The 72,089-nt window shown below is 36.1% G+C and overlaps 2 protein-coding genes and 3 long non-coding RNA genes across 5 annotated transcripts; 3 read left to right on the top strand and 2 right to left on the bottom strand.

Moving 5' to 3' along the window:
• Positions 1–17,831: 17,831 nt before the first annotated feature.
• Positions 17,832–33,777, top strand: LOC114262740 (phosphoglucan phosphatase LSF2, chloroplastic). Its single transcript, XM_082892747.1, has 4 exons — positions 17,832–18,476; positions 19,086–19,291; positions 20,090–20,260; positions 33,422–33,777. Exons 1-4 carry the CDS (start codon positions 18,314–18,316, stop codon positions 33,617–33,619), a joined length of 738 nt encoding a protein of 245 aa, XP_082748873.1. The 5' UTR covers positions 17,832–18,313; the 3' UTR covers positions 33,620–33,777.
• LOC145801772 (uncharacterized) lies at positions 27,624–29,960 on the top strand. Its single transcript, XR_014343428.1, has 3 exons — positions 27,624–28,031; positions 29,557–29,614; positions 29,726–29,960. It is a non-coding gene; the product is annotated as an uncharacterized LOC145801772 (long non-coding RNA).
• Positions 33,778–39,045: 5,268 nt separating the features above from the next.
• LOC114280550 (putative serine/threonine-protein kinase SIS8) lies at positions 39,046–46,521 on the bottom strand. Its single transcript, XM_082890572.1, is given in 13 exon segments — positions 39,046–39,225; positions 39,543–39,708; positions 41,404–41,490; positions 41,656–41,826; positions 41,936–41,985; positions 42,063–42,131; positions 42,338–42,436; positions 42,525–42,597; positions 42,964–43,070; positions 45,161–45,262; positions 45,265–45,642; positions 45,673–46,366; positions 46,493–46,521. Coding segments are annotated over 13 exon segments (2,205 nt in total).
• Positions 46,522–52,282: 5,761 nt separating this feature from the next.
• Positions 52,283–54,522, bottom strand: LOC145801771 (uncharacterized). Its single transcript, XR_014343427.1, has 2 exons — positions 54,358–54,522; positions 52,283–52,497 (listed from the first exon to the last, which is right to left on the bottom strand). It is a non-coding gene; the product is annotated as an uncharacterized LOC145801771 (long non-coding RNA).
• A 3,261-nt stretch (positions 54,523–57,783) lies between these two features.
• Positions 57,784–59,090, top strand: LOC114256310 (uncharacterized). The gene is made up of 2 exons (XR_003627156.2): positions 57,784–58,111; positions 58,798–59,090. It is a non-coding gene; the product is annotated as an uncharacterized LOC114256310 (long non-coding RNA).
• Positions 59,091–72,089: the final 12,999 nt, after the last annotated feature.

Below are 72,089 nucleotides of genomic sequence, written 5' to 3'. Positions count from 1 at the left end.
GAAGGAAAATTGCTCCTTGCTTGAGGGGAGCTGCATGGCAACGAACAGTCGCCCCTTGTTTGAACGGCACTGCAGCACATTGAATGGCAACAGAAAGTTGTCCCTTGTTTGAACCGCACCACAGCGCATTGAATGGCAACGAAAAGTTGCCCCTTGTTTGAATGGCCCCGCAGCGCATTGTAGTTAGTCCTCAGAGTGACGAACACAACCAAATTCTCAGATACAGAGAAAGCGAAGATGATCAAAACCATTACATGGGCACAGTCAATTTGAAGTGTTTTATGGCTGGACTTCATAATGAAGTTGCCTACGTATCCCAAACATGGGAATCAAGCCTTACGTAGTTCGGGGTTAAGGTACACTCGGGTATTTAACCTCTCCTTTTTATGATCTAACTTTTGCCAAGGCCGCCCTTCCGGGTTTTCAACCTTGCGAGCTTTGTTGTTCTTTTCTTTTCATTTCTTTTCATTTTCTTTTCTTCAATCTTTTCAAGATTTTTATTTTTATTTTATTTTATTATTTTATTATTATTATTATTATTTTTTTCTTGCTGTAACTTTTGCCTGGATCGCCCTTCCGGGTTTTCAGCCCAGCGAGCCTCTCAAAGGTAAAAGTGTTGCTTGGTCCATGTCAAATGGTTCTAAGATCTCGAATCCGTCTGAATCCAAGAGAGTAGCTGCTGTTCGCTGACGATGCAAGAGTCCATCCCGTGGAGGCTGAATTTGCCCCTAGTGTTGTAGATCGGAACTCAGTTTTTCTTTAGCAATACTTTCTTCTCTCTTCCCCTCTGGGATTTGGCATTCTTGCCGATCTTTGTTAGCTTGAGAAACATCCCAATTTTTTTGACTCTTCGCGCACATCTGACAGTTTTGCCCCTAGTTTGAGGGCTTTTGATCTAGCTCCGCAAGCTTCCTTTGAAAACACTTGATCTTCTTGATCTGACTTTTCTTGTCCCTAGTTCGAGGGCTGCTTCGAATCTGGCCACGCAGGCCTCACATTATGGTTGACCTTTGAACTTTCTGAGTCCGAGTTCGAGGTTTGAAAGCAAGGGGTCGAGTCTCGAGGCTGAGAGCGATCCTAGGCTGCACAATCTCAAGAGCGATTCCACACAGGTCTTCGCAGGACCGCGCAAAACATTTTTTGAAATCTTTTAAGAAAGTGACTAGTCGCTTGTGCTGAAGACAATGTAGAACCAATCTGGATCAAGCTAGGATCCTTCCCAGTACTCACACTAACAAGCATGATTTCATTCATTAAGGGCTTAGCATGCCTCTCTTTCTCTTAATTGATGAAATTTTTGCAAAACCCGAGGAATTCCTTCCTCTTCGTTTTCACCGTAGTGTTCAAAAAAAAGTTTTGAAAAACTTAGGTCAATGCAATAATTTCAAGGCACAAGAGAGCAGGTGGAATGCACTGCCGTTTCATTCAAATCCCGGCACAACTAGCACACGGCAGAAGCAAGCACAAGAGTGCGAAAATCACCGTTATTTCAATCAGAATCTATTGGCACAACTGGCTCCAAGGCAGAAACAGACTCAAAAGAAAACGAAAAGACAAACACAAAACAAGCAAGTGATGTCCGAGGTAACACCCCCGAAATTAGTCGACTCCAACAAAACAGGACTGACTCGATACACCAAGACAGACCCAAAACAAAAAGACTGACTCTATTCAAAACAACAAGACTGACTCAATACCCAAGTTAGAAAGCACAAAAATTGGTGTTTGCATATTGCTCAGAACAGTGCGTGCCATTCCCATGTCTGGAGTTAATCGAGCGCCACCCGCAGCTGGTTCATCCCCTAATCACATCACATTATCCCCCAAGTTCACCGATCCAGTGCCAATAGACTTTGCTGAGCTCGGCGGGAGGATGACCCCGTTGTCAAACAGATCCTATACTTCGGGGCGAAAACAAAAGAAGTTGTCGGTAGTATGGCTAGTTTGCTGATGGTATGCGCAGTACTGGGTAGCATCATGTGTAGCCGGAAGAGGGTTTGGGAGAGGTCGAGGCTCAAGGGGTTTGAGATGGCCTTGTTCAATAAAGATTTGGAGAGCTTTGGACAAAGGCATATAGAGGGCATGAAAGACCCTTCGACCTCGGGGTTGGTACTTCAAGGTTTGTGGATTTTTGCTGGGCGCACCAGCAGAGGGATTAGCAAGTGCTGGCCTGGTTTGCTGATCTCTTCCGAGTGCAGGATTATAGTTGAAAGGAACGTTTCTGATACAACGACCCTTCTCCCGGCTTGCCCCTTGATTCAAACTGCCCCTAACTTGAGTGGCGAAAATGTCGTCCACAGTTTTTGCAACAACTGCAAGCACTTGCTCTTTGTTCAGTCCCTCGGCTTTCAAAGCCTCAACAGCCAACAGAAGATGTTCATGGGGATCCATGTCCGCCCCTATCTTGTTCTTTCCACTCGCCTCCACTTTGCCAAGAGATTGGCATTCCTCAAATATAGCCCGTTCCAAGACTGGGGAGCCTTTTGACATGAACTCCCTGGTATGTGATGTGGTTGATGACGGAGCCGATGTCCCGGAGGCCAAATCTGTCACAGTTCTCTGAAGATCTTCAATCATTCTCTTCAGCTCAGAAGTAGTGGGCTCACGGGTTTGAGATGATTGGGGTCCAGGTGCATCCATCATGCATAAGTCCATGCTTTCTGGAATGAACACCTCAGGCTTGGGTATATGGGCTGGGGTGATGTATATGCTGGGGTCGAAGGTGGATGGTAGTGTATGAATGAGGTTGAGATGGGGAGGTGACGAATCAGTACTAACCTGAGGTCCTTTTGGTGGAGCTAGGGTCTCTTCGTCAATAAGATCCTGAATCTTATGACGGAGGTGGATACAAAGTTTCATATCATGACCATGTTGTTGATGATAGGCACAGTATTGAGCTGGGTCATATCTTGGTGGAAGAGGATTTGGAAGGGGTTGGGGTTCTAGGAGTTCTAGGTGCCCTTCTTCTTACAGCTTTTTCAAAGCTTAGGAGAGACTCACGTAAAGAGGATGGAATTTTCGGGCTTGGGGCCGAGTTGAAGTGGTTGGTTTTTGGTGATTGAGGGAAGTGGTGATAGTGTCTACTTCTGAGCATTTCGCAACTGTGCTACCATCAGTAGTAGCATTGGAACTGCGAGCAACATTCCTCTTCGAAGGCTCATTATCTTCTGCAAAGATCCCTTGTCTGATGGCATCCTCGATTTGAACCCCCATTTCATGAAGGGCTGGAAAGGTAAACAGAGGTAGAACGACCATCTTTTGCAGCAACTTGCCATGCAGATTCTGAACAATCATCCTGATTTGATCTTTGTCGGAAGGGCTTGTAGTCATCATTGAGGCCTTTGCTCTCCATCTTGTCACGAACTCTAAGAAACCCTCCTTTGGCTCTTGGCGAGTGACTTTGAGATCACGAGTCGTGACCTCGATCTGTGTGTTATAGGAGTATTGAGCAATAAAGGCCTCAGCCAGCCCTTCCCAATTCTATTTCACAGAGTTCTCTAATTTTGCATACTAGATTGCGGCTATCCCAGATAGGGTTCGGCCGAATAGTGACAATTTCTGGGCTGTGGTCAAATCCATTGGCCTCAAGATATCAGAAAACAGTTGGAGGTGCACCATTGGGTCTTCAGAGACATCAAATCGATCGATATGCGGCATTTAAACCGCTCCGACAAGGTCACCACTGAGTCGGTATAACCATCCTCTATATTAGGAATAGAGCGGGCCCCCTGAGACTTTTTGAACAATTCCTCAAGCTTGCTCACTTTTAATGCTGTGGGGTCCATCTCGAACTCAAAGGGGGAGTCTGGCTGGTTGGTGGGTGTTTTAGACAGCTGGGGTAGCACCGGGGGCAGAGCTGGCCCGCCTGGAATGTCCGTATCATCCTGGACGTGGGTTGCCTCACTGAGTATGGAAACTCTTGGTGGGGGGGAGCCTGGTGTGAAGTAGATACTCCAGTTTGCTGCTCTAACCTGGCAATTGTCTCTACCTGTTGGGCTATGACCACGGCCTGTTGCTTGGTGAATTCTGCTTGACGGACAGCATCTTGCTGCATGGCTTTCATACTATCCTGGAGTTTGCGCACCATCTCTTCCAGACCCGACATATTGTCCTGATCTAACTGAGCAACTGGTATACCTGTGTCTGCAATAGGCTCAGAAATCTCAACCTGGCTGTTCAAAGACCACTGAGCTGGTAGCTGCTGTACTGGTGGTTTGTGCCTGACCGACCTCTTCACCCTGCCTCTGGTAAAGGAACACTGATTGCCTTTGAACTGAATCTCTGACCCGACAAAGTCTATCAACACAAGTTCGGTGTACCCGGGGGATATTGGAGCCCTCTGAAGCTATGGTTCCCAGACTACCTAGTAAAAGAGAAAACATGCAGCATCTCAGCTCGATTTCACGATAACCCATATGAGCATAGCTGAATGTCTGTGCCTCCTACAGAATTCTGCCCAAAATTCTGCCCGTAAACTGATACCCTCAGGTGAACTGAATCCCAAAGTACTGAACTGGTGCCCGCAGGCCTGATGCCCAAACTACTAAACTAGTGCCCACAGGCCTGATGTCCAAACTTGTAGACTGATACATGCATTCCTATAGAGACGCACTCTAAAAGCACATAGCAGACAAGTGAGAGCCAAAACACCCCTATGTTGGGGTAGGGTTTCCCTGTCCTATTTTGTCAGGAGCTAGGGTTTCACTACGCACGTAGCGGTTTCAAACAACCTAAATCGGGTAAGCAACCTGTCCTAGCTTGGAATGGTCACTATGGATTCCGAATATGCACTAGGTCGAATGGTCAAAAGGGTGCCCCGGTAAAACCGGGGTTTCTATTCCCATACTTGCAGAGCCCATAACCGGTCAGCCTTACAGTCATGCCTTGACAAGACAAGCCTCCGGCAAACCGTTCAGGAATAGCAGATGGCAAACACGGTGTCCTAGGCACACCAAGGCACATGCAATGCAAAGAAACACACAAGTGTAGTCAAAAACAGATATCATGAGTTCGAGTCAAGTTCTCTAAGTTTCCCAACAGAGTTGCTAGAAACTGTAGACGTCCCCGAACGCCCCGGGAGGGTGAGTCCCCCCCCCCTGTTCTTTTCATGTTGGGCTCACTACAGTTCAGGACTCTCAAATTGTCACGGTTCTTAATCTGAACCAAAGAGTCCAAATCCGATAAATCGTTTTGAGAAAATAGATTTTTTGAAAGAAGTGCCAAACATGGACTGCTTTGCCAGATACAGAGTCGTTACCTAAATATTTTATTTTTGGGGAATTTAGGAAACCCTGACTCATTGCCTAAGGCCACGTGTCCGTCATCACCAAAGTTGCCTCCGCTCGGGAACTTGGGTACGATTGGGGAAGGTCACTTCGTGAGCAGCCCCGCTCGCCCGATCAAAGATTGGCCTCTACTAACCATGATATCTATTTTTGGAAACATTATGTGTTCTTATTCCGGTTATTAGCCTAGATTTACTATGTGATGCGCACAGCATACAAGTATAGACTAGATCACCTGAATTGGAACAAAACATTTCATGTTTGTTTGTTTGAAAATGGTTTGATGGTGCTACCCGCAAGTAGGCTAAGACGTCAGGTGGGCTTAGAAAACATGATTTTGCCACTATCTAGTGGGCTTAAAACACACATTTGATGACTTGTTCCAATCCAAATAATCCAACCTTCACCCACAGGCATTCAGGCAGATATATCACATAAGCAATTAGCCTCATGGTAAGCATGCTATCATGGCAGTCACTCATACGCATGCAAGGATGCTAAAGCATAAAACTTACCGAGTACTCCAAGCCAAAACAGAAGCTAATTAAAAATCCATGCATGATCCTAATTATACAGAAATGCCTAATGCAACACATGCAAAAGTGCAACTATAGCAGGCTCGGCTATTCTAGACATGGCATATGAAATGCTACAGCTAACATGTATTCAACTTGGAATTGAAAATACAATGCAGTTAGTATGATGCGCCGAGCCCGGTGCATGCAAAACAGATGAATGAATGTAGACATGCTGTCATACTCTATGCTAATTGAAACATGCCCTAATCTAACCATCATAAGCGGGTAAATAAAAGGGAGAAAGACGTGGGGTTGGAAGACATACATCACACACACGCACACTTATTACAACATTGCCCTCGCGCAGAGGATCCGAATAAATAATATACAGTCCCAAATGAATAATTACAGTCCAAACATGTACAAAACCCTAATTAATTAACAAATTAAATTAGGAAAGCAATAAATTGGCATGCAAGCCAGGGACTGCCTCAAATCTGCTCCGGATGATGAATGATGCATGCTCCGGTTGCTTTTGTCAGAAAATCCCTTGTGATGTCCCGGTTTGCCTCTGTTTGCAATTATTCTTGGAATGCGTGCCAAGCTCCGGAAGGCTGCCAATTTCTGATTTGCTGCAACAGAGAGCAACAAAGGGGCATTGCAAAGTATTTTCACATATGTATGCATGACTACTCTCCGGGGAGTGTAGTCCTCGATCCTCGTGTCCCCAATCACGCATATCGATGCATGATGGCCAAGGAGTCGAATTGCACGACTCAATATGAAATGAATGCACATATAAGCACAACAAAACGTAAACTCCATCATGGATAATCCGGAGTGTCGATGACTGGGAATTGAGACACGTTCCGTCACTCGAAGTACGAAACGTCCCTCGTTTCCCGTGCTCGGGCTAACTCCTATCCCAAGTACAATGCAATATGCATGACATGCATGAATGCAACTAATATACAACCTAGCATGCACAATGCTATGAGATGGCATACACAATGCACGATGTAACAAGGCATACACAATGCTCTAACATACAACCTAGCATACGCAATGCTATGAATCGAAATGGCATACACAATGCATAATGGACTTACACCAACATGAGTGGACCTCAGCCACACTCACATCAGTAGCCATTAGATGAAAATGAGACAATCGAAATACGTGCACACGTGCACGCAAACCGAGGACCGAACCTAAGACAACAAATGCCACTCTACCAAAGCATGGCAAGGCATGAAACATGGTATGCAAACATGCAAATTTCAGCGCTGAAATATGATTCAAAACAGCCCCGAAACAAGGAAACATGGCACCCGATGCATGAAATGAACCCCGAAATTCGAAACTAGGCACATGGAATGACTTACAGCTATACAAAGCATGCATTATTTGATCATGAAGCATGAAGACAGATGAAAGAAAGTTCCAAAACATGCATATTTCCAGTTTATAACAAGTCTCAAAAATGAACACAAATAGGGCTAATCTATCATGCAAAGATGGCCCTAAAAGAGAGATTAAACACAAAGGGACAGCAGCTGGCCCCAAATGGCAAAGAGCCCTTCAACAAAGTTGAATAAGGGCTCAAAAAAAGGCACTTTACAGTTTACATCAAGCCACGAAAATAATCACAAATAAGGCCAAACTATCATGCAAGAAAAGGCCTAAAAGAGGGGTAAAGAGACAAGTGGTATCTTCTGTTCTCAAACAGAGGAGAGCTCTTCAACAAAGTTGAAGAGGGGATCAAAAAACGATATTTCACAGTTTATGAAAAAGTCCAAAACAGCTTACAAATAAGCCTAAAATACTATGGAAAAATTGGCCTAAAAGAGAGATAAAGAGGCAAGTGATAGTAGGAGACCTCAAACAAAGGAGAGCCCTTCAATAATGTTGAAGAAGGGCTCAAAAAAATTTATTTTATAGTTTATGACCAAGTCCAAAACAATTCTCAAATAAGCCTAAAATACTATGCAAAAAATTGGCCTAAAAGAGAGATAAAGAGGCAAGTGGTAGTAGGAGACCTCAAACAGTAGGAGGTCCTTGATCAAACATGAAAAGGGACTCAAAATATTACTATTTACAATTTCGATCGGAACCCAAAAATGCTTTCAAGTATGACTTGTAAATGAACCAAGAAAAGGCTAGAAAAGGGAGAAAGAAGACTCACCCTTGTAGAGTAGCAATACAGCAGCTTTTGGACCAAGAAATGGTGCTCCTATCCTCCGAAAAACGGCCTCAAGTTGCTGGAATGGAGTGTGGAGGTCTTGTGTTATGTGTTGTAGTGTAAATGGTGCAAGGCTTTTAGGGTTTAGAGGGTTGAAGTAGAGAGAGAGTGAGAGTTGTAGGCCAAGGCTCAAAATCAATTTTGTAACCCTCAAACAAGGAGCTGAGGGGCTGGTTTTATAGAGGAGAGGAGTGGAGAAAAAGGGGGGAAAGTCAAATTCAAGTTTTCCCCCCAAAAGACCCCCCCTCGGATATAGGATTTGGGGGGAAACAGAGGGTGCAGCTGTAAGGAACCAAGTGAGAGAGTCATGGCTGGCCAGGTTCAGAAGGTTCAGGGGGCTGGCCGGCCACCCCCCGTGGCCGGCCGACCAAGGGTCAAAAGGGTAAATGACAATTGCTGGTCGGCCACCTAAAAAAGGTGGCCTCCCATGTGTGCACAACACAACTATGTGGTTGAAACCCGGAGAATGTGAACCAGGAGAGAGAAAAATCCATTTTTTAGAGGGGTCCAAAAGGGTCAAGCACAATTACTGGTCGGCCACCAAATATTGGTGGCCTCCCAGGTGTGTACAACACAAATATGGGGTTTAGGGTTCAAGAAATTGGCCACGGGGTGGTCAACATTGGCTTTCAAGTGAGGAAAACAGGCGTCTGAGAGCGATGAAGAAATAAAGCTGGCTTTTCAGAACAATTGTTGGCCTCCCACCCTCTTACAAGCTTCGTAACTATGAAAATAAGGTCTCCACCAAAAATGAACCAAAACGGATGCAAAACGGAGGTTCGGGGACCGAAACGCGCGGCCTGGGGCCCCGAAAATGGGCTATTAAGCACCGGAGGTGGCATTCGACCACGAAGTTGGTCTCTCGGGCCACAGTGTCCCCCAAAAGGGAGTAAATAAGGTGTATACCAAAAATCGAAGCAAACGGAGGTGGTTAGGTGGTCCCGAACCGAGGCACACGGCCGTCAGCTCTGAAAAATCAAAAACCGGGCTCCAAACGGGAAAAATGGCCTACGACCTCAAAACGTAGCCTACGGCCACTGAGAGATGATCTACGAGACCTCTCTCTCCCTTCGGGAAGAGAAAACAGAGAAAACAGAGCCTGGTTCGCAAACCTAGGCAAGGCACGAAAGAGTCCGGAAGTCCAGAGGCAAGGCTTGCAGCCGGGACTCTGAAACTTCTGAACGAGCACAATATGCAATATCACCGAGTGCTCAACTGGTGACGTCTGAGTCTTAAGGTCGGTCAAAAATGGGGTGCCTACAATACCAGATTTGATGAAAAATCTCATCTCAGTGGGAGTTTTAGACTCCAAAGGTTACAGAGTAACTGTGGAAAATGGAGTCCTCAAAGTTGTTAGAGAAGCATTTGTTGCAATAAAGGGTATTCGGAAGGGAAATTTATATTTCCTAGACAGCTCTACAGTCACAGGGAGAGTGGCTGTCTCTACCAGCTCAGAAGATGATGCATCAAACACTTCTAGACTTTGGTACAAGCGCCTAGGGCATGTCGGTGAAAAGGCTTTACAAGGGTTGGTAAAGCAAGGCCTGTTGAAAGGCGCCAAAACAGGTCAACTTGAGTTCTGCGAGCATTGTGTACTAGGCAAGCAAACAAAAATCAAGTTTGGTACTGCCATTCATCATACCAAAGGGATTCTGGACTACGTTCACACAGATGTTTGGGGACCATCCAAGAATGTTTCTTTGGAAGGTAAACACTACTTCGTGTCGTTCATTGATGATTTCTCAAGAAGAGTATGGGTTTACAAAATGAAACATAAATATGTAGTATTAGACATCTTTTTTACATAGAAAAAAATGATTGAGACCGAAACAGGCAGGAAGATCAAGAAGCTCAGATCTGACAATGGCGACGAATACACATCAGATCCCTTCTTTGAGGTTTGCAAGAATGAAGGGATAGTGAGACATTTCACAGTTAATGGAACGTTACAGCAAAATGGAGTTGCAAAACGCATGAACCGCACTTTGGTGGAGAAAGTCCGGTGTATGCTGTCACATTCAGGATTGAGTAAGACATTTTGGGGCGAGGCATTGAACTATGCTCGTCATCTTGTCAAAAGACTACCTGCCGCAGCACTAAATGGCAAGACTCCCATGGAGGTATGGTTAGGAGTGCCAGCTACTGATTATGATCAGCTACATATCTTCGGATGTCTAGCCTATTTTCATGTTACGGAATCTAAGTTGGATCCTAGAGCCAAGAAAGCTATCTTCTTGGGCTTCAGTGATGGTGTCAATGAATATAGACTCTGATGCCCTGAATCAAAGAAAGTTGTCACTAGAAGTGACGTTACTTTTGATGAGTCTACAATACTGAAGCAGCCAAATCCTCAAGAGAATGATGAAGCATTGAAAAAGTCAGTACAGGTGGAGTTTGAGACTCCAGTGAAGACTGTTTAGATAGGCAATAATCCTGAAGAAGTTTAGTTGATAGCTCTGAAGAAGATTCTGAAGAGAGTTCAGATGAAAATGAAGATCCAGAGGCCCCACAACAATCAGAACCCATTGCAATCAGAAAAGAAAAAAGAGTTATTAAGCAACCCGGTTGGATGATCGATGTCGTGGCCTATGCACTTCCAATCATTGAAGACGATGTTCCTTGTACTTTCAAAGAAGCCATGTAGAATGCAGAAAAGTGTCAAATGAAAGGAGGCTATGGATGAAGAGATCGGGTCACTCCATAAGAACCAAACTTGGGAATTGGTGCAACTTCCAAAGGGCAAGAAAGTAATTGGGTGTAAGTGGGTTTACACTAAGAATGAAGGCATCCTTGGGAATGACAACATCAGATTCAAAGCTAGATTGGTAGCTAAAGGCTACGCCCAGAAGGAATGAATAGACTACAATGTAGTATTCTCACCTGTTGTGAAGCACACGTCTATTCATATCTTGCTAGCTTTGGTTGCACAGTTTGATCTCGAGCTTGCCCAACTCAATGTCAAAACTGCATTCTTACATGGAGATCTTGAAGAGGAGATATGCATATCCTAGCCAAATGGTTTCAAAGTTGCTGGAAAAGAGAATTGGGCATGTAAGCTAAACAAATCATTGTACGGGGCTAAAGCAATCCCCAAGACAGTGGTATAAGCGATTTGATCGGTTCACGACTAAAAAGAAATACACAAGAAGCCAGTATGATCATTGTGCATATTTCCGTAAGCTTTTCAATGGTTCCTTCATCCATTTGCTCTTATATGTGGAAGATATGCTGATTGCATCTAAGAGCAAGGTGGAGATTGATAAACTCAAAGCACAGCTGGTAGGAGAGTTCGAAATGAAGGATCTTGGCGAAGCAAAGAAAATTCTTGGCATGAAGATCAAAAGAGACAGAAAGAAGGGCACGGTTTGTCTGATGCAGACCCAGTATTTGAAAAAAAGTGTTAGACAGATTTAGCATAAATGGGAAAACAAAAGTTGTGAGTACACCATTGGCCCCTCATTTCAAACTTAGTGCTTCAATGTCTCCATGCACAGAAGAAGAACAGAAGCATATGGCACAAGTTCCATATGCAAATGCAGTTGGTGCATTAATGTATGCTATGGTTTGTACAAGGCCTGACATCTCACATGTTGTGAGTATGGTAAGCAGATATATGCATGATTCAGGAAAAGGTCATTGGCAGGCAGTGAAGTGGATCTTGAAGTACTTACATGACACAGTTAATATGGGTTTGAAGTTCGAGAGAGATCATAGACTCGGATAGAATTTGGTTGGATATGTGGACTCAGATTATACTAGTGACTTGGACAAATGTCAGTCAACAACAGGGTATTTATTTACGCTTACTAAATGACCGATAAGTTAGAGATCAACGCTTCAGTCAACAGTGGCTTTGTCTACTACAGAGGCAGAGTACATGGCAGTGACAGAAGCCTTTAAAGAAGCTATTTGGCTACAAGGGTTGATTGAGGACTTGGGTATTGTTCAGAAGCACGTTGAGGTGTACTACGACAATCAGAGTGCCATTTGTTTGGCAAAGAACCAGGTTCATCATTCCCGCACCAAGCACATTGATGTCCGTTTCCATTTCGTCCGAGAAATTGTTAATAAAGGGGATATTCTGCTTCAAAAGATTAGCATTGCAGATAATCCGCCCTATATGCTCACAAAAGTAGTTTTTGGGATCAAGTTCCAACACTGTTTGGACTTAGTCAATATCTCTTGGAACTAAGCACCTTCGGGTGCATGACAGTGTTGATCGATCACTATGTTGGATAGAGAATCCTCGCCAAGGTAGAGATTTGTTGAAGATTGGCTTAGATTTTCAGCGATGGCTGCTGATTGAAGAATAAAAAATGAAGAAGCTAGACATTTTCAGCCGAGCTACTCATGGTAGGGTGGGTAATCTTGTTGGCTGTTGGTGGTTGCCTTCAATGAAGTCGGCAGCTTGGCTCTCCCATTGCATCTATAAATGGGTAGTAAATGGAAGGAGTTTTGTGTGGTGAGTTAAAGAAAGAATACAGAGCAGAGAGAAAGAATTATAGAGTGTGTAATTATTTATTCCAAATATAGTAAAATTTCCTGCTTGTGGACGTAGACGATTTGCCGAACCACATAAATCTGTGTGTTCTTACTTGTGTGTTTGTGTGTGATTGTTTTCTGCCTCCTAGGCACAACACACATAATATATTTCTTGTATTATAATTAAATGTACTTAACATTACTAGATTAAAAAAAATACTAATGGATAAATATCAAAATAAATGTAGATAAATCAAGTGCATTCGAGCATTTACTGTCTTAAATATGTGGACTTGGGTCCATTTTAGTTTGAAGTGAAAAAAGGTTCATCTAGGCATGTATTTTGTTAATAGATGGTGTAAAAATGTTGATCACATTTTTTATATTATTTGAAATGATACTTATATATTTTCAAATGCTAAGATATCTTTCAAAAATTGGTTCATTGATAATCAATTGGACGATTAACATTCATAATTTGAAAATTTTGAGAGTTAATATAGTTTACAAATAATCAAAAGCCATACTATGGATTTGTGAATTTAATGTCACGACAGAAGTGCATTACAAGCACATGATTTTACTTACGGTGGTGTTCCATGTATCAATTAGTATGCTAATTAGTGTATCAATATTAATTATGATATTATTATTGATCCCACTCATTATACAAATTACAAATATTAAAAATCTCTTAAATTATGTCACCTCATCAATTGGTACACTAGTTAGTACACTAATTGGTGCATATAGTATTATTATTTTACTTATGAAAAAAAAAAAAAAAAACACCTCTCCAAAGAAGAGGATTTTAAGCATGTCTCGGTAATATAATCTTATTTTATATTTAAATTTTAATGAGAGTCTTTGCGGCACTTATTAACAAATTTTTTAAATATTCATGTACAATACATAAGAGTGCATGGAATAAAGATTATAATTATTTTAAATTTTATTAACCAATTTTCTTAGGGCATTCATTAACTGAACCCTACAATGTTATGCAAGGTACAATCCTCTTCATTTCACAGCAATAATAAAGATAATAATTAAGGATAATTTACATTGAACTCTTCCAAATTTTGATTGGGATACCTAGTGTGTTAAACGCGTTTGGATATTATTTTAGATGTTTATTTTGTTTGGACATTACTGTCATATTAAGGCGTGGTGGGGAATTGTCTACTACGTTTTTTTTTTTTTTGTCTACGTGTTTTATGTTATGGAACGATAGTGATTTGGGTGGGTGTCAAAATGAAATAATTAATAGCAAATAAAAGGGTAAATTATAAATATATTTTTTAAAATTTGTTTTAAATATGGATTATTTATGTGGTTTGGAATATTACAAATATCCCATTATTAAAAAAATTTGTTTAACAAAATTAAGTGAAAAAATGAAATTTGTAACTGCCCTCCTCAACAATAATAAAGTTACTTGCATTATTAATTAAAATAAATTTCTGATATCATTAAAAATTGTTAATTGATTTCATGTTTTTCTAATAAAAGAGATTATTTGTTATGAAATTAAAAACTTTAAGGGACGTGATGCACTTTTCAGAACCACAAAAGATAATTTATATTTTAACTAAATCACATACGATATATTTATAATTTACCTTCAATAAAACAATTAAGTGTTTGTGATCCTGTGAGCTAGTGTTGATTTCTCACCAACATTATGCCTGATTTTCCTTTTTCTCATTTTTTCTTTCTCATTTTTATTGATGTTTTCCCATATGTAATATATGGTTTCGTCATCAATAAAATTTTTCTTTGCTGATTAAAAAAAAATTAATAAATAAGCATACGTTCACAGATAAAACAGTAAAAACACTTTACTATAGAAGAAAAAAGTATGCAAAATAAACTCAATTATCACTCACACTCTTAAAACATATTTAGAAATATACTCAAGTCCTTGCTTAATTAACTCCCTATACAATAAACTCACTCGATATCTCTTTGTATAATTCTTTAAGTTTTTCTCTATTTGTGAGTTGTGTTGGATAGACTAACTTATAATTTATAAAGACTTGATGGCCTCATCTATACATCAAATTCCATACACTACAAGAAAACTGGGTATATGAGACGGAACTATTTGCGACGGCACACTTGCCGTCTCAAAAAGTCACTTTTTGCGACGGCAGAAAATGCCGTCTCAAAAAAGCAGAGTATTTGCGACGGCATCATTTGCCGTCTCAAAAAAGCAGAGCATTTGCGACGGCACTAAATACCGTCGCAAATACTCTCATTTTTTGAGACGGCAAATAGTGCCGTCGCAAATGCTCTGTTTTTTTGAGACGGTAAATGGTGCCGTCGCAAATACTCTGGTTTTTTGAGACGGCATTTTCTGCCGTCGCAAAAAGTGACTTTCGTGTTTTTTTTTTAGTGAATATTCTTAAAATTTTAAATATTTTTTTTAGATGTACCTTACTTAGATGTATCTACAAAATAAAAAAATTATGAAAAAATATTTTTAAAAATTAATAAATACATAAAAATACAAAAAAATGTATTGAATTATTGTATTTTTGGTATTTAGTGAATTTTTAAAAGATTTTTTTTACAATTTTTTTAATTTTTAGGTGTATTTATGTTAGGTGTGTCTAAAAATTTTAAAAAATACTTAAAATATTTCAAAATTCAGTAAAAACACTATAACACGGAAAACAAGAAAGTTTAATTTTCTCAAAAGAGTTTTTGGAAAACTCTAACCTAGCATAGTGATTGTGGTTTTGAAATAGCTTCATATATATACAGTCACAAAATGGTTTGAATAAATTCAACGGTATTTTTCTGTCGCAAAAAAAATTAAAAAAAACAATGTCGTCTTACTCTTTTGATATACCATTTCTCTTTTCATTCATTTTTTCATCTTCCCGTCTCTCTGTCTCTATCTCTCTCTCTCTTCTCTTTATCTCTTTCACTTATCACTGTTCTTTCTATGTCTGCCTGTTTCTCTCTCTCATTCTCTTTGTGTCTCTCGCCTATCTCTCTTCTCTCTATCTCTCTCATTTCTTTTTTCTCTCTCTCTCTTATCTTTCTATCTCTCTCTATCTCTCTCGCTCATTTCTCTTCTCTTCCTGTCTCTCTCTTTTTCTGTGTCTCTCTCTCGCTCATCTCTTTTCGCTCTATTTCTCTTTCTTTTTGTCTATTTCTCGCTTATCTCTTGTTTCTCTCTCTTTTTCTATCTCTCCATCTCTCTCTCTCTATCTCTTTTTCTGTCTATCTCTCTCTTCCTGTCTCTCTCTCACTCATCACTCTTCTCTCACTCTCTCTCTGTCTACTTGTCTATTTGTCTATTTCTTCCTCACTATGTTCGCCATGTTCACTCTCTTACTCTCATCTTCTCTATTTATCGAGCTCCTTCTCGATTTATCGATCCACTATAAGAAAATACACTTTTAGCAACCACTTTGTCTATCTCTCTCTCTCTCGCTCATCACTCTATCTCTGTCTCTCTCTCTCTCTCTCTATCTCTCTTCTTTATCTGTCTCTCACAAAATTAAAATATTTTTAAAATATTTAAAAAATTGATTTGAATTAAGTTTTGAAAAGAGTTTTGAATTATCTGTCTTCTTTATTTATTGAGCTCCCTTTCGATTTATCAATCCACTACAAGAAAATGCATTTTTAGCGGCCACTTTGTCTCTTTCTCGCTCATCATTCTGTCTCTTTCTCTGTCTCTCTATCTTTTTTCTCTATTCGTCTCTCACTCATCTCTCTTTCTCACCACCCATCTTCTCTACCACATTTACCACTACTACAAATGCCATTTAACTACCACCACTCTTCTCTTTCTCTCTTTCACTCATCACTCTTCTTTCTCTGTCTGTTTGTCTATCTGTCTGTTTGTCTGTCTGTCTGTGTGTCTTTCGTTCATCTTTCTTCTTTCTATCTCTCTCATTTGTCTTCTCTCTATGTCTCTCTCGCTCATCTCTCTTCTCTCTATCTCTCTCATCTCTTTTCTCTCTCTGTCTCTCTCGCTCATCTCTTTTTTCTCTCTCTATTTCTCTCACTCATCTCTCTTCTCTCTATCTCTCTATTTTTCTATTCTCTCTCTCGTTCATCTCTTTTCGCTTTTTTTCTATATGTCTCTCTCATCTCTTGTTTTTCTCTATTTTTCTATATGTCTCTCTCTATCTCTTTCTCTCTTTGTCTCTCTGTCTCTCTATATCTCTTTCTCTCTTTATCTCTCTCTCACTTATCACTTTTCTCTCTTTCTTTCTCTCTCTGTGTCTGTTTGTTTGTCTCTCACTCTTTTGTTTCTCTCTCTTTCTCTCTATGTGTCTGTCTGTCTGTTTGTCTCTCTCCCCTATTGTGTTTACATTACTCACTCTCTCCCCCATCGCTTCTCTATTTACTGAGCTCTCTACTACAAGAAAATGCACTTTTAGCGACCACTTTGTCTCTCTCTCGCTCATCACTCTGTTTCTGTCTCTCTCTCTTGTTTTCTCTCCTCTATCTGTCTCTCACTCATCTCTCTCTCTCTCTCTCTCTCTCATTACTCATCTCTTTTACCACAACTTCACCACTAATTTCTTTCGCTATCACCACCACCACCACCACCATCTCTCTTTCACCTTTTTTTTCATTAAAATATTTTTCATTAAAATATTGCCCATACTTCTACCAAATAAAAAATAATAATATTTTTTTTTTCATTAAAATAAAAATGAAACAAATAAATTTTCAATCTTCGTAACTAAAAAAAAAGAAATTTTTTTAAAAAAATTCATTAACTAGAAAAAATATATATTTTAACAAAAAATAAAATTTTTTGACGATAGCAACCCCAGTCTCAAAAATAAAATAAAATAAAAAATTAGACGGCGTTATTTTGTTATTTAAATTTCATTTTTGACCCTTAAAATATATATATATATATATATATATTTTTGTTTTTTTGTTCCCGCCCCTCTTTTTTTAGCTTTCCGCTCCCTCGCCCCCAAAAGCAAAAAAATCCCCAATCTCTCAAACCCAAAAAATCCCTAATCTGTTCCTCCCTTACCGCCGCTGCTGCCTCCCTCTCTCTCTCCTCCCGCTGTTAATGGAAAATATTATTCCTACTTTTACCAAATAAAAAAAAAAAAAAATTTTTTATTCATTAAAATAAATATAAAATAAATATAAAACAAATAAATTTTTAACTTTACCAAATGAAAAAGAAAATTCATCAACTATAAAAATTATTTTAATAATTTTTTATTTTAATAAAAAATTCATTAATTATAACATTTGTGGGTGTGTGGGTGTGTGTAGGGTTTTGTTTGAGAACACACACAACACAAACACAACCCAAACACAACAGAGCCGTCCCTCTCCTCCTGCTCTCTCTCTCTCTCTCTCTCTCTCTCTCTCTCTCCATCTAGGGTTTCGCCTTCCTCTCTCTCTTTCACACAACGACGGCGCCGATCCTCCCTCACTCCCGATCCTCCCTCACCGTCGCTCGTACCTTACTGTCGATCCTCCTCCCTTACCGCCGCTGCTGCCTCCCTCTCTCTCTCTCTCCAAACGACGTTGACGGTTGCTCGCCCCTCACCGGCACTCCTCCCTCACCGGCGATCTTCCCTCACCGCCGATTTCAAAGGGTATCTCTCTCTCTCTCTGTGTCGGGATTTCGGATATAGGGGGTTTTCATACACACACACACACATATATATATATATATATACATCTGTGAGTGTATATAGGGGGGTTTTTGATCTCTTGGCAGCAGCTTCGTTTCTCCATCAATCTTCCCTTCTCCACTTCCAAACGATGTGCGCAATGCTACCATGAAATCTATGTCCAATACCATCATGGTTTCTTCTAAGACTCCCTCTAGATCTAGTAAAGTTTCATGTATGTTATCTGAAAATCCCACAACCAAAATGGAAGAGTACAACATTGCTATGAAGAAGATGATGAGAAACCCTTATGAGTATCACTACGATTTTGGTCTGTTTCTTTCTCACCCTCTAAATCTGTTCTTTTTTATTTTTTATATCTTCAATTCTATTTATTTGTTTTTATTGCGATGGTGAATTTGATTTATCAAGTGGGTTTCACTTCTCCAGTCCAAATTGATTTTGGGTTTTTGTCATTTTTGTTATGAGGTGAATTTCTTGAATAATCTATTCAGATTCATGTTCACTTACTTTGATTCATCTTAGTTACATGTATTAGATCTATACCATTTGCTAATTTTAGTTGTTTTTGCTTTGTCATTCTAGGCTTCATCTGGTTTCAGATTATCAACATTTTCATACCCAATTTATATTTCTGAGATTGTTTTAATTCCATCATGAACAAAACTAAAACAGTGTCTAGAAATAAAGGCTAGAATGGAATGGACATTCTGTGTATTCCAAATGCAATCATCATTCACAATTTATGAGAATTGACTATTTTTAACTGAGGACAAGGAATGGCCATTTTCATTTATGTTCAAAATCATTTTAGCGAACCAAATACTACCCAAGTTATTTACCCATTTTATATATGGAAAGTATCTGTGATGTATTTTAAGGTCTCTTTAGTGGTCTAATTAATCTCATCATAACTCAGGTATGAACTACACATTGATAACTGATAAGCTGATTGTGGGCTCCCAACCTCAGAAACCTGAAGACATAGATCATCTGAAAAGGGAAGAAGATGTTGCCTACATTCTTAACTTGCAGCAGGACAGAGACATTGAGTATTGGGAAATAGACTTGAAGTCTATAATAAAAAGATGTCGAGACCTTGAAATTCGTCACATGAGAAGGCCGGTAAGCAAGTCACCTTCAATACTAATGATTTTGCAAATAAGTTAGTTTTATTTGCTTATAAATTGTTAATGTTGGGAAATCACCTCTACATATGATGATAATTGGTATGTTGAAACTTCTTGACATGAAAAAATATCCAACACCAATGTGGTGAAAAATCACATTACTTATTTCAAAATTGGTGAAAAATCATTTTACCCCTTGTAGTTTGCCCAAAGACGTGTACCCCCTTTGCCCTTATAAAACCTACACTTGCACCTCTGCTCTCATAACTAAACTGAAAATGTGAATGTCTTTAATGGAAAATGGAAAAAGACAAAATTACCCATTTGAACTTCTCCCTCCCCTCCCTCTCTTGTTCTTACTCTATACTTTTCGTTACAAATCTGTCCATGTTGCCTGCCACCACAACCTATCACTGGCCAAAACACCCCAAACCTTGCTCATTAGATAACAGAAATGATACAGGCCCCCTTTTGTTTTGACCCCCACAATCCCCTACAGACACATGTCAGCCAGAGATAGGAGGGAAAAAAAACGAAAAACAAAAAAACAAAAGGGGGTCCTCCAAAAGGGGGTCCCAACCTTTTTCCATTAGATAAATACCTACCCAACTGTAAACCTTACCTCTATATCTTTTAGACTTTCTCTTCTACCTTTCATTTCTCTAAAAGCATGTGTTTAGATTATGTACACACCAAGTTGAATATAATATATATATATATATATAGAGAGAGAGAGAGGCTTTTTGGTGCTTTTGGGCACTTGACTTAACATCTTTATGTTATGCATTGGAAGGCAAGAGATTTTGACCCAGATTCCTTGAGAAGTGGATTACCTAAAGCTGTTTCATCTTTGGAATGGGCCATTTCAGAGGGAAAAGGAAAAGTGTATGTGCACTGTACAGCTGGATTGGGGAGAGCTCCTGCTGTTGCAATTGCTTACATGTTTTGGTTTTGTGACATAGATGTAAGCTCTCAACTCTTCAATATGCTATCCCAGCTTGATTTATGTTTTCCATCAATTTGCTGATATGTTTCACTATTTTTCTTTTGCTTCTTCTGGTAATTGGAATGAAGTTTAAACTGATTTGCATTGTACAGCATGACTTTTTTTAGTTATTTAGTGATTATTTCACTGCTTAATCCCTTGTTCCCTATCTAAAAAAAAAAAAATCCTTGTTCTAAATTCCTGATAAATATATATATATATATATATTATTCACTACAACAAAAAAGGTCTATGGTGACAAAAACGCGTGACGAAAAAATAGTTCGTCTCCAAATATACATGTTTTAGTGATGAAAATAAGATTTCGCCTCCAATTGTACTATTTTTAGAGACGAAAACCAAATTTCGTCACCAAATGCTTAAAATCAAATAAAACAATAGGTGACGAAAATTTTATTCGTCTCTAAATTTTATTTTTCGTCACAAAACAATTTCCCGCCCTTGGAAAATTTGGTGGAAGATTTGGCGCCATTTTGAAGATGAAATTTGTCGTCACCATTGTAAAAAAATTTAGAGAGGAAATAATTTCGTCTCCAAATGTATTATTTTTAGAGAGAAAAACCAAATTTCGTCACCAAATGCTTAAAATCAATAAAAAATACAAGAAATCTAGGCTATTGTGACAAAATTTGGTGACGACTTTTTTTTTGTCTTAAAATTTAAGCCAAAGATGACGAAATATTAATTTTGTCGTTTGTTTTAATTTTTCTCAAAAGTATAGGTGACGAAAACAAAATTTTGTGTGCAAAAATGAGGCGGCAATTTCATTTGCATTGGCGCGAATTATTTTAGCTCATTGGAGACGAACATTTTTTGTCACAAAATATAATTTTTTTTGTGACGAACGTAATTCGTCGCCAATAAATTCCATACATATTAAACGATGTCGTTGCATATTTCCATTTATTAGGCGACAAATATATTTTTGTCTGGGAAGGATAAGTTATGGAAGACGAAAATATTTCGTCATCAATAAACACTCCATCATGCAGACAATGTCATTTCATTTTTCTATTAAATAGGCGACAAATATATTTTGTTTCAGAAGAATAAGTTGTGGAAGACGAAAATATTTCGTCACTAATAAATTCTAATTGATTGCGTGACGAATACATTTTTCATCTCATAAAGTTAAGTTGTGGAAGACAAAAATATTTCATCACCACTAATAAATTCTTTGTTCTGGTATTGAAGGATACAAAAATATTTTATCACTAATCATTTCTCTTTATTAAAATGCCATGATTTTGTGTTTCGAAGCATTGAAACTGTGACCCCAAGAGATACACTCTAACGCTTATCACTCATTTTCATGTACACGGACCTTGAAGTCGTGACCCAATAAGACACTTTCTACAAACCCTCATTTCTCTCTCGCACTTGAGTCTACTCCTCTCTCACAAGTATTGAAGTCGTGACTCAAGAAGACACTCTATAAACCATTTCTTCTATTTCGCGCAAAACGCAAGCACTTTTTCTCATTGTCTGAACCAACTCTACCCTTTCCGTCTAGAACACCTATTTCAGAAAAATCAAAGGTCAAAACCTCTCTCCACAAAAAAAAAAAAAAAAAAAAAAAAAAAAGATAATTAATGTAGCTATTTTTTTGTGAGAAAAAATACAGAGAAACAAATAATAAAAAATTTGTAATTTTCAAAATTAATAGAAAACATTATCTTGTTTAGTATGGAGTTTTCAATAATTAATTTTTAAAATTTGGTGATAAAATTTATTTTCGTTTTAGAATGTAACCCAAACATGACCAAATATTACTTTTGTCGTTTCTTTTAATTCTTCTCAAAACTGTAGGAGACGAAAAAATAAATTCATCAGAAAAAAAAGAGGCTCCAATTTTTTTTCTTGTTGGCGCCAATTATTTTAGTTCATTGGAGACGAACATTTTTGTCACAAATTTTAAAGTTTTTTGCGACAAAAGGAATTCGTCACCAATAAATTCGAAACTTATTAGACGATGTCGTTTCATTTTCTTATTTATTTGGTGACAAATATATTTTTTGGTTGGGAAGGATAAGTTATGGGAGACAAAAATATTTCGTCACCAATAAACTCTTCATGCTCATTTTATCTTTCTGTTAATTAGGCGACAAATATATTTTTGTCTCGAAAGGATATGTTTTGGGAGACGAAAATATTTCGTCGTTAATAAATTCTCCATGTGTCGTGTTGCATTTTGAGTGATTGTGCGACGAATATATTTTCGTCTCATAAGGTTAAGTTGAAGGAGACGAAAATATTTCATCACCAATAAATTCTCCATCCCCACACAATGTTGTTTTTGTATTTTTGTTGATTAGGCAACGAACATATGAGTTTGAGACGAAAATATTTTATCCCTAATTATTTATCTTTATTAAAATGTCGTCAGAAACTAAGAGATCACTCTCACCTTAATCACTTACTTTCACACACACACACAAATACTAAAGTCGTGACCCGAAAAGACACCCTCTACAAACCCTCGTTTCTATCTCGCACTTGAGTCTCCTCTCTCACAAGTATTGAAGCTGTGACTCAAGAAAATAATCTCTATAAACCATCTCTTCTATTTCGCACTAAAGCTCCTATATTCTCGCCGTTTGTGCATGCAAACATTATTATCCAATAAGACATTTTGTGCAAAGCTATTATTCTTTCTCATAGTAAACCCCTCACCACAATATGAAAAAAATAATAATAATAATTAAACAAGGAAACAAAATACAAGAAATCTAGGCTATTGTGACAAAATTTGGTGACGAAATTTTTTTTGTCTTAAAATTTAACCCAAAGATGATAAAATATTAATTTTGTCGTTTGTTTTATTTTTTCTCAAACGTATAGGAGACGAAAAAAAATTTCATCTGCAAAATTTAGGCGCCAATTTTATTTGCTTTGGCGCGAATTATTTTAGCTCATTGGATACGAACATTTTTGTCACAAAATATATATATTTTTTGTGACGAACGTAATTTGTCACCAATAAATTCCCTATCTATTAAACGATGTCGTTGCATATTTCCATTTATTAGGCGACAAATATATTTTTGTCTAGGAATGAGAAGTTATGGAAGACGAATATGTTTCGTCACCAATAAACACTCCATCATGCAAATGATGCCGTTTCATCTTTCTATTAAATGAGCGACAAATATATTTTTGTCTTGGAAGAATAAGTTGTGGGAGATGAAAATATTTAGTCACTAATAAATTCTGATTGATTGCACAATGAATATATTTTTCGTCTCATAGGGTTATGTTGTGGAAGACAAAAATATTTCACCAATAATAAATTCTCTGTTCTTGTATTTAAGAAGACAAAAGCATTTTTTCATTAATTATTTCTCTTTATTAATATGCTATGGTTTTGTGTTTCAGAGCACTAAAACCGTGATCCCAAGAGACACACTCTGACCCTTATCACTCCTTTTCATGTACACGGACACTCAAGTCATGACCCAAGAAGACACTTCCTACAAACCCTCATTTCTCTCTCGCACTTGAGCCTACTCCTCTCTCACAAGTATTGAAGTCGTGAAGTAAGAAGACACTCCGTAAACCATTTCTTCTATGAAGTAAGAAGACACTCTGTATTAAGCCCTTCATGCATACCAGTATTGAAGCTATTATACAAGAAGGCACCCTATGCAAAACTGACTATTCTTGCTCATAGTGAAGGCGCCTCTTGCATAAGCACTTTTTCTTATTGTCTGAACCAACTCTACCCTTTCCGTCTAGAACACCCATTTTAGAAAAATCGCAGGTCAAAACCCCTTTCCACAAAAAAAAAAAAAAAAAAGAAAAGAAAATAATTAATGTAGCTATTTTTTTTTTGTGAGAAAAAAAAAACAGAGGAAAAATTAATAATAATTTTTTAATTTTCAAATTAATAGAAAACATTACCTTATTTAGTATGGAGTTTACAATAATTAATTTTAAATTTTTAATCTATTTGTTTTTAGTGAACATTTTTTAATATTATAATTTTTTGTTCTTTTTTTTTTTTAACTTTTTAAATCCCTTTAATTTAGATGAGAGCAAATTGCAGCAGTTGTCCCGGTACTTTGGTCCTTGTGTCATATAAATGGTATGTGCCATATCTATATCTATCTATCTATCTATCTATCTATCTATCGATCTATATCTATCTATCTATCTATCTATCGATCTATATCTATTTATTTATCTATATCTATATATATATATATATATATCTATACTATATATTAAGCAAAAGGGGGTTTTTAACCCCAAGGCTCTGGGAGCTTCAATCTCCTAATCCTAATTTTCTAATTTTTTGATTTAAAAAAAAAAAAACCTCAATATTTATTGACTTCTCCCAACCCAACCTCAGCATTTATTGACTTCTCCCAACCCACAATCTCTTTTGACTTCTCTCATAATTATTGCAACACCCTTTTCAATTTCTCCCATATACTATGGTTACACACAAAAATAAAAAATAAAAATATAAGAATTTAGCTATAGATCTCAAAAAGATATAACATCTAAATTTGAATTATGATTTAATAATATAATTATATATATTTTTTTATGTATATCTATCAAAATTTTAAATCACTTAATAGGACAAATTAATCAATTTTCCAAAATTATTGATTTTTAATTTACAAAATAGATTAAAAAAAACTATTGACTAATTTATTTATTTAATAACAAAAATATTTCATAATCTCTCCCTCCTAATCTATCTCACAAATTTTCAAAAAAAAATATTAAAACTTGCATTCATTTTCTCTTCTCCAAAAAATCAGATAATATTTTATTTTAAAGTTGTAGATATCTACCTATATTTTATATATTACATTATAACATAACCAAAAAAACTAAAAAACTAAAAAAAAAATCTTTAAAGTTTATCTAAATAAACTTTAAATCAATAAAACTTACATGTCTATCACATATCTAACTCACATCATAACTTACCTAAATAATAATAATTAAAAACAAATGAAAATCAAAGATAAATTAAATTTTAAAAAAAAGATACTCACAACTCCATCTTAAATAAATTGAAAAAAAAATACCCGAATAGAAACCACACACAAAAAAAAAAAAAAAGAAGAAGATATATCTATCAATAAAAAAAAAAAGAAGATATACAATTCCCAAGTTATTTTTTTTAAAAAAAAAAAAAAAGCCCCAACACCAAAACACAAATTATAAAATTAAAAAAAAATTCAAAATACATTTAGGTGTCGTTTGGTAACACTTTTACGTTTTCAGTTTTCTGTTTATATTTACAAAAATTTAAAAAACTCAAATAAAAACTTGTTTGATAAAATTTTTGATTTATAAATCAGTGGTTTCAGTTTATAAATTTGGCCAAAAAATAAAAACACAAAAAATGTGTTTCCGTTTTGAGTTTTGAGTTTTTTTTTTTTTTACCACCCAACACTAGTCACCACCTGCCACCATTTTCCACCGCCGTCTTCCGCCACCACCACCCACCACCCACCTCCCACCACCGCCACCACCACTACTCACCACCTATCTGCTACTACCACCCACCCCCCACCTGCCACCCACTCGCCATCACCACCCACCCCTCGCCACCACCACTACTACCACCCACCACCCACCTGCTATCCACCCGCCACCACTCACCACCCGCCACCTACTTGCCGCCACCACTCACCAGCCACCTGCCTCCACCATCCACCACATGTCACCACCACCCACCCACTCACCCACCACCACCACCTACCAACACCAGTACCAGCACCACCACCACCATCACCCACCACCCACCTGCCACCACCACCCACTGCCCAACTCCACTAGCACCAGCACCAGCACCACCACCCACTCGCTACCACCTACCACATACCATCGTCACCCACCCGCCCACCCACCACCACCACCACCCGCCACCTACCCCTACTATCCACCACCATCTGCCACCTACTCGCCACCACCCACCACCACTCGCCACCTGCCACCACCCACTCGCTACCACCTACCACCCACTGCCGTCACCCACCCACCCACCATTACCACTCACACCCACCCGCCACCACCCGCCATTCGCCACCCACCTGCCACTGCTACCCACCACCCGCCATCGCCGCCGCCACCACTACCACCCACTCGCTACCACCCACCACTTGCCACTGTCATCCACCCACCCACCACCACCACCACTCGCCACCTATCCGCCACTACCACCCACCCGCCATCACCCATCACCACCCGCCACCCACTTGCCACTACCACCCACTACCCACTCGCTACCACCCACCACCCGCCACCGTCAGCCACCCACCCACCACCGCCACCCACCGTCACCACTTTCCACCACCGTCTTCTGTCGCCACTTGCCACCACTTGCCATTTCTCACTCTTTTTTATATTTTTAAATTTTTTAAAACATTTTGTCAATTACCAAACGTGTTTGTAGTTTATGTTTTTCTAAAAATAAACAAAAACCAGTTTATAAAATTTTTATAAATATAAACTGAAAACGTAAACGTTACCAAACACACCCTTAACTCTTTGGCTGCTTCTAATTAAAAGGAAAGTAGAAGGCTAGGGTTCATCAAAAGGCACATAGAGAGAAAGAGAGACAGAGGGAGAAGGAGATGGCACTAAAACAAAACAGAGTTTTTACGGCTCCACATTAATGACATACAGTAAATACAAGCTGTGGTTTCTCACTTTTACGACTTACTTTTTTTGCATGTCGTAAATAATTTCTCAACTACGGCGTGTCTATTGAGTAGGTCGTAAATGCTAATAATGATGATTTTTTTACAGCTTGCGATGTTAGCCGTAAATAATAAAACTTTCTATGACGTGCATATGGCATGCCGTTAATACATCAACTATGCACGACACACATACACTAGCTGTTAAAAATATTGAATATTTCACAGCGCACAAAAAGTCAGCCATTAAAAATATTGCACTTTTTACGACGCACAAAAAATCAGTCATTAGAAAATACACTTTCCATGACGCACATATTCTAACTGTTAAAAATATTTTATTTTTCATGAAACGCAATTTATGTCTAAATAATATGATCAAAATAAATCAATAATGACTTGGACGCTATTTTTTTCCCACCCCCTTAACCTTCTCTTCACCTAATTGATCACTTTTTTTTTTTTCCTTCTCCTCCAATCACCATCCGCCACGTGTGTGTAAGGTGGTGATTGGAGGGGTCTCAATAATCACCCAAAATAAATATAGGCGCCAAAATGAAATTCTTTGGCGCCAAATGGTAAAATGAAACAATCTTCGAATGAAACACTCTTCGAATTGGGCGTAGCTCTCTTTCTAAACACTTGTATGTCACACTCTCTCTCTCTCTCTGTCCAAACCGTCTCAGCCTCGCAGATCATTGTCTCAGTCTCACAGATTTTCATCTCAACCTGAGCCTTCATGGAAACCCTAACCTTGAGCTCCTCTACCACTCTCCAAAGCCTCATCACTGTGTCTCACTACCCTAACCTCATCGGCGATGCCTGAATGGGGAAGAGTAGGGTGAGACGGTGGTGTTCGTCTGCCTCGGAAGCGTAGGGTGCTTCGATCCACCTCGACTGGCGGAGATCGTGGCAACGCTGGAGAAGAGCGGCCACCAATTCTTGGGTTCCATGGAGCCTTCACCGATGACGATTCCGTCTCCATCCTCTCTCGTCTCCCCTCCGTCGCTTCTCTCAACCTAATTTTTGATTCCTGGGACTTCTACACCGATCGCATCCTTCTCGTAATCTCTCTCTCTCTCTCTCTCAACTCATCTGAATGTATAGAGACTGGCTAGGTTACTTCATAGACTAATAGTTCTCTTTCCAATTCTAGGGTTTTATATTTCTGTAAAAATCTGAGAAATTTGAGATTGATTATAGTTTCTGACGGATAATACTGATTTCACGGTGATTGGGGTGATCGGACTGCCTAGGGTAGGGAAGTCGACGATAATGAATGAGCTCTATGGCTTTGATGGAACTTCACTTGGTAACATATACATATATGCTCTTACTCTTCTATATATGTATATGATTTTCTGTTTAGTTCATAAGAAAGAATGATATAAAATAATACTAGAAATATGAAGGTGGTTTTGATAGAAAGCTTCTTCAAAAGAACAAATCTGTTGTGTTTTTCCCAAAAGGAACTGTAAATTTTGCATTTTTTTTGATTTTTTTCTGATTAAAACATTGAAAAGTTTGATGGGTTTGTTCTAATTTGCTACCTTTTTTTTTCTGATTAAAACACTGAAAAGTTTGATGGGTTTGTTCTAATTTGCTATGGAGATCAGAAGGATTTTTGACTTATTTATTTATTTATTTATATCTCAGATGTATTATTTATTTATTTATTTCTGTAAACTGTTACTTTATTTTTGACTTATAATTAGTTGATTTAAATCTTATTGACATAAATGAACTACAGGTTCATTATCCTTTACAGGATATTCAGAGTGTCCCATTTTCTAAATCCAAAGTACAGCTTCTTGAAGCAGAGGTCAACAGTTTAAACAATCTTAACTTATTCTCTGTATTTTTCTTTTGTAATTTTTTCAATAATATATGCCCTTTTGAGGATGACAACAGTTAAATTAATCACCCAAAATTACAATCTTCAATCTTAGGAGTCAATATATATATATATATATAAATATTTATGTTGGATGCATCACAATTATTTTGGTTAGATAAGTTTGTGGGGTTCTGGTTGTCTTTTTTCTGTTTTGGGGCTGTTGAAATTGAACCTAAACAAAAACAAAACAAGAAATAAGGGGCGCAGAAAGAAAGAAAGTAGCAGAAGGCATTTCTTGAGAATACCATTTTTTGTTATTTTTTATTTGTTTGAATTATTCTTTTTTTAATTTTTAAAATTTAAAAATTTTCTTTATAGATTACAAACCTAAGACTTGGGTAAAAACTGCTTTCGTTCCGTTTGCTTTCTCTTTTCCCTATTTTACTGTTTCTTCTTTCCAAAATGATATCCATAAGAAACAATGAAAACAATAAAATAAAAAATAAAAAACTTGTATTTTTTATCTTTTTATTTAATAGATTATCAAGGACTTGGGTAAAAATTGTTTTCATTCTGTTTGCCTTCTCTTTTACCTATTTTACTGTTTCTTCTCTTGAAAATGATATCCATAAGAAACCAAAACTATAAAAACAAATTTTGTTTTGGTGGATTATTTATTTATTTTCTGTTTCATCGCTGCTTTTAGTTTCTTCATGGGTCTTATTGTTATAAGAAACACTGTTTTGTTTCAGTGGTTTAGGAAAAGACGAAAGGAACCTATGCTGGAAGCTCTCGAGAAGATTAAAGGCGGTAAGTACAAAAACACTTATGCAATTGAAATTTTCAAGTGTTTCTCCAGTTCTTAGCGACCCTTGTTTTTTGTTTTTGATTAAATTTTGCATTTTTGATTAAATTTTGCAGAGCTTATGGTTCTAGGATTCATTTCCCTACTCCTGACATTTGGGCAAATCTACATTGCCAACGTTTGTATACCCACGAAGCTTGCAGATACAATGTTGCCGTGTCCCATAAAACATCATGGTGGCCACCATCTTGAACCAGAGCATGAACCTGCCCCTAAGGAGGAGCCAGATCACCATAGGAGGCTTCTATGGAATGACCATAGAATTTTAGCTGGTGGTGAACCTGCTAAAGGGTGCAAGAAAGTAAGTGTCTTGTTCTGTAGATGATTTAAATCTAAATTTTGTTCTGCTTGTTTTGGTGCAATGAAAGGTTTATATGTTTAGTTATAACTTATGCATAGGAAAAAACTGAGCTAGCCATGCTCTCATTTCATAAAAATGGGGAATTAAAGTGGACAGGAATCCAAGCAAATTGTACGAAGGGTATTCCGGTACTTTCTTGATGTAAAGCCTGAAATATATATTGCTGCCTTCACAGCATCCATGTTGTACCTTTTTCTTATTTCATTATAGTGGAACTGCTGTGAGCTGTGGACGTAGGCAATCTTATTGAACCACGTGAATCTCTGTGTCGTGTTTCTTTGTTTGTGATTGTTTATTTTGCTATTGTTTGTGTGTGTGGTTTGCTCCGCAACATAAAGAGGGTTTAATTGTAGATCCACGATTGTATATTCCATTTTCTTTTCTCCTCTTTCCTTCATCTCCCACATCCTCAGCCAAATAAAGAGGGTTTAATTGCAGATCTACCATTGTATGTTCCATTTTCTTTTCTCCTCTTTCCTTCATCTCCCACATCCTCAGCCAAATTTGTTCCCCTTTACTCAATTGGGGAGGGAGAGACCCTTGCAGAACATCTCAACACTACCATTTTCTGTAGGAAAATCATCTATAAATCCCATTCACAGACTATGGATAGTTCAGATGAGTTTTCAAACAATCAATTTTTAGCTTGAATCAGCTTAATGAACATAGGATGAATTCACAGATCTGCTGATTCTAGCTTAAATTCACGAATCATGACTCGAATTTTTTTTATTAAGGTGCTTGTTTGCATATAGTCGTATTGGTGCTGTTTGTGGTAGTAATACCTCCAAATCCAGAAATGATTTTTGTTGCATGCCTGATATGTTGATAATATGCTTGAGTCCATCAAGTTTTTCATTTCTCAGGCATTTTTTTATTATTATTTAAAAACGAATTTGTTTTGTTTGTTTGCTTGATTTTGTTTAATTTTCAGAATTCATGCTTTTGGTCATTCTTCTGAATCATATTCTCAAATTATATGTGAAGCCTTCAATTGACATAGTTGATTTCTATACTCTGCTGACTAACTGTGCTCCCTATTTGATTTGAAGCACGACGAATACTTATTCAAGAAATACTAATACAATTCCTATCAATAGAGGTACGTGCCACTTATATCTATCCATGGGTTACATCAGTTGCACATCTTCATATTCTTTTTGGCCGTCTTTCATGTTATATACAGTGCCATAACAATGACACTTGGGAGATTGAAGGTGCGTGTATATAATTGATTGCTTTTAGTTTTTCTGTTTTATTACTTGAAAGTTCTTTCATTATATGGATTAGCCGAGGGGCTTAAGAGTTACCTTGGGACAGATTATATTATATTTTTAGCCCATTTTCACAGCCTTCTATCTTGATATTCAATTTGTGCACGGTGTGATCTATACTTTATACTTTATTCCAAGGTTTTCTTACATGCAGATACGTGGGTGGAAGGAATGGGAACAGTTTGAAACTGAAACCAATGATGAATTCAATGGTAAATCATCAAACAATACAATTTGTTTTATTTATCTTCCAAATTATTTTTTACTCGAATCCCCCATTGAATTTTCCATATTCTCCTAGTATCTTCATTGCTGAACTCTCTGTCTTGTCAACCCCCATCCACACTCATTGATCTTCTTCCTTTCTCCAGTGGTGATGATAACTCAGCTTTAGCACCTGAGCGGTAAGCTATTACACATTAATGGGATGCACCTTGGGAGGGATCAATATAAATTGTATGAACTTACGACACATTAATGGGATGCACTATTTGTGAATTAGCTTTAAAATTAATTTTTTGTTCTCATAATCTCAAAAAAAGTTTGTTACAGGGATAAATTGTATAATTGATCTAATTGTAAATTGATGAGTTACTAATGTTTTTAATCTTTTGTATAATTGATTAATTACTAAAACTTTTAATTTATTTTTTTGCAGATTCGATTAGAGTGGCATTTTTGACGCGCAACAATGATGTAATTTGCTTGAATGTTCATTTTTGTTTGATAAGGATACACATACTTTTTGGAGTTGCACAAGTTATTGTTGGATTTTTGGTAGAATTGAACAAGTTATAACTTTTGGATATTTTGTGGATATTTCACTATTTTATTGTATTAGGATGAAATTATTTGTAATGATGAATGGATATCTTCATTTTGTTAATTCGTAAATGTGTTGATAACATGTTAGGTTAAGTTGCGATGGAATTGTTATATTCAACAGGTTTTAACATGAATAGAGTCATATTTGTTGAACTAAAATTTAGATTTTGATAAAATAGGTATATAATGTGGAAAAAAATATTATGAAATTATTGACAAAATTTTTCATCTTTAAAGAAGGTTTTTTTCTCTTATTTAGCTTAGGTGGAGGATTAATTTTGTCATGAATTCTTTATTTCGTCGCTAAATGAATGTCATGACAAAAAATATTGTCACATTTTGTCACTATTACCCCCAATGTGTGACGAATTTTTTTTGACATTATTTCATTATTTTTAATGACGAATTTATTTTTGTCTCTATTGGTAGCTTCTTTGACAAAAATTTTTTGTTTTCGTTTATATTAAACGTGACAAAATTATTTTGTCTCCATTTCTTATTTTTATGACAATACTTTTGTCTCTAATTTCTCTTTAAATGACAAAATATTTTGTCGCTAATTACTTCCAAGTATGTTCCTAACAGAATGTATTGGAGACAAAAAAATTCGTTACAAATTTATCATTTTTAATGATGAATTTGTTTTTGTCTCTATTGGTAGCTTCTTAGACAAATTTTTTTTTGTCTTCGTTTATATTAAACGTGACAAAATTATTTCATCTCTATTTTTTATATTTATGACAAAATACTTTTGTCTTTAATTTATTCATTTAATGACAAAATATTTTGTCGCTAATTACTTACAAGTATGTTCCCAACAGAGTGTATTGGAGACAAAAAAATTCGTTACAAATTTTTCATTTTTAATGATGAATTTGTTTTTGTCTCTATTGGTAGCTTCTTTGACAAAAAATTTTCGTCTTCATTTATATTAAACGTGACAAAGTTATTTCGTCTCTATTTCTTATATTTATGATGAAATACTTTTGTCTCTAATTTCTCCTTTAATGACAAAATATTTTGTCGCTAATTACTTACAAGTATGTTCCCAACAAAGTGTATTGGAGACAAAAAAATTCGTCATAAATTTATCATTTTCAATGACGAAATTTTTTTTTCGTCTCTAAGACCCTTTAGCGACGACCCTTTGGCGACAAAACGGGTGACGAAAAATGTTCGTCGTAATTACTTTGGGTGACGAAATATATACATTTTGGGACAAATTTGTTTCGTCTTTAAATCCCAAATTTGTTGTAGTGATTTTAGTTAAGGCTGGTTTTTTATTGTGACAGCTGAACACGGCATATAATAGGCTTACTTCAAAGAGACCTTGTGGACCCAATAAAAGTGCAATCTGTGGAGCTACTTATGATTTGGCTGAGAATGATCCTTGGAAGGAGCCCTTTGAGAATCTTCCGGGACATGCTTTTGAGGGCATATCAAATTGGGAAAGGAGCCCTTTGAGAATCTTCCAATGTGCTGATTGGTGAATTTTAGATTTTATTTTATTATTTTATTTTTTTTTAGGATTTGGGTGAATTTTATAATTTAAATATGCTTTTATGAACATGTATAGTTTAATTGTTCTTTCTAAAATATTAAATTTGATGGTTTGATCAATTTAAATTTTTATTTTTATTTTTTGTTATGATGTTTTTGTGAATAGAATGTAAATAATCAGCTCTTAGAGAGAGAGACGGCACCACCGTCGGAAAAAATAGAAAATTTTAATATTTTTATTAATTTTGTTACAGGTTTTACTTTTTGCGACGGCATTATACTGTCGCAAAAAATAGAAATTTTATTATTTAAAATAGAAATTTTATTATTTTTTAATATTTTTTGCGACGGCATCACACCGTCGCAAAAAGTAGTTTTTTTTTTTTAAAAAAGGATTATTGGCGACGGTATTTTTTACCGTCTCAAATAACATTTTTAGCGACGGTAAAATAGGGCCGTCGCAAAAAAGTCAAGACATTTCAAACGTTATTAGCGACTGCACGGTGCCGTCGCAAAAAGGCAAAAAATGCCGTCGCAAAACATTAGCGACGGCACTTACCGTCGCAAAAACTCTTTTGCAACCCCTGCAGTTGCGACCCCCCTCTTGCCGTCGCAAAAAGTCATTTTGCCGTCTCAAAAAGTATTAGCGACGGCATTAGGAGTATTAGCGACGGTATTTTACCGTCGCAAAAAGTCAATTTTTTTGTAGTGATATTTTAATCCTTGCGGCTGGATGGCACCTCCACACACTACTCAGTGGGAACAAATCTAAATGCTCCAAATAAATCACTTGGTAATCCATTCCCATGGGTCAAATAAAGACAAAAAATATCCCAGGTTTGTTTGGATAGATATGATCATAGGATTAGACTAATAATTTAATAAAATATATAATTTTGATGATTGGTTAGAAAAATTGAGGTCCGAACATAGTATCTCCCTTACAATTCAATTCTAAGAGGGAATGTGATACAAAATAGAAGATTAAGCATAGGTTTCGACTACTAATTATATCTTATAATCAAGTTAATATAAACATGAGATAGGATACATAATTCAATCTTAGAAATGCTAATCTTACAAATGCAGTCGGTTGTGTTTTTTTTTTTTTTTTTTTGAGATTAACTTGTTTCAAATTTAAATCTAAACTTAGGAGAACTTAAGGAGCTTGTGGAGCCCACCACATGTCTCGTTTTTTATTTATTAAACCATTCATTTTGTAGGACCCTTTGTGAATTGTATTCATTCAAAAAAATAAAAATAAAAAATGGATCAATCCAATAATCGTATCATTTTTATTTTATTGTATTTATCTCTACAAAAATAAATATTTTATTTTCAAAAACATAAGTGTAGTTTATTTTTCAGAAGCAAATATGATAAAATGAAAATGTTACAATCATTAAAAAAAACCTAATTTTTTTTCTAAATAATATATATTAAAGGCCCTACAAATGAACGAATCAAATTATTAAAATAAAAATCATGATAGATCTCACAGGCTTCTCAAATTCTCTCAACTTAATTTTAAACCATTCTTTTGCAATGCTTTGTTGACTCCTTGTCAGGATTGCTCTGATTGTTTTTCTTCTTCTCTCATCCCTTCTCTTTTCTTCTTATTTGTATGTACTTGGGGATATCTTAATTTATTTATAAATTCTTTTTTTTTTTTGGATAAAAAAATCAATAGGTTTGTTGCAGCTAAATATATTGTATTTGTAGTGTTGTAATTTCAAAAAAAAAAAATGCAATATATAATCTTGTTTCTTATCTCACTCTTTTACTGTTAGAGATAAATAAATGGGTTTCATGTATATTTGTTAATATGAGTCTCATTATGTTGCATCTAGAGTGAGAAAATAAAACAAGAAATCAGATTAGATATAATTTATGAGATCAGATTTATTTTTAAAAAAAGGTAAGAAATGAAATTATACAAGGAAATTATATATTTTTTGAATACCATCCTTGGCCCGTTGAGGATATTTTTCGGGGAATAACCGCTCAATTCGGGGTCGGGGGGTCGGGTCACCGTCGTGCCAGTTTTAGATTGACATCCCTAATTGGGGGCCCTGGCCCCGGCCCCGGCCCCGACCCCCGCCCCGTTTTTCCCCCGAAATAAAATTACAATTCTACCCCTGTCTATATATATTTGTGTGTCGGCTGCTATGCTCCCTCACACAATCACACTCACACACGGCTTCATTTCGCGTGAGAAAAATGAGGAGAGAGAGAGAGAAGAGAGTCTATCTTCGTCGATCTCCTCTGCCGAGAGAAGAGCTGCTCCGCCGATCTCCTTTACCGCCCTCCTCCGCCGATCTCAGAGCGCCGCTCCACCACCGCCCTCCTCTGCCGATCTCCTTCGCCGCCCTCCTCCGCGATCTCCTCCGCCGCCCGACTCTTTCCGCCTCTCTTTCTCTATGTGTTATATATACACACACATTAATATATATATATATATATTAGATTGCAGCTCAGATCTATCTCTCTCTCTACTTAGATCTATCTTTCTTTACTCAGATTTGTGTGTTGTTGATGTTGTTTGATGATATTGTTGTTGATGATGTTTGAATCGTTGTTGTTGTTGCTACTGTTTTGTTTTGTTGTTGTCGTTGTTGTTGTTGTTTTTTTTTTTTTTTATAATCTGAGGAATTTTTGGGGTCAGGGAAACCCGATCCCCGTTAGGAGACGGGGACGGGGATAGTAATAAGTTCCCCGTCGGGGATCGGGGCCGAGGACAGGGACATTCTTACTATCGGGGATCGGGGACGGGGAGGGTGATCCCTAGCCCCGCCCCGCCCCATTGCCATTCCTATCCTCAATGGACAAAATCCTATCTACGGTTTGGAAGGGCCCTTAAAATGTTGCTTTAATAGAGTGTCTTGAAAAATAGCACTATTAGGAATCAATTTTTTTATCTTTAAAAAAGAAAATTTTGTTAAAAAAAATATTTGAAAATCAATTTCTGCTATCACCAAAATAGTAGTTAAAAAATCATCTCAAAAAGTTAAAAACAAAACTTGTAGCTACAAAATTTTTAAAATGTCGCTAATAAATATGTTTGGGATGTTCTTTTTGACTTTTTATGAAATACGGGTTGGGTTTGAAGTAATGTGGTACAGAAGTGATGTGACTTAAATAAGATGAAGTGACTTAAATAAGATAGTGACTTTTTGACTTTTTAGTTTTTTTTTTAAAATGCCAAACCTAGCTTAAATTTCAACAATGCTAGGTATCATGTACCGCCCTCCTCCGCCAATCTCCTTCGCCACCCTCCTCCGCGATCTCCTCTGCCGCTCGACTCTTTCCGCCTCTCTTTCTCTATGTGTTATATATACACACACATTAATATATATATATATATATGTTAGATTGCAGCTTAGATCTATCTCTCTCTCTACTTAAATCTATCTTTCTTTACTCAGATTTGTGTGTTGTTGATGTTGTTTGATGATATTGTTGTTAATGATGTTTGAATCGTTGTTGTTGTTGCTACTGTTTTGTTTTGTTGTTGTTGTTTTTTTTTTTTTTTTTTTTATAATCCGGGGAATTTTCGGGGTCAGGGAAACCTGATCCCCGTTAGGAGACGGGGATGGGGATAGTAATAAGTTCCCCGTCAGGGATCGGGGCCGAGGACGGGGACATTCTTACCATCGGGGATCGGGGACGGGGAGGGTGATCCCTAGCCCCGCCCCGCCCCATCCCATTGCCATTCCTATCCTCAATGGACAAAATCCTATCTACGGTTTGGAAGGGCCCTTAAAATGTTGCTTTAATAGAGTGTCTTGAAAAATAGCACTATTAGGAATCAATTTTTTTATCTTTAAAAAAGAAAATTTTGTTAAAAAAAATATTTGAAAATCAATTTCTACTATCACCAAAATAGTAGTTAAAAAATCATCTCAAAAAGTTAAAAACAAAACTTGTAGCTACAAAATTTTTAAAATGTCGCTAATAAATATGTTTGGGATGTTCTTTTTGACTTTTTATGAAATACGGGTTGGGTTTGAAGCAATGTGGTACAGAAGTGATGTGACTTAAATAAGATAGTGACTTTTTGACTTTTTAGTTTTTTTTTAAGATGCCAAACCTAGCTTAAATTTCAGCAATGCTAGGTATCATGAAAAACCTTTCATGAAAATAATCATGAAAGCTTTGTGACCCTTGCATTACACTTAGAATAAAAACACCACACACTAATCAAGGTAATCCAAGGATCATAACTCTTTCATGATCATTTTCATGAAAAAATTTTCATGATCCCTAACTTTTCTCCTTAAATTTTGAGTAATACTAGAGATTCTAAAAATTCAACCAAATGGGACCCACATGGGTGTGAGACCTACATGAATAGGACCCAAATGAGACCCACATGGGTGTGGGATCCACATAGAACTTATTTTGTGTGGGTCCCACATCCATGTGAGACATTTGGTAGAATTTTTGAAGTCTCTTGCATTTTTGCTAAATTATTTGTTTCAAAATAATAATAATTCATCACAAATGTCCAATTTCTTTGCAAAAAATATAATAATGATATTTTTTATAACAAAAACATTTAGGGGTATTTTTTTTAAGGTCCCTGATATTATGATTTCATAGTATAAAGGACATCAAATATTTTCATGATGTCTAAGGTCCCTCAACATCAATCTAGAGAAAATTGGTCCAGAGAAATTTCAATCTCAGAGAAATTCTCTCCAGAGAAAATTGAACTTCTCTCTAGAGAAATTCTTTGGATTCAAACCAGAGAAATTCTCTCACTGCACAAATTTCTCTGGCTCTTTTCTAATTTTTGCATGCCATTTACACTTCACAATTAGTGATTGGTATTTCTGATCCACAGCTAATTAGTATAACAATTCAAGAACATGTATAACCACTTAGAATAGTAGTTTTATGACCCTTTTTTTCTTTTTTTTGGTGGTAGTTGAACAGTCAAAATTTGGTCTTTTAGCTCTAGTAAGATCTAGAAACCTTACCTCCCATATTTCCTGATCAGTGTGTTCTGATAAGGGGTCTAGATTGAATCTCACAGACCCACAAAAGAGAGTTGGATCTTGTGGAATGACCCCAAAATGTGATCTAAGGTTATGAATTTTCTCCATAGAAAATTCTTAACCCAGAGAAAATTCAATTCAAATGAAAAAATATAATCGAAATAGATGTTCTGTGAACTAAATTACCAGAGAAATTCTCAACCCAGAGAATAGTTTTGTAAAAATAGTTTTGGAACTTTTGACAGCCCAAATCAAATGGACAAAGCATACCCATTAGCAAAATACATTGTCCAACGGCTCAAGTTGCCTAGCTATTTTAGTGATAAAAGTTTTTGCTTGCTCTCACCATTGCCAGGGAAGAGATCGTCGGAAATGGAGTTCTCGGGAAGGCTTTTAGTTCTGGGTCTCTGGTTTGGTTAACCGGTGGTCATCAACTTCAGTTTTATAACTGTGAGAGAGCTAAACACTATCTGATATCTTTGCAACACTTCTTGATGATTGATAGGTAGATCAATGCTTGCTTCATTGGTGTTGAAGGGAATGTTCTGCTTTGAGAGAGCCTCCCCCAGTTTTAGGGGTTCATTTGGAGAGAATTCCTGGTTAAAGACAGTAAGATATTACACAAAAATTAGGATCATATATGCCACTGTAAAGCAACAAATCCTAGATACAAGACAACAAAAACCACTCCAAAGAAGATTTACCTGACATCGTGTGTCATTTAGACCATACACAATTTTTAGATGCCTCTTTAGTTTCGAAAGTAGCTGTAGCACAATAGCCGAGAGTCTCTCGATTTTCTCTGGCACACCTTCTTTCAGGTTCGTGTTTCTTCTCTCTCTCATCTGTTATTATATATATATATATATGCTAGCGGGGTTTGCAAATGCGACAATCTATAAAGCTCGGCTACGAGCAGAGAAGGGTCGGAGATGGAATTGGCATCCTTAATCTGATCGGCGAAGACGAGACCGGCGTAAATGGTGTCGGCGATGGAAGAGAGCGTGTCGGAAGGGCGGGTTTTGCAGTGGGTGGATCGCGGATCTGGGCGGGAGAGTAGAGTAGAGATATTTAGGGACCTTAAACATCAAAAAATAATTTTGTGGATCTCTTCCATTACGAAAAGTTGGAGAGGGACCCTGGACCAATTTTCCCAAATATTTAATGAGTAATTTATTCATAAATTTTTATCTCTAAAAACTTAATTTGTTGTAGTGACAATACCAGTATACCATGGAGTATAAAAGCACAGTAAATGCTACTGTACCGGTACTCCTTCCCAGTCCAATTTTCGACAATTACTGTTGTAAGGATTCCTATCTAGTTCATAAAATTTGATTGCCCTCTTAGGTCATGTTTGATTCACAAGACTAATAGTGAAATATTAATAATCCTATTAAATTAGTGTAGTATTCACTATCCAACTGGATTAATATTTATTGAATTAATAATCCCACCCCTACCCATTACTAATAATCCTACAAATTTATTGGATTAATTATCCATTGGATTAATAGTCCTAAACCAAAATGTTAAAATAAACATAGGATAATTGGGCCCATGGATTAATAATCTCAATCCCATGCTCTAATCCACCCAATCAAACATGCCCTTATATTATTAGAATAAAAATGCTTTGAATTCACCTTTATCAACACATAATTTATTTTGAATATATTTGTGTTGTAAAAATTAAAAATATGTGGATTTGTTAAAAAAATGTTAAAATAAAAATATGTGGATTAAAAATTAAAAATTAAAAATTAAAAATATGTGGATTAAAAATTAAAAATTAAAAATTAAAAATGCTTTAAAAATGCCATGTATATGTGGATTTGTTCTAGCATACAATTTTTTTCTATTAAAAATATGCTATCACATGCACATCTGCAGGTTCTATAAAAATGTCAACCTAAAAAGATTTTGCCATCAAATTAGGTCACAAAAGCACACTTATCCATTGACTTACAGAAATTGATGAAGCAAATTTTAGTGTTAAATGCACCATCTCGCTACTGCATATTAGCAGATTTCCTAGTTTACCATGCACCACAATATCCTTACTTGAAGTATTGACCAATAAAACATTGGTTACTATTGTTTTTACCATCAGTTCAATTTAGATTGTCACAAATTTGATATTGAGAGAAATATCTCAACAAGTGTGCGATACCAAAGCAGGCCAGATGACAACAAATCATGCTCCATATCATTTACAAATAAATTTTTGATAGTGGAGAAGCTTAGATGACAAAATTATATTGCTCATGTCCATGGACCAATCAATTGATGTAATAAAACAAAAACTACTCTCATTTCACGCCATGGTAAAAGATAATGCAAATGATAAAATGAAAGTTGTTAATATTATTGACTTCATCAAACTTGATACTATAGGCAAAATGTGTCAATAAAATAATAGTTTATTCCCCCCATCAAAAATAAGTGCACAAATCCAAGTACTTGGAATTTTTCCCAATAAATTTATGAAATGGAGCCAGTAGTTATAATATTCTAAGATTCCATTCAGCATCAGGGTTAATGTATGTAACTAGTAGATAAACTACAAGGGAGAGACAAAGAGTTGATATGTTTTAAGAACGTATAATTGAATCAAAAATAGTTTTCAAACAAGATGATCTTTAAGTAGTTTAATGTCCCTAATTATTGTGCCCAAAAATATTAGAGAATAAACATAATTATCCTAAAATCTCTTCAAAACCAAGTGTCATAGAAGGAAGTCAAACAAAGTTGAAGAATAAAAAAAAGAATACCTCTCTGTTTCAATAGTCCTCTTTGCAAGCATAAGTGTCAAGAAGACTGGAACCATTGCAGCACACAAATGCTTAAGAGTGTGCCCACTGACAATATGATATGTCCATTTATAAATTGGTTTATCTGCAGCTTCTTCAACCTTAGCTAAAAGATAAAATCCTGCATGTTATGCAATTAAATGTTACTCAGAATGGCACAAAAAACTAACAGATTTAGTAAACAGAAGAGCCCACATGATGAAATATACAAACCTGCAGCCCAAAGCCAGTTTGTGGAATATGTGTACATTGGAGGCAACAAGATAGCCATTATCGGAATTACAATGCAAGGAACAAATTGAACCAGTGCATATGGGCAGAGTCCATGGCACACGTAAAGTTGCCAACTCCCACAATATCACGCCAAAGCTGTACACATCGGACCTGCAAACCAGTCCGCAATTATTTTATTAGCAAGACTTGAATGAAACATTAAAAAATGAATTAAACTCTCTAGCATGGCTTTCAAGTCTAATACAAAAAATAAACCTACTTCTCATTGGATGGTTCATTTTTCAAAACCTCAGGGGCCATCCATTCCGCCTGTAGTTCAATGGCACAGCTTCAGTATAATTGATATAATATAACATTCTATAACATTCTATCCTGACATCAATTACCGTTCCAGCAGTAGATTTTGAAGACAGGAAAGTATTGTGCTTCATTCGTGATAAGCCAAAATCACAAACCTGTAGAGACAACAATAAATTAGAGAAGTTTCAAAAAAACATCCTTAAGCATGAAAAGGTCTAGATCTTAGTAAAAGAGACGAAGTCCATGGTGAGTCACGGCATTGTTAACTACGCATTTTCTAGATTACATTAAATACAGCAACAATTGGATAATCAAGGAAGGAATGGGAGATTTCAAATGCCAAGTTCTAATTTCAGCAAACCTTAACAACCCAGTTTTTATCAACAAGAAGGTTTGTAGTCTTAAGATCTCGATGCACAATAATAGGATGGCTTGTGTGCAAATAATTCATCCCCTTGGCCTGCAAGCAATTAGTAAACTTACTTAAACCAACCAAACTAGATAGCAGAAACGGAAGGCAACAACATTCAACATTCTCCAACTCATACCACATCAAGAGCCATCCACAGTCGCTTCTTTTCATCGAGTTGATTATTTGGTCGATGCAGTAGCTTGTATAAACTTCCCGTGCATACAAATAAACAGGGCTGAGAAACACCAAATTGAACAAACAAATAGTTAATTGAGGCTGAAATCAAATTCTATTTTCCTGCATGGACAATGATAAAATTAACTGAAATTTTTTTCAGGTGAAATATCTTCTTCTAAAAATCAACCCACAAAAACTTAAATTAAAACAAATTATTTTCTTCTTTAGACATAACAGCTTGGCAATATTTATACCCAGTTGTCATTTCTTATTATTATGCAAGAATGATAGTCTGAAACTATGTTACCATTAAAAATATGAAGGCAAACATTTGATGAAAACGGAACAAAAACATCAATTCTTGAAACGATAAGTTCTAACAACACTTTAAAGTAAACATCAACCTTGGAAGATACTCTGTCAGTATAGAAAGATTTGGTGGATGAGTGACTGCTCCCATGAAAAGAACAACATTAGGATGTCTCAACCTCAACATGATTTCAACCTGCACAAAGCAAACAAGCAGTCGTCTAGTTCAATTCTTAAAAAGAAAACCACTTGGATCATTAATAACAGCACATGATGCAAGATGTCAGATTTGGTACTTCACATTTGAATTGTAACGCCCTCAAAATAATAACAATAAACCCATCAAATAACACATTCATTAACATATGAAATAACCACATTCTTCCATTCATCAGTGTTTCACTACAAAAAGTATTACATGTTAACAATAAAAGCAAAATGCCCTACGGGCTTACAGCTTTCCAAGTTAACACTTGGTTACAACAAAGAGTACTAACTCATACACATTAAGCCCTTGGCTTGTATTTACATGTAATACATCAAAAAGTAAAACGACATCATTATGTCCGCCTCAAGCCTCCCAAGTTATGTCCTTGGAGGTGGCATGCTTCCTGCACCTGAAAATGATATTTCCATATAGGGTGAGCCACAGCCCAGTAGAAATACACTAAACCAACCATGAACAATGACTAAAATATTAGCAATTGATAGATGGCCAACACTGATACAATCACATAAATCACACATTTATGTCAACCGACTAATGAGTCCAAGTCACTTTTCATTTTCCCTTATTCAATAGACAAGCATGCTAGCTCTATCATCATTTCCACAGATACGTATAAAAACTATATCCCACATACAGATAAGCATACAAGCTATATCCACATTCTCAACAGATATGTATAACAACAATATCCACAGATAAGCATATAAGCTATATCCACACTTCACAAAGATATGCATATGAGCTCTATCTTCACTTCTCTAGACAAGCATATGAGCTGTATCTACGGAGTTCATCCCCTATCTTCTCCCAACACTATCCGGTTTAGAGGTACATCCCCTATCTTCCCCTAAACCGCGGAGTACATCCCCCATCTCCTCCTCTACACATAACGTATACAAACACATTGGTTCTATATACAATCACTCAATACATGTAGTTAATGTATTCTATCAACCGTCAAGTTCCATGACACACTTCTCTGATTAGTTTCAATTTGCCTAATCATCATGCATTGTCTACAACAATCACGACTATCCTCCACCGATAGCCCAAAGCAGTTATTTCTAAACAGAAAATAAATGCACAAATGGATATTCAATCAACATTTCATTCCCTCACTTCTCACAATTAATTATCCCAATTAATTAAACAATGTAATTAGGTCAATTCCCAGAATTAACATCTCAACCCTTAGGTCCCATTTTCATCAATAATTCAACATTCATTCCATTTCTTCATGCCAAACTTGCATCTAGGTTTATTATGAGTAAAACCCCAACTTTTGTAAAATTGCACAAAAGCCCCAAACTTTCACAAAATAACCAAACCAACCCCAACATCTCAAAATACCAAAATTTAAAGACAAAATCCATAGAGAGGAGTAGGATATTCCTACCTCAAATTCGGAGCCCCAAAGGAGATGAAGACCAAAACCAAAATGCTCCAAACCTCGAAATTTTCAGATCAAAAGGAAGCTCTCAACGTTCAACACAACTTTTGTGAAGACAAAAGGTGAGTAAACGATCCTTACTAGATCAAATCTAAGAGAGAAGGGCCGATTTAGAGTGAGAAGCTCTGAAAATGGCTTTTTGGAAAAGTAAGAGAGAGAAGAGAAAGCAAAAAGTGATTTGAAAAGGCACAAATTCGGGACTTTAACCCAGGTCTCCGCTCGAGCGTAAAACACCCCGCTCGAGCGGCCACTCACAGACTTCCGCTCCAGCGGCTAACCTCCCGCTCGAGCGCAGAATGCACTCGCTTAGCACTTTTGCAGAACCAGACCTCCGCTCGAGCTCCCAACCCTACGCTCGAGCGTACAACACTGCACAACAAATACTGGATGGGTGTATTCCCCGCTCGAGCGCCAACATCTCCGCTCGAGCGGACAGGCCAAAAATCTGGGCAACTAGTTTTGGTTTCTAAACTCAACCAACCTGAAACAAACCCACCCAACACATCCCATAACTCAAATATGAAGTAAAGAGGATGCAAACAAAATAATAAACCACAACTAACATCCACGGACACATGTCCGGATCACTATTCAACAAGGGTAAAACCCGGAATCGCTATATGAATTGAACAAGTGCATCGCCTGATATATCTTGGTGCATCGCCTGATTTTAGTTCTTGGATGAGTGCACAAATTTATGTAACATCAATTCTTACCAATGCCAATGCGTTCTCCAATTTGAAGATCCTCCCATGGAATTTCCCACTCCGCAACTTCACCAAGCACTGGGTTAATCTTCTCATTCTGAATACTGCAAGCACTAGGCAGACTACTATTGGCCATTTCCATCAATCTCACAGCTTCAACATTATCAAGTACGTTTCTTACTTTATCTTTAACAAACCATCCACCATCACAAATGAGGGCCCTTTCAGGTTGTCCTTCGTAATTGCTAGTTGCAGAAGGCACAGAAGCATCATCATCAGTACGGTTAATTGCGTGAGTTCCACAATTAACAAGCAAAACAGATCCTTCACTTGTAGCATCAAAAAGTAATGGATGTGTCGTATTAATGACTGTAGAACCCAACTCCAGTCATTCTGCCGTCAAATCCTCAACAGAGTGCTTTTGTTTGCTGTCATAATGAGCACCATTACAGGACTCCACTCCAGTTGAGGGTATAATCAACAGTTTATTGTTTGATACGAACATATATGGATAATCTTGAGCCCCATCACCCACTTTTTCCCCATTTAACAGACGTATTTTTTCATGCATTTCCACTTCTCTGAGATCACGAGGATTCATATCCAGAAGAAAATCGGGAGGTTGTGATGCACCACTCTCCAACAAAACTGCATGAAGTTTCTGAGCAAATTGTGGGTTTTTTGTTGCACTGATGACGTACTTGGAAACATCTTTAACTTACATCTTTTGTGCTTGTGACCCCTTCCCACTAGTGCCTGACGATTCTACACGTGATCTACATAGTGCAGGAAGTAGCTTCCCAAACTCATTCTCAAACATCTGGGTTTGATTTTCTTTATTAAGATTCCCTTCACCACGTTTTGGCTGAATGCCTAAAGTAGATGCTTCTATTGAATCTGAACTGCCACCTTTGACTAGTCCACCAAGATCAGGTGAAACTGCTAGCGTCCCAGTCCCTTCTTCAAGCATCGGACAGAAATTGTTGATAGTTTCAGCATAATCTGCACTGCTACTCGTATCTAACCCAGAATTTTGAAGATGATCACTGGGAACCTCAGCAGGAATTAGTGTGCTCGGAGCACCCATTAGATCAATAATGTATTCACTGCATCAAATCAATAATCAGCCATATCATTACTAAGTGTTCTGTTCAAAACATTTAAAGCCATAACAATTCTTTCTGTAAGACACTGAAAACAAATTGAAGGAAAGATGAAAGAGCAAAAAACACACAGCATTCACCATGAAGATCAACTCCATTTCTAAATAAAAATCCAGCTACTAAAGAACAACATATATCTGACAATAAATGACTTGACTGCATACATGATGCTCTGAAAGAATTATAACAGTCCCACAGAGGAAATTGTTGTCATTTGTAAATCTGTTTGAAAAATATCATATATATAGTGTAGCAGCTGCCAATAAGGCTATAATGACTTCAGATTCGCAATTCAAATATAATTCATGCTATGGAAGAGCTTTCACAACTCACAGAATAAATCTTTATCATTTGCAAATCTGTGAGTGACTATCATTTGAAAATAGCAAATCTGTGAGTGACTATCATTTGACTATCACACGCCGTTAAATCCTTGATTTTCTGTAGTGATTTTAGAAGGTAAAAAGAGAATGATATGAAACAAGTTAAGCCGAGTAGAGGAGAATGAAACAAGAGCAGATGAAAAGCAGTATAGATGAGAAAAACTAACATGGTGTTTGTGCAAATTAATTTCAAATGAGTGTTGATTTGTAAAAATTAAGAACCCGACATGGAGAAGTTATTACAAGCAATAAAATTCTGCAAAACTAAGAAACCTGTAGTCATTATTGCTCAGGGAGTCAATTGGGAAAAATGTATCGATCTGCACCGAAATACAAATCTCGAACAAGAATCGAAATTCAAAACATGGAACACATACAGTAATAAATTACAAATCGAACCCAGATCTGGAAAAGTTTTCTTCCGAATGTTCACATTGAATAAACACATCGGATACAAAAAATTATTCAAATTACGAAGAAATTAAACAAATGAGAGCGATGCGAATAAAAAATTGAATCAATTAACCAAAAAAATTCAACAGAACAATTGAATCAATGAAGTAACCTTCAGATCAGCGAACGAGGCAGAGACATTCGGGATTTGTAAATTGTGGATCTTAGATCTGCTAACAGAAGTTGTGTATATGTGTGTATGTAATTTCGAAACACACACACACACAGAGCGAGAGAGAGAGAGAGAGAGAGAGAGAGAGGGAGAGAGAGAACCTGCTTGCTTGTGAAGGACTAACAGACTGATAGCACGAGACAGAGAGGGAGAGAGAACCTGTGATCTGCGGCGGTGGCGGTGGTGATTTGCGGCTGCGGCGGTGGCGATGTGCGACGTACGGTGAGCGACTGTGGTGAGGGACTGTGTTGAGATGAGGTGGGGTGAGGTTTGGTGGTGATGTGTGAGAGAGAGGACTTTTGTGTTTGTTCAAAACGAGAATGGAAGAGGGCGCGAATATTAAAAGTAATTTCCCCCGCAAAGTTTTAGACCAATTTAGCGACTAAATTGGTTATTTGTCGCCAAATAACGCATATATGACTAAAACTTTTCATAAAAAAAACTTTTAAAAAATCCCTATATACCAAAAATACTAAAATTCAATATATTTTTCGTATTTTGTGTATTTATTAATTTTTAAAAATATTTTTTTATTTGATAGAAGTAGGGGTAATATTTTAATGAAAAATATTTTTCGTTAAAATAAAATTAATTTTTTATGGTCGATGAAAAATATTTTTTGTGACCCTTTTTTTTTTTTTTTGATTACTAAAAATCAAGAGCTAATTTTTTGTGGTAGATGAGAGGAAGCGGTAGTAGTAGTGAAGGTGGTGGATAAAAGGTGAGGTGGTGGTGGTGGTGGTGGTAGTGGTGACGGCGAAGGAGATTAGTGGTGAAATTGTGGTAATGGTGGAGGAGATGGAGTGGCGGTAGCAGTAGTGGTAGTGGTGGTAGCAGTAGTGGTAGTGGTAGTGGTAGTGAAATGGTACTAGTAGTGGTAGTAATGGTAGTCGTAGAGATGGAGTGGCAACAGTGGTAATAATGGTGGTAGTGGAATGACATTTGCAGTAGTGGTGAAGGTGGTAGAGGAGATGGGTGGTGAGAGAGAGATGGGTGAGAGACAGATAGAGAAGAGAGATAGAGAGAGAGAGACAGAGTGATGAGCGAGAGAGAGAGAGAGACAAAATGGTCGCTAAAAGTGCATTTTCTTGTAGTGGAGAGCTCAGTAAATAGAAAAGATGGGAGGGAGAGAGTGGGCAAGATGAACACAATGGGGGAGAGAGACAAACAGACACACAGAGAGAAATAAAGAGAGAAGGGTGATGAGTGAGAGAGAGACAGGCAGACACACAAAGAGAAAGAGAGAGAGAAGAGTAATGAGTGAGAGAGAGAAAGAGATATATATATATATATATAGAGGGGGAGAGAAAAAGAGATAGAGAGACAGACAGACAGAGAGATGAGTGAGTGAGAGAGAGACAAAGTGGTCGCTAAAAGTGCATTTTCCTGTAGTGAAGAGCTCGGTAACTAGAGAAGAGGGGAAGGAGAGAGTGAGCAAAGTGAATACAATAGGGGAGAGAGACAGACAGACAGAGACACAGAGAGAAAGAGAGAGAGAAGAGTGAGAGACAGACATAAAGAGAGAAAGTGAGAAAGAAGAGTGATGAGTGAGAGAGAGACAGAAAGAGAAAGAGATAGAGACATAGACAGAAAGAAATAAGAGATGAGTTAGAGATAGACAAAGAGAGAGAAAGAGAGCGAAAAGAGATGATCGAGAGAAAGACATAGAAAAAGAGAGAGATAGAAAGAGAAGAAAGATGAGCATGAGAGACAGAGAGAGAGAAGAGAGACGAGAGACGAGTGAGAGAGATAGAGAAAGAAAAAAGATGAGAGAGATAAAGAGAAGAGAGATGAGCGAGAGACAAAGAGAAAAAGAGACAGAGACAAAGACAGACACACAGAGAAGAATGATGAGTGAGAGAGAGAAAAAGAAGAGAGAGAGAAAAAGAGAGAGACAAAGAGAAAAAGAGATAGAGAGTGAGAGACAAAAAAAGAGATAGAGAGAGAGGAGAGAGAGAGAGAGAGATAGACAAAGAGAGAAAGAGACAGAAAAAGAGACAAAGAGAGATGAGAGATGAATGAGAGAAATAGAGAGATGAACGAGAGAGACAGAGAGAGAGATAGAGAGGAGATATGAGCGAGAGAGACAGAGAGAGAGATAGAGAGAAAAGAAATGAACGAGAGAGACAAAGAGAGAAGAGAGATGAGACAGAGATGCGAGAGAGCTCAAGAATAAAGATGAACAAGATAGATAGAGAGAAGAGAGATGAACGAAAGAGACAGAGAGAGAAGAGAGATAGAGAGAGAGATAGAGAGAGAGAGAGAAAGAGAGAGACAGAGACAAAGACAGAGGCAGAGGCAGAGACAGAGTAGGAAAGAGAAAGAGACAGAGAGAAACAAGAGATGAATAAGAGATAAACAAAGAGAGAAAGAGAGGGAAAAGAGATGATCGAGAGAAATACATAGAAAAAGAAAGAGGTAAAGAGAAAAGAAAGATGAGTAGGAAAGACAGAGAGTGAGATAGAGAGAAGATAGATGAATAAGAGAGATAGAGAAAGAAAAAAGATGAGAGAGATAGAGCGAAGAGAGATGAGATAAATGAGTGAGAGACACAGAGAGAGAGACAGACAGATAGACAGATAGACAGAGAGAGATAGAGAAATGAGAGAGGAAGATAAAAAAAATAGGTGAAAAGAGATAGACAAAGAGAGAGAGAGAGAGAGAGAAAAAGAGTGAAAAAGATAAACGAGAGAGATACAGGGAGAGATGAGCGAGAGAGATAAAGAGAAGAGAGACAAAGAGAAACGAGAGATGAGAGAGATAGAGAAAAGAGAGATGAGCGAGAGACACAGAGAGAGAGATAGAGAAGAGTGATGAGTGAGAGAGAGAAAGAGAAAAGAGACAGAGATAGAGACACAGAGAGAAAAAGAGAGACAGATAGATAGAAAGAGAGAGAAAGAGTGATGAGTGAAAGTAAATTTTTATTTTTCTTTTAGCGACGAAAATATTTTAGTTGCCAAAACTATATATACCGCGACCAAAATAATTTTTAGTCGCTGAAATTAAAGTTTTGCCGACCAAACTTTTGGTCGCGAAAGATAAAAAATAATTTTTTATTTTTCTTTCAGCGACTACAATATTTTAGTTGCCAAAACTATATATACCGCGACCAAAATAATTTTTAGTCGCTGAAATTAAAGTTTTGCCGACCAAAATTTTGGTCGCAAATGATAAAAAATAATTTTTTATTTTTCTTTTAGCGACGAAAATATTTTAGTTGCCAAAACTATATATACCGCGACCAAAATAATTTTTAGTCGCTGAAATTAAGGTTTTGCCGACCAAACTTTTGGTCGCAAAAGATAAAAAATAATTTTTTGTTTTTCTTTCATCGACGAAAATATTTTAGTTGCCAAAACTATATATACCGCGACCAAAATACTTTTTAGTCGTTGAAATTAAGGTTTTGCCGACCAAACTTTTGGTCGCGAAAGATAAAAAATAATTTTTTATTTTTATTTCAGCGACTAAATTATTTTAGTTGCCAAAACTATATATACAGCGACAAAAATATTTTTTTAGTCGCCAATTGTGGCAAATTTTGCGACTAAATTTTTTTTAGTTGCCAATTGTGAGATTTTTAGCGACTAAATTTTTTTTTAGTCGCCAAAAATTAATATACCCCTACTAAAAAAATTTAGTAGGTAAATATTGTACTTTTACCGACTAACATAATTTTTGGTCGCCAATTCCACAACTTTTGGCAACCAAAATATTTTTAGTCGGCAAAAGTGGTCGCCAATTGTGTATTTTCTTGTAGTGTAAATTGATGAAGTGTGAAATTTATGAATTAAATAAACTTAAATCATTTTTTTTTGGGATTAATTTTAAATCCATAAATCTGAATTTATAATGTTGTTATTAAAATTATCAAATATGACTTTTGACTAAAAATATGGAGTGGATTGTTTAAATAGTGCGAAGAAAACATACTTTTTTATTTGTAAATTATTCCTAAAATTATTCCATTGATTCCTCTAATTGACAAGTATGCTTCGTTCATATTCCATTCATTCCACTAATTGACAAGTATATTCGTTCACACTGTGAACAAATTCACACACAAAAAAATATGTTGTTCTGGTTTTCACTTTTGACAAACATATATACTTATCTCTAAAAACCAATAAATCATAATCACCTTTGTTGTAAAATTGACAAACATATCATCATGACCCACCATTAAACATATCATCATGACCCACCATTCTCTTTATTTTCGTGGCAATTTCCCAGGGTTGATAAACTATTAATGAATTTTAATAGTTAGACTAAATTTTTATTAAGCCTTATTAAAAATAAATCTTAATAAAATTATCGTTAAAAATAATTTTGTATGACGATTTTTTATATATGTCGCTAAAAATTATTAATTAGTAGCTTTCTTTTGTCACAATTTTTATAAATTGTAGTTAAAACTTACAATTATTGACGTTTTTTGTGACAAATTTTTTTAACTGTTACTGAAACTTGAAAATTAGTGATGATTTTTTTAAATTTTTGCTAGAACTTATAATTAGTGATATTTTTTGTGATTAAAATTTCAAACTATTGCTAAAAATCAATAATTAGTGACTTTTTAAATAGTATTTGATGAAAAATATCATTAATTTTTACAAGACTTATTGAACAGCAAATTCACCTATTAAGACTTATACGCAATTCCCTTTTATTGTTGGTGGGTTGATTTCATTGTGATTGTCACGCCCCAAAATTTGGACAATTAAATATTAAATTAGGACTAAACCCCAATTAATATTCCATCATCCAAATCCTAGGGGTGAAACAAAAAAAAACTAAACAAAAACTAAACCATCCACCATAAATTTATAACTAACAAATACCTCAACATTAAAGTAACAATACAAAGTCAAAATAACTTAAATAAAGTATGGTTACAAACCATGCCAAATTATTCTAATACTAAAGTCATAAAATAAATAAATACATAAACTATTACAACCTTAAGCTCAAGAAAACAAAAGAAATCTAAGAGATATGCCCAACAACTATAGTTACTTCTCGTCACCACCGTAGCCTTAACTAATCCTGCAAAGGAAGCTCAGCTGCGCTCAACAGAACGCACCCGAGTTGTCAAGAGACAAAACGGGTCAGTATACAGATATACTGGTATGAGTACAAGAATTGACACCCACGTGTCCACCAGACACAAACAAAAATACATTAAATTCTTATTACAGGACAAGACAAGTAGTTCCAACCGCACCGAGACGAATGGATAGTTTCTCGAGACACGGTGGCATTTAGTTTCTTGTCCGTACACAACGAAATATAAATGTATTATAAAATAAACAAAATAGAAATAGAAATATGGTGGGTCAGCCCTGCATAAAAAGTTAGTAAGACCCACCATCCTGCAAAACAAATAAAGTCAGTATAATTTAATCATAAGTAACTTGTTGAAACAAATATAAAATTACACCGTTTCATACTTAAATAATTCGAATTGATCAAAACTCAAAGAACGAAAGTTGTACAAAATCAAATTTCCTATAAGACAACGCGAATGAATTTAACAGAAACTGAACAGGTTAAGAGAAAAACTTGATATAAAAATCTAGACAGAATTCAATCGAAAAATCTGAAGCTGAAAACGAACCAAAACTGCCCCAAGATGATTTTTTTCGAAAAATTTCAAAACACGAAAAGTGTGCAGAATGATGTTTTACTTCAGTTTACGCTAAACCAATAAAAATGAGCTCGTTTCATGGGTTAAAACAGCCTATAAAATCTGCATTACCAAAATGAATCAAACCGACAATAACCAAGGTCATCCGATTATAAGTTCTAATCGATCTTTTTAATAAAAAGCTACAACACAAAAGTTGTCCAAAACCACGTATACATGCCTCTCCTCAAATTTCATAATTTATTGAGGTCGATTACTATTTTTCAAGATGTACAAATCAATAAACTCATAATTAAATTTTTGTACCTTAACTCCACCACTTCGGCCCTCCCCTTCCGGCCTACACATATATCCCATGTGCCTCCCGTATACCTAACACCGCTCCGAAGCCAAACTTGCACGGGGATATCGTCCCGAGTTTGACTCACACTCCCCGGATGGTTAGCATATACGTACGCGCGTAAATCAAAGCACTCGTCTACTCATGAGAACGAGGCAACAATATAAATAACATCTCATCAACATCATGAGACAAATATAACAATGCCGGGCATAAGGCATTAAACAACTCTCATAATCCTCACTTTTTTATACACTCTTTCTCCCCATCACTCAAATAAAATAACAATTCATGGAGTCATGGTGGAGTATAAGGAATTTATCTATAGGTTCATAATTAATTTTAATTTCATAAGACCATGAGTGTAATTACAACCATAAAATAAATCCATATAAAAATCATAAACATGGCATACACAACTAATCCAAATAAGTAAAATCAATCCTTCATTTACATGCAAATATAAAATCAATCCAACATCAAATAAAAATAAATAAATAAAAACAACGAATCAATCCATCCTCTAACCAATATCTATGGATTCTAAGTTTATTTTAATTTTATATAATCATGAGTGTGATTACAATCATAAAATCAATCCATATAAAAATCCTAAATCTTGCATATACAATTAATCAAAATAATTAAAATCAATCAATCATTTAAAAACCCTAAACCTTATAGAAACAACTAATCAAAATAATTAAAACCAATCAATCATCTATAAACCCTAAACCTTGCATACATAACTAAACAAAATAATTAAAATTAATCAATCATCTAAAAAAAACCTAAACTTTACCTACACAACTAATCAAAATAATTAAAATAAATCTATCATCTTTATGTAAATATAAAGTCAAACTAATATTAAATAAATAAATAAATAAAACAAAGAATTAAATATAAATCAAAGGAAGTGGATTTTGTACTCACAATATTATTTTGAAGATCAAAGAAATATTTAGAAGATTAATGGAGTCACCAGAACAAAACCCTAATCTTTTCTTCCTTTTCCCCTTTCTTCCTTGCAGCCGTCCCTCTCTTTGCTCCTCTCTCTCTCTCTCTCGCCCTTTTCCCCGTGGCTGCTTAGGGTTCCTTATAAACTCATACACCTAGTTGAATTCTTATATTTTATTATATATATAATAATCTAATATGATTATTATATAATATAACATAATTACAATATATATAAATATAACTATAAGATTAAATATATATCTATATATTTATATCACCTCTCTTTTTTTTATATAGAACAAACATAAATATTTAAAGATTAATAATATATAATTAAATGACACATTTAATTAATTAATTACCACATTAAATTCATTAAATACCACATTAAATCTCACGTGACCATACAATTAATAAAGTCAAAAATAAAATAAGATAATAATAACCATAATAATAAATAACTGACTTAAGAAAATTAGGGTCGCTACAGTGATGGTGTTTTGTGCGAGGAATACGGAAATGTTAGGCCCTTATAATTTAAAACTTAGGCCCCGTTTATTTGGGATTATAGAGAAGGGATTTAGATTGATAGTGAGGTGAGACCCACTATCTTTGTGTTTGTTTTGGGAGACGGAGAGGAGATTCGTAATCCCCTCCGGATTATGAATCTCCTTGAGGAGAGAATTCGGATGGGCCTCCAGCACTTGGTCTGTTGGACTTTTTTTTTAAATTTTTTAGATGTTGGTTATTTTTTATTTTATTTTGTTTGAACATTAATGTTTAATGTTTTGTATTTTTTGTTAAGTAAAAATCATTGTTTTATTTGTTTTATTTTTTTCTGGAATTTTTTATTTTTTTATTTTTTACATGTTGGACATTTTTTTTAAACATCGATGTTAAATGTTTTTGTATTTTTTATTTGTTTTATTATTTTATATAAAAATAATTTAACAATCCCTATAACAACAACTATCATCAAAATAAATACAATTTTACTTAATCCCTTCACTATCAATCCCTTTACTAACAATCTTCTCACTATTAATCTCTTCATTATGAATTTTCTCCATTCTACTTCTAAAAACAAACATCCTCATAGTTCATCTACAATAACATGGAAGACAATAACATGGAAGAGACACTACACCAAAATTGGGCTTTAGCGGCGGTTTTTTACTGCCGTTAAAGGATATGAAACCGCCGTTAAAGCCTTTAACGGCGGTAATTTAGGACCGCCGTTTATACGTGTGTCGGAAAATGTACAACCATCGTAATCCTCTCACTATCAACTATCATCAAAATAAATACAATTTTACTTAATCCCTTCACTATCAATCCCTTTACTAACAATTTTCTCACTATTAATCTCTTCATTATGAATTCTCTCCATTCTACTTCTAAAAACAAACAGCCTCATAGTTCATCTACAATAACATGGAAGAGACACTACACCAAAATTGGGCTTTAGCGGCGGTTTTTTACCGCCGTTAAAGGATATGAAACCGCCGTTAAAGCCTTTAACGGCGGTAATTTAGGACCGCCGTTTATACGTGTGTCGGAAAATGTACAACCATCGTAAAAGGGTAAATTACCGTTGTTAAAAGTTGATCAAAAACGGTAGTAATATAGGACCAAAAATGGCGGTTCTTTACCGCCGTAAATAGGTTCAAATTTTAAAAAAAATAATTCTCTCTTTTTACACCCCTCCAAGCTTTGAACCCGTGACCTTTAATCCATGCACGCCAACTACTACACCACAGCCACTCTATATGAAATATATTCCCTAAATAAATATTTAAACATTACTTTTGCTTTATTGTAGATGGTCATATTCAACCTCTGGCCGCGTGTGGTCATCACACGCCAGAGCTCCGCCGGTAAAGACCGCCGTCATTAACGGCGGTAATGAGAGGGCTTTAGCGGCGGTTTCGTTACCGCCGTTAAAAGAGGGCTTTAGTGGCAGTTTTTTTAACGACGGTTTCATTACTGCCGTTAAAGATACTTTAGCGGCGGTTTTTTAAACGGCGGTAACGAAACCGCCGTTAAAGATACATTAACGGCGGTATTAACAGCGGTTTCGCTACCGGCGTTAATAGTATCTTTAACAGCAGTAACAAAAACCGCCGTTAAAAAAACCGCCGTTAATACCCTATTTTGGCGTAGTGAGAGTAATTAGAGCCCTTGCCTTACTAATTATATACCATTATTTTGTGGTGTGAGACTGTAAACTTCACTCTTATACTATATTTGAATTATGAGGTGAGAAAATAAAGAAAATAATTGTGATTTTTTTTTTAAAAATAAATAATGATTAAAAGAAGATATGTATGTTGTTTTATTTTATTTGCTTTGTATTTAGAGGGGTAGGTGGTGTTTGATAAAACTGAAAATTGAGAATTAAAAATTAAATATTGAAAATTGAATGCTGAATTTTTTGAGTTAGAAAATTGTTTGATAAAAATTTAATTGTTGAACAAAAAATAAATTGTTTGATATGTATAAGATCAAATTTGAAATTTACTATTTTCTAATTATATATTTCAATTTTTATATTGTGATGGTGGTGACAGCGGCAGTAGCGTTGATGGTAATGGTTGTAGCGATGGTAGTTGTAGTAAAATGATAGTGTTGCTTATAACAATAATAACAATGATGATAAAGATGGTGGCAGTTGTGATGGTGATGGCAGATGGTGGTGGTAATAATAGCGGTAGCGTTATAGTGGTGGTGGTGATAGTGATAATAAAATAATGATGGTGCTTATAGCAACAATAACAATAGCGATAAAGGTGGTGATAGTACTAGTGGTGGTGGCGACAATAGTAGTGGTAGCGATGGTGGTAGTAGTGGTGGTGGTGGTAAATTTATAGTAGTGTATCGATATTTATGTTTCGTATCTATAAATTCAGTCAGAATTAACTAAATTTCATATAATTTAATTTTTTTAAAAAAAATTTCAGCTACATTTTAATAATATATTTGCAACCTAATGCATTTATTGAAAATGATATTTGTTCATACATTTTTAGATTGTATATACAATATACAGATTCTGATCAGTATAAAATAAGGGTGCCGTATCCAAAAATTATATTGACCCCCGTCTGAATCAACTAATTTTATTACTTTTTATCAACCACATAGTGTGTGAACGGGATTGAAATGGATTGGAGATGATTGTATCTGTGAAACTTATTATATATTTTGTTTTGATAATTAAATTTTTTTTATTTTTTTTAGAGGTTTTTGTGTATATTATTTATAAAATAAAATAACTTAAATTAGGTCGATTCAATAATTGTTACATATTTATTTTTATCCCGTTTGTCTTAAAAAAATAAATAGTTTATTTAAAAAGACAGACTTATCCTTTTAAAACTTTAAAAAAATAATCAATTCAAATTTTCAAAACGGCATCCGTGATGAGTCCGAGACAGTGCTTTTCCAGTTCAGATCTAGAGAATCTCAGCGGTGTGTGAACAATCGGACTCTATATTTATCAATGAAAATCTCGTTTGATTAATTACACCAAGATGCCAAAAATCAGCAAGCATTTATTTCTTCAGTTTCATATCTCCATATAATATATATATATATAGTCACCCGTGTAGAGAAACCAGACACTACACCATAGAAATTGTATAGAAGGAGTTGCTATAGAGAACTATGAAGAAGTCTTCATTCATCTACTCGGCTTTGCTGGTTTTTCTGCTGGTCATTTCATCTGGTTAGTATCTCTATCTCTCTCTTAAATAACTAGTGTATATATAATTTTTAAAATGATAAATTGCACTTTTAACCCATGTGAGTTGATTTAAATTCACTTTCATCTCGACTATTTCAAATTGAATAATTTGATTTTTACATTTTTAGTCCAATTACAATTCCTTCAATTCAAACTGAACTGAAAATATAGGATCTCAATTGTTCAAATTGAAATATATAACAGGGATCAAATTGAAATTTCAATCAAATTATAGGATAAAAAACACAATTTATCTTTTGTTTAAAAATTCTGTGGTATAAGATCCCTTAAAATATGTATATCATATTGATGCAGCGCAGCCAAGATTTTTGAAAATCTATAATTTTTATTTTAAAATTAATATTTAATTTGGAATATTCTAGTTTAATGTTTCTTAAATTAGTTTTTCTATTTAATGTTTCTTGTTTTACAAAAAATTAATACGTTCCCTTTTAGATATTATTGATTACCAATGGTTAATTTTTTTTCTTTTTTTAATAGCTTCCTAATTTAGTTTTCCTAAAAGTGTAAGGTTCAAACTATATATTCAATTAAAACTATGGAATTAAGGTTATAGTTCACCTAAACTACCGCAATTAATGATATAATTTATCAAAAATAAAATAAAATGAAATGAAGTGACTAAGAAAAGGAAAATGTGTTTTTAGGAGTGCCTGAAGCATATGGGAGGAGCTTCGCAGAGGTAGCTGAAACCAATCCATGTGGTCCTACATGCAATGAATGTATCCAAGGGAAGTGCCTTTGTTATATAGGTCACTTGTGTCTAAGCAGCAGCAACACTGATCATCAAAACTCAATTCCAATTACTACAACAGAGGATGGTGCCTAGAAAAGGGCAGCTTGATTGGCTGTGATCAAGAAATATGTTTAATTACAGCTTTTGTCTTCATCCTTCAGTCTAAATGAATAAATAATAATAGAACAAAGTCTTTTGATTAAAGTTTCCACCATTATTTTAGATTATGGGTGTCAATCTTTTTTCCCTTTCAGATATTAGTTGATATGTATTTTTTGTTTTTTTTATCTTTTATTATGGATACACTCCAACATATCGATGAGAATGAAAATTAAATGTGTATTACTCTATTCAAGATGCAATATATTTTTTTTAGTCAACAAAAAAACCTTTATTGATGAAATTATCACATAAAGTATAAGAGTATTACATCAATAGAGGGAGAGGGGAGAATGCACAAATCATAGGATAGCATCCAACCCCAGTTGGTGAGGGACCAACCAAGCATAACACAAAAGCAACACACCCAAGCAGCAGCAACCAACTCCACAGCAGCACAGGGCAAGCAACTTCACCACAGCTAGCTGTGCCTAGTCTGACTAAGATTCTCCACTATATCATGCATTGAATAAGAAATCTCCTTTAGGTTAGATTTAGCCCAAAGATCAACCCTCACTTTCACAATCTCCACAAGTTCAGCCATGTTGGGCTGCCAGTTGTTAAACACACAATTATTTCTCAACCTCCATACTGATCATAGCAATGCCACAGGAACAAGTTTCCAAATTTTTTGGATTGATTTATTGAATTTAACTCCCTCCTCCCCCCCCCCCCCCCCAGAACAGAAACACCTTCCACAGTAACAGGTGATGCCCACTGCACATCCCACCATTGTAGGATCTCTGACCATACTCTCCAGATCATAGGGCATAACACAAAGATATGGTTCACATTCTCAGCACTAGCTTTGCAGAATGGACACTGATTAACAACACTACTGTTGATTCTGTAGTTTTCACCCTTTCTCTCCAAGCCAGCCAACTAAGGAATTGGGCCTTAGGTGGAGCAACATTGCCCCAAATTAGTTTAAGGATGAGGTACATATTGGTTCATAGTTAATTTATGATTTGATTAACAACTAATACTGCCAAATCAGGGTAGGTAGTCAATTTGACTAATATGAAGAAAAAAAATTAAATATAAATAAAATTAAAAATTAGAAATTTAACAACTAAATCAAGTTCAAATCACAAAATAATGATTAAGATTTTATAACACAAATTGGCTACAAATTGGCTTGTAACATTTTCAAAGTCACAAAACCTTCTCTCATGCTGCCCGCTTGCCAAGTATCCATTTTTCTATTTAAAAAGAAAAGAAAAAAGAAAAAAAAGAAAAATTAGATGAATGGGAAGAGTGGGATTCAGACATTTGATTTTGACTCCAATGAAGAAGACTCTTACCACTTGAGTGACAAGCAATATATAATAAATATTTTATTTTATTTTTTATTTATTTAAATTGCACACACATTATGTGTGCCAACCGCTAGTCTATATATATAAGTATTGTATTCGATAATTAAAGAGTGTGGGAGGGAGAGAAGAAATAAGAGAGAATTACAGAGCGAGTTTGACAGAGAAAAGAGAAGCATTTCTTCTTGGTGTGGTTTTTTCTTTTTCTTTTTTGTTTTTTGTTTTAGAAAAATTTATCGAGTAAAATAAATTTGTGTTTGAGTTTAGCAAACCAAAAACTCCTCTCTCTAAGTGTGTTTTAGACTATTAGAGCATCTCTAAGGGAGTAGGCAAAAGAGCATCCTGAGACATTTTTACTAATGCAATTGGTTTTTCCCTTCTCCAAGGGGCTATGCATAAAATGTCCATTTTGATTTTGGCTCTCCATAGCTAGCTAGCCTTTATTAAGAGGCAAAAAAGTTTCCGGCTGAAATTGCTCCTTCCATCTGATCAAATACTCTTTTTTTGGTTGGTTTTGTGTTTGTATATTGCATCCAATTGATTTGGTTTTGCGTTTCTATATTACCATTTGAAAATATATTTTTTCAAATAATTTAATACATTTTTTTAAATGAAATAATTTAATTACATATTTAAAAATATATATTTACAAATACCACGTCAACATATGCAGCATATCATAAAAAAAGTATTTGTTCATTTATCCGTGTTTATAATATTTTTCTTCCAAAAATTAGTTAAGTTTGATTGATTAGCTAAAATAAAGAGTATAATTAGAGTAAACACTGACTTATTAGTTATGCAAAATAAAAATTATCTTCCTGTGTACTTTTACAAGACATTTTGCCTCTTACCCTTAGAGTTGCTCTCCTCCCACCAACACAAATTACAAAACTGTGTCTTCATGGGTTTAAGAGTTTAACGTGTAAATCACTGGAACCTAAAATCTAGATTTATGAACCAAATGCCCTGAAAAATATTAATCTTAACATAAATATTAATATTATAATTACATGAACTGTAGAATATATTTCAATAAAATATTAATAAAATCAATTTGTAATATACATCTCAAGACTGCCAAAACACATACTGGCTAACAACTTCTCCCCCTCTACTTTGACTCATCTGCTGTCCACAATCTACTAAAAGAAGTAGAACATACAGACAATTTATCAGTTTCAAATTGAATGGTTCTTTGACCAATTGAGACTTCTTTTCTGTTACCTCCTTGTTTTTGGCAGTCCCAAGTAGCAAACATTTTGAGCTGTATTTGCTCATTTCCATGTACTCTTGTATATCATTATGAGGGTAAGTGAGTGACTATTTGCAGCAGGAAGCTTTTTTTTTCTTTTTTTCTTTTTTTAACTTGGAAATGCCAAAAGACTTACATAGCATCCGAAGATAAAAGAGTTCACAAAACAAACACAAAAGAGAGAATTTGTAAAAAGAAAAACTGATTTATTTCACTCAAATAATATAGAACACAAAAAAGGAAAGGAAATTACCCCTCTTTCAAACACTCACTCTCTCTAACTCTTTTATTCTTCTGCTCAACTCCCACACCTAAAACACTATTTATAGATAAAACTCATAATGTAAAAGCATTAAATGAAACAACAACTCTTCAATCTTCGAACCAGCAGCCATCTTTGAGTCCATATCTTCAGTGTCCATGCTTCCTACTCCTAGCTAGGCCAGTGCAATCAGGCTTATTCACAACGTTTGCCACCCAATCCAGTGGAAGCAAGCCTTTGAGATTTTGAGAAGCTAACCAATGAGCAACCTGATTTGCACCTCTAGGAGCCCAATGGAATGATATGTGGCATCAGAACTAGTGGTGTAAATATCATGAATGATGGCTTGACAGTCCCATGGAGGCACCAACTCAGAAACACTCAGCTCAATGACATTTTGGTTGTCATTTTCCACTTGAACATGCGAGAGATTGAGGGGTTTGAGAAAAGGCACAAGCCATTTGAACCGCTTGAGCTTCACCTTAAGTTGTTGAAGAAGCTTGTGTTGGAACAATCTTCTGTGTACAATAAATAAATCTAAACAAAATCAAACAAATAAAATAAATAACGTACCGAATTTATTTTAACCGAGCCGAATGAATATTAAAAGACCAAGTCGAGTGTGTGACACTCTGTCCTTAAGACAAATTCGCCCCGCTACGGTGCTTACGGTTATGTGGCGTCTATTTCCTGGGATACAATGATCTTCACAAATTTGTAGTAGCACTCTATAGAAATTTGTCCGGCTAAAACCTTGTGTTCTATACTCTCTTTAATTTTCTCTAAAACTAGAATGAAGAATAAATAATGCAAAGGAGAAAATTGGATAGCAAAAATACAAATTTTAGACTGATTTTCGGATCTGGAAAAATGCTGGAACAGATCTGGTTTTATAGACCTGAACAGGTGCAAAATTTGAAGAGAACAGATGGGTTTTTGAATTGAACAGGTACTGCTTGAATTCCAACAAATCTACTGGACAGTTTGATCTGTTTGAACTGTATAGATTCAAATTTGTTAACTGTAGCAGTTTCTGGCAGTTATGAACTAAAGAACAGTTTGAAACTGTTTAGGAAATTCGGACAGAAGTTGGTAAATAATGGACAGAAAATAAATTCAATTTTTGAATTAAATTAAATTTTCCCGCAATAATTTTTAAAAAAATTCAAAAGAATTTTGTCCAAAAAATTAATACAAGACCCGACCCAACCCACACCCACACCCACACCCACACCCGCGCCCGGCACGACTCGGTTGAACAGCGGCGCACGTGCGCGTGTGTGGTGGTTTGGGCTAAGGTTCATTTTGTCCATAACTCCTCCCTTCTACAAACTTTGGGTGCCCCTTAGGGCCCAACCCAAGTATTGTACTCTAGAGTTTATATACATACACAAGCTCTCTTAAAGTTTCAATGTGGGACAACACATTTCAAGGAAACCCACATTTAATTCATTAAATGTCCAATTCCACGAACCCGAAAATGACGTCAACTTCCAATTACGAACCGTCTTCACCGTGTTCCGTGCCATGGCAAGGAACACGTCACATTTTCAGACCCACCCTAAACAACGTTTTGGGCCCACTCAATTTCGGGCTCAAAGTTGGCCCAAAATAAGCCTTATAAACCAAAATTTCCAACAATCCCTCACATGAATGGAATTTGACGGAGAGAAAATGCAACAACATGATCAAATTACAGAGAGTACAGAAATTGGAAATATTTTGCAAAGGATAGACAGCTTTTGGCTTTGAACCTTCCCTTGTGAGACACTATCGGATTTACTAGCTAACTAGTGAACATGATGTCTTGAACTGTTCAGCCGTTTGTGTAAACCAAGACAATAGAACTCACACAGTATATTCCCAGACACAGTTTAGTTCTCACTATTGTGTTCATTTTGGCCTTGAACAACCTGGTCTTTCATGAGTGCTCTAAAGACTTATAGCCCTTCAAAAATCTCATAGAACCGGCCCAGTTCACACTCACATAGGTGATTCTTATAAAGAGTATCCTGTCATACTCCACTAGGTTTACCTAGATATAAGAATCATTAAAAGTATTCAACCTAAAAAGCTGCAGACATCACTATTTCATCATAGAAATGGGTAGGAGTTAGACTCCCCAGTCATCCTTTTGAGTTATACACAACTTGGTTGTCCCTTTGAACCTAGATCTTGGGATCTCCAGTCAACTGGGTTGGATTTCCGTTGCGATAACTCTTATTTAATAGGCTTAAGTCCCATTCCCCTCAATGAATTCTCAACTAGCTCTCTTGCTAACCCTTTGGTTAGTGGATCCGCTATGTTGTCTTTAGACTTTACATATTCAACGGAAATAATTCCATTAGAGAGTAGTCATCTTACAGTATTATGTCGACGACGAATGTGTCGTGACTTACCGTTATACATATGACTTTGTGCTCTACCTATTGCTGATTGACTATCACAATGTATGCATATAGTAGGCACCGATTTTGGCCATATTGGAATATCTTCAAGGAAGTGGCGAAGCCATTCTATTTCTTCCCCTGCTTTGTCTAAAGCTATGAATTCTGATTCCATAGTAGACCTAGCAATGCAAGTCTGTTTGGAAGATTTCCAAGATATAGCCACCCCACCAAGAGTAAAAACATACCCATTGGTGGACTTTGAGTCTCTAATATCCGATATCCAATTTGCATCACAGTATCCTTCAAGTACTGCAGTATATCTAGTATAATTAAGCCCAATGTTACGAGTAAATCGAAGATATCTAAGAACCCTTATAATAGCTTTCCATTGTTCTACTCTTGGATTACTCGTATATCTACTTAATTTACTTACAGCATAAGCTATATCTGGAGCGAGTGCAGTTCATCAAGTACATTAAGCTTTCAATAATTTGGGCATACTCTAATTGAGAAATATTTTCCTGTACATTCTTAGAAAGAAACAAATTAACCTCCACAGGTGTTCTAGCAAGATGTTCATCATCTTTGCTAAATTTGTCAAGTATTTTCTCAATGTAATGAGATTGTGACAAAGCATATCCTTCTAATGTTTTGGTAATTTTTATACCAAGAATTACATCAGGAACACTAATGTCCTTCATGTCAAAATGTTCATTCAACATTTTCTTTGTAGTTTTAATCATATCATTATTACAACTCATGATGAGCATATCATCTACATAAAGACATACAATGACATAACATTTGTCTGTGTTTTAATATAAACACAATTGTCACACTCATTAATTTTAAAATCATTTGACATCATTGCCTTGTCAAATTTCTCATGCCATTGCTTTGACGCTTGTTTTAAACCGTAAAATGATTTAACCAATTTACACACTTTCTTTTTTTTTCTTGGAACAGAAAAACTTTCTGGTTGTTCCATGTAAATTTCTTCATCTAACTCACCATTTAAGAAAGTAGTTTTCACATCCATTTGATGAATTTCTAGATTGTACAAAGACGCAATAGCAATTAGCATTCTAATGGATGTTATTCTAGTAACTGGTGAGTATGTGCCAAGATAATCAAGACCTTCTTTTTATCTAAAACCTTTGACCACAAGTCTTGCCTTGTATTTGTCAATTGATCCATCCGCTTTCAATTTTCTTTTGAAAATCCGCTTGTACCCAAGAGGTTTACAACCTGGTGGCAAGTCTACTAATTGCCAAGTGTGATTTCGCAAGATGGATTTAACTTCCTTGTTGACAGCTTCTTTCCATAAAGGAGCCTCAGGACTAGACATAGTCTCTTTAAAAGTTAAAGGAATGTTAGGAAATCCGGACAAAAAGATTTTGAGGTTCTAGCACGTTTACTACGCTTAGGTTCCTTTTGATCTAACTCTTGCTCTTGTTCTGGATCATGTTCTTGATCCTGACTAGTAATAGCATCATGAGATCTTTTATTGTTACTAGTCTCTTATCCAATCTTATTTGGAAATACATGTTCAAAGAAAGATGCATTTCAAGACTCCATAATAGTATTTACATACATTTCGGTATGTTCTGATTTATGAATCAAAAATCGATATGCACTACTATTCTTGGCATAACCAATGAAAATGCAATCAATGGTTTTAAGACTTATCTTAGTCTTTTTAGGACTAGGAATAGCCACTTTAGCCAAACACCCCCACACTTTTAAGTATTTGTAGGATGGTTACTCTCCCATGCCATAATTCATAAGGTGTTTGATTCACTTTCTTTCGGGGTACTTTATTTAAAATATAATTAGCAGAAAGTATTGCTTCCCCTCATAAGTTTTGAGGTAATCCAGAACTTATTAACATGGCATTCATCATTTCTTTTAAAATCCTATTTTTCCTTTCAAGAATTCCATTTTGCTGAGGTGAGTAAGGAGCGGTGGTTTGATAAATTATTACATATTCTTTACAAAACTCACCAAAAGGAGATTCATATTCACCACCGCTATCACTTCTTAGTTTTTTGATTTTCTTACTAAGTTGATTTTCAACTTCATTCTTATATTAAATGAAAGTTTCCAAAACTTCATCCTTGGTTCGAATTAAATAAACATAACTATATTCAGTATAGTCATCTATAAAAGTGATAAAATATTTTTTCCTACCTCTAGTTTGAATTGATTTAAAATCACAAATGTCACTATGAATTAATTCAAGTGGTTTCGTACTTCTTTCAATTGAATGAAAAGAAGTTTTGGATAATTTTGCCTTAATGCAAATTTCACATTTATAATTTGAATCAATTTCAAATTTAGGTAAGCATTCCATATTTAATTAATCTATGCAAAGATCCATAATTAACATGCCCTAGTCTACCATGCCATAAAGTTGAAGACTCAAGCAAGTAAGAAAAAGATGTATTTTTATTAACAACTGAGGGTACAACGGTCATTACGTTCATCTTGAAAAGGCAATCATACATGTAACATTTTCCTACATACATCCCATTCTTAGTAAGTACAAATTTATCACTCTCAAACACTAGCCTAAACCTATTCTTACTTAACAAAGATCTGGAAACAAGATTCTTGCGAATGTTTGGTACATACAACACATTGTTGAGAGTGAGTTCCTTTCCAAATGTCATCTTCAGAACAATCTCCCCTTGTTCTTCAACTTTGGAAGTTGAGGAGTTGCCTATAAAAAGTTGTTCACCGTTGTCCACTGTAGAATAAGATGTGAACATCTTTTTGTCGGCACAAATATGGTGAGTAGCACCAGTGTCCATCCATCATTCTTTAGAATTTTCGATAAGATTTGCCTCGGAAGCAACTGCAGAAAGATTGATGTCATCTACACCATTGGAAATATTGTCCACTCAGTCATATGGGCATGAGCAAGCTTCTTGCTTATTCTTCTTTTGCTTTTGTCTTTGCTACGACAATATTTGGCCCGATGTCCCACTTTGTCACAGATGTAACATTTGCCATTAAATTTGTACTTTTTAGTTCCCCCTCCTTTAGAGCCTTGTGATGAACTTTCTCCAAAAAAATTTTGTGTCTTTGCTTTTAGAGCATGTTTCACCACATTTGCCTTAGACTCCACAGGATGCTTACCAGCCCACTTTTCAGAATTGCGGTTGTCTTCCTCAATCCTCAAATGCACAATCAAATCTTCCAAAGACATTTCTTTGCGCTTGTGTTTGAGGTAGTTTTTGAATTCCTTCCAGCTTTGTGGTAATTTCTCAATTAAGGTAACAACTTGAAAGGATTCGCTGAGAGACATGCCTTCTGCGTGAATGTCATGCAGAATGAGTTGGAGATCTTGAACTTGGCTGATCACAGTCTTAGAATCAACCATCACAAAATCTAAGAATTTGCTAACCATAAATTTCATTGAGCCAGCATCTTCTATTTTGTACTTTTTCTCCAAAGACTACCAAAGTTCCTTTGCTGTCTTGATAGGACTGTAGACGTTGTATAATATGTTGTCAAGTCCGTTCAAGATGTAGTTCCGGTAAAGGAAATCAGCATGTTTTCAGGCATCGATCGCAGCAACCACTTGCCGATCAGTTTCATCCTCTTTCAAAATAGGAGCATCCTCACGGAGAAAACAAGCTAGGTTCAAAGTTGTAAGATAGAACAGCATTTTTTGCTGCCATCTTTTAAAGTCAGTTCCAGAAAACTTCTCTGGCTTCTCACTGTGATTTACCGGTATCGTCACAACAGGAGAGGAGGTTGGCGCAATTGCAGCTACCACACAAGTACTTGTTTGGGCATTAGTTTCAGTAGCCATGAATTCTAAATTATAAAACAAAATTATAATTAGAATTTATACTACACATAAAATTAATCCAAATTCACAGAATTAAATTCTGTAAAAATAAAAGAAACAAGAATATAACTTTTATTTTTCAATTAATTTGGAAATAAATAAAATTTTATTTAACCAAATTAATTCCACACAAAAAATTAAATTTTCTGTAACACTTCAATAATTAAAAAAGGAGGAGTTGGGACGTCTGCCTCACCCATTCTTGCTTGGCTGTTCTACTGTGTTGACTTTTGCTGTAGTCTTTTTATCCGGCATCACTGTCGTGCCAGATTTTGCTTTAGCGGGGGCACTATCTTTTTCTACCTGGATATGTTGATACACTCTCTCCATTAGGGCCTCCATCGTGAGGGGTGGCATCATCGTCATTGAATCCCTCAACTTGTTACTGACCTGTAAACCTCGTTTGTACTGTGTGATGGCGAGGTTTGTAGGGCAATCCCCGATCTGGTTGAAAGTCTCCCAATATCGACTGTTGTAAGACCTCAATGTTTCCTTCTTGCCCATGTCAATGAAGAGTAGGCCTGAAACCCTACGAGGGTCGCAAGCCCTAGTGACTTCCTTCCATCGGGCCCTCTCCTTTAGCACTGTTCACAGGTCTGCTGACCTCGGCAACTCCGTGTGCCTAGATGTCGTTTGGTGCGTGTGCGAGGGCCGATAGCTGCTTCCTTCCGTATATAACCTTTAAGTCCTCGTTCTCTCAGACTTGTAGTAACGAGTCGTAGAAGTCCTTGATTGAGTGCCACCTGTTCTGAGGCTCCTACTTTTAGCTTGTGATGGTGTGACTTGTCTGTCACAATCTTCCGAGTAGTAAGAGAGCGTATTGCCTTTGCGTCCCTCTTCTGTCGCCACCCCTTTACCCTTTATCTAGCGCTTCATAGTCTCCATGTCTGCCGCCATCCTCCTTATTAATTCGTCTTGCTCCCTCACACAAGCCTCCAAAGCCTGAGGATCCAACATCCGTATCTGCCTTTCAGGACTTTGAGAGTGGCGAGGACTGGTGCCCCGTCTCTCCCGTGTGTCCCTCCGGGAGTTCCGTCGCTGGGGGTTTAATTCTTCCATATGTGGGATAGAAGGTAAACCTTTGCGCCTCCTGCCCCCCTCCGGGCTTGCCCATCAATAGCAGATTACGGCAAATCCTTGTTATGCGCCATTGATTTCAACTAATGAGGAAAACTTTATCAAAAGGTCTTGTTCGTTATTATTCCCACTAACGGCGTCAATTGTACGAGCATGAAATAATCTTCTCGTATAATCCTGTTGATCAAGTTTGCACTCCTCCAAACGTCGTTGCTTTACTTTCTAAAAACACAAACATGAGCTTCCCAGCGGGTGTGTGCCGGATACCTCTCTGATGCCTGAATCAGCAAATAGACAATAGAAAAAAACTCTATGTTTTTTAGAGTAGAAATTGTGATATCTATACATAGGTCCTGTCATGAGCTTTTATAGATTCCGCCTGGCACAATCCTAGTAGGACTTCAATTCTTCCTAGTAGAATCCTCCTAGGAATCACACTCCCAAGGATAAAGCTTATCATGTTAACTCCTTACTCACTGCTTATCAAAGTGAGATAGTTGAAACTTTTACTTTAGCTGGCACAAAACATAACCGTGCAAACATAGCTCGGTGCTGAATAAGCCAATTCAATCAACCTAGTCTTTGGAATCGCCTCTGCCGAGCTACCATTTAGCTCAGTTCAATTCAAACAGGTACCTCGGTCGTGACCGATAGACTAGACATACTGATAGCCCAGCTTTGACTGGACTAACACGACCAAGGCTACCGAGATAATTACCTTGGTTTGTGGCTTGGCCCAAGACTATATCTATCTTGGTCCATTCCCACAGGCTTACTTACCTCAACCCAATTTATGCATAAATTACCCTCTCAATTATAAAAGTGAAGTGTTTGCTAAATTTCTCGAATTTAAAGCTTTTGTTGAAACTCAATTCACTACTAAATTTTAGATTTTAAGGAGTAACAATGGGGGTGAATATCTCAGTCATGCTTTTCAAGATTTTCTTAAACAAAAAGGGATTGAGCATCAATTTCCCTGTCCTCACACTCCCTCTCAAAATGGTGTGGGTGAGAGAAAGCATGGGCATCTCATAGAAACAACTATCACTCTCATGCATCACTCTTCTCTTCCTTTGGTTTATTGGTTTGATGCTCTTGTTGCAGCTGTTTTTCTTGTTAATAGGCATCCTACTCTTAAGTTGAATAATCTCACTCCTAATGAAGTTTTATTCAAACACAAGCCTAATTATAAGCTATTAAGGACATTTGGTTGTAGATGTTTTCCTTGGCTTAAGCCTTATAACTCTCATAAACTTCGAACCTGTCACGCCCCCAATTAATAATACAAATAATCCAACTCGTATGAGAAATGAATATAATAGCATTGGTGTGCTTTCATTCATCAGAGTTCGTATTACAAAAGGTATTACATGCATTATACATTCATAAATGTTCATCCTAAATCTATAGCATGTAACACTGATTAATAGCAACAAAATAAACGCCCTACGGGCTTACATCTTTCCAAGGTATTTTCTTGGTTACAACAAAAAGGGAGTCACAAGCTCCATACATATAAAGCCCTCGGCTTAAATAAACATTTAAACACAAAATAACAAAAATAGAGTCTCCAGCTCCTAAGTCCTCCTAAGCTACGTCCTTGGAGGAAGCATGTCACCGGTACCTGAAAATGGTTTCCCAAGTAAGGGTGAGCCAATGCCCAGTAAAAACAGTCTAACACAATATATGAAGTTTAACTAAGATATGAGTGTTAGATAAACATTCAATATTTCTGACCCATTTACATTCTTCCCATGATCATTCAGCACTGATAATCACATCTCAATCCATTTTTATTTATTCATTTCAAGTCAATTCATTTCATTCATGTCATATACCAATTGTATAATTTTCCAAATACCCAACCAAGACTACAACTCATTGGTTTTCAATCAACATAACTATCATACAAGCACTTCAACCTTGCCATTTTAAGGAAAATTTCGTCCGCGGGATCGACACCCATGTATACATAAGATTTTGGGACTTTCACCCTAGACACTCCGGCCAACTTAATTTTCAATAGAATCCATCCACTATCTCCTTCCAAACAATGGAGTACATCCCCTTTCTTCTCTCAAAACGTTATACATATATGTGGTGATGTAGTTTGGAAATACTCTTTTGATCCACTAGGACGCTCGAGATCCTCAGTTGATGACTTGGACGACCTGAAAAGAAACAAACACTTTGGTCGGGGGTGCCGGAATTAGCACTCCGATGGTTAAGTCAGTGTATACTCTCTCAGTTACTTGTATTTTAAGTTAAGCACAATAATTCTCACATACCTCTCTCTGGATGATATTCTTATATTTATACCTTTTCTTTCTTGGGCTTCAGGGCTGGGCCCACCTTCAGTTCGTCGTTTAACTATTTACTCGGCTCCTTTTGTTGCAAGCCGCCCTTCACTCGGTCTCTTACTCAACTGGTTACTAGGCCGAATAGGGTACCTTCTGGATTGTGTATAAGACGGGGCCGAATGCGATATTTGAATTATGACTCTCCAGGTCCAACTATTCGGGCTCTTTATGTCTCCCGATATTCGGCCCCCACAATATACAATGTATTTAAAGTATCATCATATTCAATGACTAACCACAACACATATTCAATGCCTTAATCATATCATCACATTCAATTACACAACTTAAATGATTAGTTTCAATTCACCTAATCCTCATGCAATTTTTACAACAAACATAGTTATCCTTCGCCGATAGCCCAATACAGATATTTCTAGACAGATATACAATCTTTTTAACAGATAATTCATCAAATTCCGATAGGTGAGTGATTAAACAAATCCAACTACACCACTCATTTATACTTTTCCCCAATTTCACATTTCTCACACCAATTTCATTATTTATACAAAATAATTATTT

Source organism: Camellia sinensis, chromosome 10 (genome assembly GCF_055761805.1).
Source record: "Camellia sinensis isolate YWXY chromosome 10, ASM5576180v1, whole genome shotgun sequence".
Taxonomy (NCBI): domain Eukaryota; kingdom Viridiplantae; phylum Streptophyta; class Magnoliopsida; order Ericales; family Theaceae; genus Camellia; species Camellia sinensis.
The sequence above is the reverse complement of the archived record's forward strand: the minus strand, read 5'-3'. Positions and strand labels throughout refer to the sequence as shown.

Bases quoted from the DNA above. Each gene is read 5' to 3' on its own strand.
- LOC114262740 (XM_082892747.1), top strand. From the start codon at position 18,314: ATGAAATCTATGTCCAATACCATCATGGTTTCTTCTAAGACTCCCTCT. The intron at 18,477-19,085 runs GTCTGTTTCTTT...ATCATAACTCAG, and splicing joins TGAGTATCACTACGATTTTG to GTATGAACTACACATTGATA. The intron at 19,292-20,089 runs GTAAGCAAGTCA...ATGCATTGGAAG, and splicing joins TTCGTCACATGAGAAGGCCG to GCAAGAGATTTTGACCCAGA.